This window comes from Protopterus annectens, chromosome 10.part0, assembly GCF_019279795.1.
Source record: "Protopterus annectens isolate FY-2018-M chromosome 10.part0, PAN1.0, whole genome shotgun sequence".
Lineage (NCBI taxonomy): Eukaryota > Metazoa > Chordata > Ceratodontiformes > Protopteridae > Protopterus > Protopterus annectens.
In genome coordinates, this window is record NC_056744.1 from 1,057,408,517 (window position 1) to 1,057,480,605 (window position 72,089).

Genomic DNA, 72,089 nt, shown 5'->3' on the forward strand with positions numbered 1-72,089 from the left:
ATAGAATCTGTAACACTGTGATATTAGTTTATTAAAAATATTAATGTTTGCTGATAGACAGTTTTATCCTAGGCCTCCTGGCCTATGTCTAATTAGACAAATATTTAAGTTATCGGGGTGGAGGATTAGGAGGAAGAGGAAGATGAGTTGGAGTTTAGGTACAATGGGAGGAAAAGGAAGTGATGTGTGTAGGACAAGGTGTCAAGGTAGGAGGTGTTTAAGGATAGTCACAAGGTTCCTGGTGTCTTTTACAGTATTAGATAAAAAAAATTGGATAGTATATTGTGGTAAACCAGGTCTGTAGTACCAAAACTAAACTAACTACAAAAAACTCAGACACTGGAAATGTCAAATTTCTAATACAGAATAATGCAAGACAGATGCAAAGCTTTCAGGTAAGAACCTTCTTCATTGCAAGAATAAAATTCAACCAAACAACTTACATTATAAAGTTTTAAATCACATCATGTGACACAACCACCAGTCATAATACTTTAACAAATAAACAATTAAAAAATGCACTTTAAGATGATAAAAGTCAAATAAAATCATACATTATTTGTATTGATTTTGCTTATTCATTAATATAGGTTTGATGCTTATTGTAGAATTAACACTTAGTTTTAAATCAGTCTGCAATCTTAATATCCAAGTTTAGAAGGAATTAGTATGAGAATTTTTAAAAAACAAGTCCATGAAAATCACTACACACACAAGGAAAGTATTCATGCTCTACACATTTTCAAAGGCATAATGAAAGGACAATCATTAAGAGCTAGTAGGTTGAATACTGATGAAGAGAGATGTAAAGAACAAATTAATCAAATAGTTGAAGAATTTAGAAAAAGAGGTTATGATGGAAGGGTTTTACAAGAAACAATGCAAGAAATACTTAGTGATAGAGATAATTTAGTTAAACCTTTCTTTAGAGAAGAAATGTCCCAAGGTAGAGGCCAGGGAAAGGTGATCGAATAAACTACAACATATAACAGATGAACCAACAAGGTTATAGAAGGATTATGTCTAGGAAATGGTGCATATTAGAAGTTGTGCCAGAACTGAAGCAGTTGATAGGGGATAGGCCAAATTTTGTGTATGGAAATTGTTCGAGAATGAAATAACACTTTGTTACAAAGACATGAAACAGGGTGACTATAAACTTGCAGCAAACAAATATGTTATAATTGTAGTTGTTGTAAATCCATTGAAGTTGGGAAAGTTTGCAGGCATTCAAAAACAGGGAAAGAATATGTTTTTGAATGTTATGCTACCTGTAACACTATAGATATAGTATACATAGCAACCTGCACTAAATGTTCAGCCTTTTATGTTGGCAAATGTAATCATAGTTTGAAAGACCATATTATTAAACATAAATCTGAGATACGGAAGAATGTGTTAGTAAATGCATTAGCGAAACATATGATGGAATGTGGTTTGAATCATGGATTAAGTTTAAAATAATGGATGTAATATTTAAAAGTGTCAGAGAGGGTGATATCAATAATCAATTGGAGGTTAGTGAATATAATAAGATTGCAGTTTGATTTAGAAAAAGGTATTAATTCTACAATAAGCATTAAACCTATATTAATGAAGAAGCAAAAGTAATACAAATAATGTATGATTTTATATTTGACTTTAAGTTTTATTATTATAAATTGCATTTTTTAATTGTTTAATTATTGATATATTATGATTGGTGGCTTTGTCACATAATATGATTTTAAACCTTTATAATATAAGTTATTTGGCTGAATTTTATTCTTGAACTGAAGAAGGGTTCTTGCCCGAAAGCTTTGCATCTGCCTTGCATTATTCTGTATTAAAACTTGATGTTTGGCATTTCCAGAGTCTGAGTTTTTTTTAGTCTTTTACAGTATTCATAGCATTTTAGGCATTGCTACCATTTGGCAGGTAACAACTGCTATTGTCCAGCTGACCAGGAAGACCAGCAAGGCCAGGACACTTTAAGGTATCAGTGGTACAATCCTAGCAGGTAGGTTAGCAGTTTCTATTTTAGGTTGAAGCAGGTCATGGTAGGTATCTTTTCAGGGTGGGAAATAAGCTTGAGGGGCATAAGGATAATATAGCAATAACCCACGCCTGGGTGTGGGTAATGCTGGATTTATCCACAGTTGGCGTGGTTTGGTCCCGAGGGCAAAGCCTGAGGGACCAAACAAAGCCAACCATGGGTAAATCCAGCATTACCCACACCCAGAAGTGGGTTATTACTATTATACAATGACATTATTTAAGGGAAAAAAAACAATTACTTTTCTTAAATAATGGCATTGTATAATGCTTCCTTGCTGCCCTTCCGCAGCTGTCTGGTATTCCGCGGCAGTTCTGATGTACTGCACATGCATATGCCTACGCAGTACATCAGAGCTGTGGGCAAAAGCAATGGAGAAAGCAAGATCTCCGTTGCTTTTTACTGTTTTGCTATGTTAAATGGGTTTTACATGGCGAGAGACTTTTTAAAAAAAAGCAAGAATCTTTCATTTATTTTTTTAGCGCTGTCGCCATGTAAACTGAGATAAAAAAGCAATGGAGAAAGCAAGATCTCCGTTGCTTTTTACTGTTTTGCTATGTTAAATGGGTTTAACATAGTGAGACAGCTTTAAAAAAAGCAACGGAGAATTTCCGTGCTTATTTTAAAGCTGTCTCGCTAAGTTAAACCCATTTAACATAGCGAGACAGGTTTAAAAAAAAAAAGCAATGGAGAAAGCAAGATCTCCGTTGCTTTTTACACACTGTGTCACTATGTTAAAGGAGTTTAACATAGCGAGACAGCTTTAAAAAAAGCAACGGAGATCTCTGTTGCTTTTTTTAAACCTGGGTCGCTATGTTAAACTCCTTTAACATAGCGAGACAGTGTTTTAAAAAAGACTTCTACTAATGGAAAAAGTCCGGGCGACCGGACCTTTTTCCATTAGTATAAGTTGATTTACAATGTGCATGCTGGCCAATCAGCGTGCATGTTTTGGAATATTAATGGGGGGTCATGGTATAATGTGGATTTTAGGTTGGTAAGCTATCAGGTGTCTCACGGTGGTGGCAGTGCTCAGAGTTTTGGGTAACATTAGTGCATGAGGTAGATGGTATTGGGGAGGTTGAGGGATGCATAGAACCAAGGGTAGCACAGTGGGTCCTCAGTAGTGCATCTTCTGCTAGGTTCCCCTTTTCCTTAAGTTTGGTACACAGTGGGTTGTCAGAAGCTTTTGAAAATGCTTGCTTCTGCTGCTTCTCTACCTTGCTGGATTCTAGTTAAGTGCTTTTGTCCTGAAAAAGTATATTTCTTGAAAATGAAATAAAACATGCAGATCAAACAGCTACACAAATGGTAGACAACACCCGGTGTTGGTTTGAGCCAGTATGTAAGCTGTGTTGCAAAACTTCCCTTTGATTTGGCCAGTTGTCATGCAGGTGACATTGGACACTGTGATTGCATGAGGGGGGAAGACTCGATACTTCTATGCCTCTCATCTATACTGGGTTGACTGGTTCATTACAGTATGGTAGAGACAGGACAGGCATTTAAAATTAAAGACCAGGTCTACAATTTATCAACAACAGCATACCTCTCAACTGTGCAAAATTTTTGCAAAATATCCCTGATTATAATTCATAGTTAATCCTTTATCATAAGTTTTCTTTTCTGGTAGATCACTGAGAATTACAGTCTATAATACCAGATTTCAGTCTCATACTGCTTATTGTTCAGAACATGTACGCTGATACAGAGCCTGTTGCTTGATTAACTTTTAAGGGAACAAGAGTAATATTTAATTTATTCAGGATTTGGGTCTTTTTTGTCCTCCCATTATTTTACTTGATGTTTGCCCTGTCCTTCGTAAGGTTTGATTTTCTGGTAAATCACTGAGAATTACAGTCAACCAATAATGCCAGAAATGACAGCTTCATACTTCTTCAGAAAAATGTATGCTGATGCATTCAATTGCAAGATATGAATTCATATTAAGTAATGAATTAGCACTTTTTACTAATTGTACTTCAGAGCATTCAATATGTGCATAGTTAGGTATATCATCTGACTAAAATTTATTGTGCAAAGTGTTAAAAATGTGATTACTAGTTATACAATGCCTTAAACACTGAACAGGAATCAATGAGCACTTAGGCATGACTTTTACAGACAATAATATGACTGCCTGAAATAAAAAAATAATTATTTAAAGATGAGAAGGAATGTCGGAGGAACAGTGACAGTAAATTTTGCAGAAAAGCCTCAGATATCACTACAAGCATCAATTATGCTTTATGTGTTTAATACAAGAAATAAAACACTAACCTGAATGTCATGGTTCATAGTTCTGGACTAGATGCCGCTTTTTTACCTTTGCAGCCATATGCCATGCACACGCCTGTCATGTGGGGGTTACTTACTACTGATGCCATCTAGTCACCAAATAGTCATAGTAGAACTAGAATTAGGAGCTGCAGTAAAAGCATTGGTCACTTCATCACCAGACTGACACATGATCAAGTTGTGGAGTATGCAACAAGCAGTACACATCCTGCAAGCATTAACTTGGTCATACTGAAGGGCACCCCCAGACACAATCAGGTATCTAAAACTACTCTACAGCAGGTCAAAGACCCTCTCAATGACTGTACAGGTTTGGGACAGGGCTGTGCCATAGGTCTCTTCTGAGGGTCCACTTGTATTTCTCACTGGAGTCGTGAGCCATGGCTTCAGTGGATATTCACCATCACCCAAAACAAAAAGGAGAGAGAGAGAGAGAGAGAGAAAAGGGGGGAGAAAAGGCAAAGAAAAACTGGTTTAGAATTCATCAAAATATTTTACCATGAGTAAATACTTAAATAAAATAGAAAAAAAAAGAAAAATATATTTTTACACTTATTACCAAGATGACTAGTGGACATCCTACCTTGCAAGAAGAGGTGATAGACTGAGCTAGTGTGCCAGATATGGGAGTAATGTGCATTACCAGGATGCTGTGCAGAGACACTGGTGATACACCCCCCATGCATGACACATTCCCTAGGATGGAATGGTAGCCCATACTATTGTAGTACCACTCACCCCATGGATGAGAAGAGACTCTAATTGCAACATGGGTACAATCTACTGCACTGAGTACCTCATGGAAATGTGCCACCCCATAGTCTAGGCTCAATCCTCAAGACAGAAGCCCATGAGATACCCAACATGTCCCCAGTAAAGTCCTTGTGGGAAGTATATTAAGGGCTATACATACCTTAGTATCCATTGGGATAGAAAGTCCACACAGTCCTCCAGTACCCCTGTGGGGGTCATACATGCTCACTAAGACCCTTATAATATCCCTGTCCACTGTAAACTTATCAAGCATCTCCTGATTATCAAAATTATAGTGTGCTATTCTCTGCTTATATCTCCACCTTTTGCACAGTGAGTACCACTGGGTGCAAGCAGTTTTAGCTTAGCCAAGACAAGCAGTTAAAACTGAGAAATAACAATGAAATACACTCAGGAAGCAGCAACTTGGAACATAATCCAAAATGTAATGGTGCTTCTGGTACCTCAGCATACAGCCTTCAAAGAATAACATAAGCCACCACCATTTCCCATTATATCCCAAACTGCTCCAATTAAACAATTAATTTAATCATTCAATTAACTTGCTACATAAGCCTACTTAAATAAACCTACTCCTATACAAACATTTCTTTCAATACAAATGCATCACATATATTATAAATAACTTTGTGACTTTACACATTCAAATTCACATCTAAATTCATACCTTTAGGTTTCAAACTGTTGTAATTCAATATAAATCTACTTTCCATTCTTAACAAACTGGCTAAAAAATGACCATCTCTAGCCAGAAAAGGTGTAGCCAAAACACTAAAAAAGAAACTGGCATCAGAACCCTCGTGTGCATTAATAAAATGTTCAGCTACTGGGCTGTCTAAATTCCTATTTCTAATATGGCCCACATGCTCAAGAATTCTAACTTTAACCATACGCTTAGTTTGTCCTACAGACCATCTCACAGGAGTGCACTCACACCCAACAATATAAACCACCCCACAAAAAGTACATGAAAACCTCCCCACCGAACAAAATTATTTTACATTAGTCTTCCTACCTGAAATGTTCTTAATCCTAAAACGTACCTTTCATCTTCCACAAGAGAAGGAACCCATGCTAGTCCCATGTGTAGAAACTTTTTTAAAATGTAACAACTTTCTCAAATGTAGATAACTTCCATAAGAAAATGTAACATGCACAGGGAACAAATGCTTTAACTGCTCAGCTTCACACACCACTGGCCACAGATCCTTAACTGGCCTTCTCAAAATATTGGAAAATGGGGAAAATTTGGTTGCAACAACAATTCTTTCCCCTGCCTTTCAGTATCCCGAACAGAAAAATACTTTTTAAAGTAACTATACCTGTTACTACTCCTACTATCACTACCCCCCATATTTAACACACTGAACTTAGCCTTTTTCGGGCTATTACTAGAATAGCTTCTTTCCAACAGTTAATGTTCTACCTTCATTATCTCACCTACTACTAACCTTTTATCAGAAGTATTATCAAAGATCCTTTTAAATCCCCCCCTAGGCAGTTCTTCCATCAAATGTGACGGATGCATACTATTAGCTTGTAAAAAGTTATTTACAGCAGTGGGCTTAGTGTGGGGTTTGTGTTCTACCTTCTAATTTTCCCCAACATAAACTTCCACATCCAAAAATTGAATGTTCTTTATATCTACAGTGAAGGTAAACTGCAACTGCAATTCATTGTGTTTCAATTGATCAATAAATACTGAAAGCTCTTCCAAATTACACCTGCAAACAAAAATAAAATCATCAGTATAACGTTTAAACAAAATAACTTTGTTAGCAAAAAATTCTGTAGGATAAATAAATCTGTTCTCAAAAAAAGCCATAAAAGCAATAGCATAACCGGGAGCAAATGAAGCTCCCATTGCAGTACCTTCCTTCTGCAAATAATAATCACCCCAAAATAAAAATAGTTATATGATAAACAAAGCTCTGACAGTTCCACCAAAAAGGCTGTACGTGGTCTTTCCCCTAACATTCATTGAACCATTGAATTGCTTCCAACCCCACCTTCTCTTAATGTTGGTATATAATGCTTTAATATCTATGGTTGCCCAATATAAACATTTACACCTTTGAATCTCCTTCACTTTCTGACAAATGTCAGCTGTACAATTAATATGAGAAAGAATTCTCGATAAAAAGCATTTTAGGTGAAAGTAAAAAAAAATAATCCCAACATTTTGCAAAAAATGACCCCACACCCGCTACAATTGGTCTTCCCGGGAGGTCACTCATGTTTTTATACACTTTGGGGATGGCATAAAAAATAGGGTCTTTAAGAAATGTAATAAACAATTTGTTCACATCCCTGAATGAAAAGAAACCCAATATTTCACCTTTATCCAAGACCCCTCTCAACTGACTGTTGTAATATGTCATGGGGTTGTTTATTATTTTTTCATATTTTGGTCCTGCTAACAAATCAAAAAAATATTTTCTCATACTACTTCTTAGAAAACAATACCCAATTGCCCCCCTTGTCTACCTGACAAAAGACTACACCAAATTCATGACTTCTACATTGATTTAAAGTTTCCCATTCTACTTTAGGTAAATTATAAACTTTTCTAGATTTAACAAACTTTTGATATTCAAATTCTACTTTCTTACATTACACCCTTTCTAAATTTTGTACAATTTTAGAACATCTAGGAGGAATGAAAGTGCTAGGATTAGAAAGATAGGGAACCATTAATTTGCCATAAGCAGTAAAATAAGCACCGTTCCCTTCACCCTCATAATCAGAAACAACATAAAAACTCATTTTCATATACAGAGATATCAAGCAAAGAATATTCTATAATAAACATTTCAACATTTTCAGTTTCATTGAATAGTTGTTTGCCTTCAAAATACACTCTTAAATATAGTTTTCTACAAAAGTTTTTAATATCTGTAATGACATCTGCCAGAGATGGGAAGCAAGTAGGAACAAACTTGCTTCCTTTTAGCAATAAACTTTTAAGTTCTTTGGTCACAGTGGGATTCAATAAGTTATAATACGTAACTGTTCAGGCAAACAAACCCTGTTCTCCTTCATTTCACAAGAAGAAAAAGCATTTATCTCTGTTTGTGTTTGAAAATACTTACTGAATGCCAACCGTGATAAGTCCACAATAGCTCCATCATTATTACGTCACAGCTCCATATTTTCATTATTTCTTCCTACCCCCTCGGTTTGTCCAATTCTGCCCCTTATCCTTTTGTTGAAAATCGTTTTGCAAAGGCTGCCCCGTCTCACTTTCAGTTTCAACATTCAATTTTTGGATGTGGAATTTTATGTTGGGGAAAATTAGAAGGTAGAACACAAACCCCACACTAAGCCCACTGCTGTAAATAACTTTTTACAGGCTAATAGTATGCATCCGTCACATTTGATGGAAGAATTGCCTAGGGGGGGATTTAAAAGGATCTATGATAATATTTCTATTAAAAGGTTAGTAGTAGGAGAGTTTATGAAGGTAGAACATAAACTGTTGGAAAGAAGCTATTTTAGTAATAGCCCGAAAAAGGCTAAGTTCAGTGTGTTAAATGTGGGGGTAGTGATAGTAGGAGTAGTAACAGGTATAGTTACTTTAAAAAGTATTTTTCTGTTCAGGATACTGAAAGGCAGGGGAAAGAATTGTTTTTTGTAACCAAATTTTCCCGATTTTCAAATATTTTGAAAAGGTCAGTGAAGGATCTGTGGCCAGTGGTATGTGAAGATGAGCAGTTAAAGCATTTGTTCCCTGCACATGTTACATTTTCTTATGGAAGATATCTAAATTTGAGGGAGTTGTTAAATTTTAAGTTTCTACACATTGGACTAGCGTGGGTTCCTTCCCTTGTGGAAGATGCAAGGTATGTTCTAGGATTAAGAACATTTCAGGTAGGAAGACTAATGGAAAATTATTTTGTTCGGTGTGGAGGTTTTCATGTACGTCTTGTGGGTTGGTTTATATTGTTGGGTGTGGGTGCACTCCTGTGAGATGGTATGTAGGACAAACTAAGTGTATGGTTAAAGTCAGAATTCTTGAGCATCTGGGCCATATTAGAAATAGGAATTTAGATAGCCCAGTAGCTGAACATTAATGCATATGGGGGTTCTGATGCCAGTTTCTTTTTTAGTGTTTTGGCTACACCTTTTCTGGCTAGAGGTGGTGATTTTTTTAGCCAGTTTGTTAAGACTGGAAAGTAGATTTCTATTAAATTACAACATTTTGAAACCTAAAGGTATGAATTTAGATGTGAATTTGTATGTGTAAAGTCACAAAGTTATTTATAATATATGTGATGTATTTGTATTGAAATACATTTTTGTATAGGAGTATGTTTATTTAAATAGGCTTATGTAGCAAGTTAATTGAATGATTAGATTAATTGTTTAATTGGAGCAGTTTGAGATATTATGGGAAATGGTGGTGGCTTATGTTATTCCTTGAAGGCTGTATGCCGCAGTAGTAGAAGCACCATTAAATTTTGGGTCATGTTCCCAATTGCTGTCTCCTGAGTGTATTTCATTGTGGTTTCCTTTGCTGTTGTGTGTTGAATCAAACTGAGAAATAGCAAGGCTAGCATCATGTGACAGCATCTTCGCAGTTTGCAAATTAGACAGAACAGGTGTGATTCCTCTTTACATAGCAAATTTGCTGATGGTAGAGAAAATCAGGAAAATTTAACTAAGAATTCCAAGCAGGCAAGTGAATGCTTCATTAGTATATGCTGTTTTACATTATTTCTCATTTACATCTCATTATGATTTCAATTGCTTATGCTTATTTGTGGCCATCACATATTAAGTGCCCTCTGTGAATCATAGCTTACATGAGCTCTTTCACAGACAGCATGGACTGCATTAATGTGTTTTCATTATGAGTATGAATACCACCCTCAATTTAAATACAAGGCTAATATTACAACTTATTGCACATTGCTAAATTCAATTAAGTTTACATTAAAACTATAACATTGCAGTGTAATATATTGCATAATATTTAATTTCACAGAAGTTTATCAGATTGTCAAAATAAATTATAAGTATAAAAGTATAGCATTACTGTTTACACAATGTTTACATTTATTCATTTAATTTTATTTATTTGCTTTTTACCTCTGTTACAGTCCAATGAGCACTGACCCTTTTTGTCGAGGCCTGGGAACAAAAGCTGCATTTAGCCAGCATATAACAAACTTTCTGTTTGCAACACAGTATACTAGATATAAAATAAATTAACAATAATCAGTTAATAACAGACAGTGACACTTTCCCAGTAGAATTAACACTGTGAAATCAATTCTTTATTAGTACCTTAATGCTATTTCTTCCACTGATAAAAACATAGGATCAGGGATTCTGGGAGTTACAAGGCAACTGAGCCATGAGGCTATTTCCGACTTGCCACTACCCACCTTTAGACTATGTCTCTTAGACCAGGACAGATACACTTGGGGTGAATTTATGAATGTCCATCCAGATGCTCAGTTCCTTTTTAAGGCCAAATAGTGTGTCATACTGCTTAACTTGGAGAGGAAGTTTGTTCAAGATAAGGGGTAGGTTTTGTTAGACAAATCTATCACTACTCCTTCGTGTCATACTTAGTTGTTAAATGAGATTTCAATTTATTGTGCAAGTGTTAGCTGGACTGTTTTATTTTTTGAGGTATAAAAGTTCTTGGACTACTAGATCCCTTATAGAAAGACACAGAGCACTATTAAGGAGTTGATATGAAACTCAGTACAGAGATAAAGCCTCCAGTCTTTCTTGGTAGTTCAAAATTGTAATCATCTGATCATTTTAGTCACAGTCCTCTTGGGTGTTTCCAGTTGCTTGATATGTTTACTAAGGTACATTTCAAATGGGACATTGTACTCATTGAAGAGTCTTATCAGTGATGAGGTTCATAGGTTTATAGAGTAGTACTAGGCTAACTGCCTTTGTGGGCCATTTTAAGCCTAGTCAATTACCACATGTAAGAGTCAAACCCTGCACTTTGTTTCTGAAAGCTAAACACCTTAACCATTATACCAGCCTACCACTATGAGGGTGAGGACTTCTTTTGATCTGGAAGAAATACCTTTTGCTATGGGCTGTGCATGTTAAAAGGATTTTCTCTTCACTGTTGCAACATGATGGTCAAACATAAGGGAGCTTTCCACCCATGTACCCAGGTTGCTCACAGTCTTTTCATTTTAAAGTGGTACGTTATCTGTGTTATAAGCTGGAGCTAGGGGTGCTTACCCAGTGCTACAAAGCTGCACTTTTGGCATTGAATTTGAGACCATTTTTAGTACACCAGCTGTTAACAAGTGAAAGCTCCTGCTGCAGTGCCTGTATGTGGAACCTGATAAGTAGAAGCTGAATAGCTAACATCCCAGCATAGAGCCCTGCAGAACACCACTGGTCACCTTCATGCAATCAGAGGATGCACCCTCTATTCTTACTGTCCAAGTCCTGTCTCTAAGCCAGTTGTCTATACACCTAACCATGTGTGTATCAGTATGGATATCTTTCAACTTATGTATTATATTTGCATGCAGTATGGTATCAAATGCTGGGTTTATTCTCCTATAGACAAAGCAGTGAAAAAAAACACAGTCATTTTAGCAAACATGATGTTAAGCTTTTTGCAGGGAGGCTTCCCTTAAATGGGATGAAGTCCATCCCCCACACCCATCTGACTTATATATATAAATTCCACAGTGGCACAACTTGTGGAGAAAGTCCAACAACACATATTGGCTGAAAGTGTCCTTCAGTGGTAAATCAGTCACATTGTTGTTAGTCAGACAAACATGAATGCCTTGGCAAGGCCAAGTTATGCTGTGTGAACAGAATGTCTGCAGTTTTCAGCTTCAGTAACCCTCTCAAAAAAAAATCACAAAATTCATTACACATGATATACCCTTGAAAAAGCCAAACCGCTGGGGGTTGAGTCTAGTAAGACTTTTGATATCATAGATAATTGGGTAATTTATGACACATTCCATGGTTTTGTATATAAATCTCTTTAGACTAATGAGTCTGTAATTTCTATTGTCTGTGCTCTGACTACTTTTGCAGAGTGGTATCACAGCTGAAAATCCCCAACTCTTGCTCAGTGCTATTAATTAGGCAACTGAGTAGGTATTCAGGCCCCATGGATGAGATATTCTTTGTTTTCAAGAGTACCTTTGGTACATGAACTTTTGTGATGGTTGGCAGCTTGATTCCATCAAGGATAAGTGGGAGTGGAATAGATGTCTCTGGGGTGAAGTTAGCATTAAATTTATTGGCCAGTCTATTGGCAATATCCATTAGATAGGAGCAGTTAGAACCATTATGAGTAAGCTTGGCATTATTTCTTATTTTTCTGACATAACTAAAAAAGGATTTGTAGTAGTCTTTGGCTTTTATAGCTAGTATGAGTTCATAGGAGGCTTTTGTTTTTCTTATGTCCTTTTTTAGTTTCTAATTAGCTGTTTGATGCTCTCCTTAATTTGGAGTCATTTATTATACTATACAGGTTTAGGAGTTTATTCCTTGTATTATACATTTTATTAATGTACGAGGACCATGGCACTTATTTCCTTGAAAACTTCTCTGTTTGGATGTAGTTGGAGCTGTCAAGTTAATACATTTGTCCAGGTGCAAGCAGAACTTTTCTGCATAACTGTTTGCAGTATTAATCTTGTAGGGTATACTGTTATATTCGAATTTAGAGACTTCATCATAGAATTGTGGGAGATTGATATGCTTGAAGTCCTTGAATTCTGTAATATTTATTTCTGACAGTTTGGAGACTTTGATTCGGATGTTTACTAGTTTGTGCTCTGACTTGACCAGTGATGGGGGTACCATGGGGATGGCACATAGATATGCAATGCTTGTTATGACCAGGTCAGGTATATTCTATTTTCTTTAAGACCAATTAACAGTCTGGTCCAGAAATATTTTGTCTATAAAATCTAAGAATTTTTGTGCCTGCCTTACATTGCTGTTATAGACCCCAAATTAATTATTGGGTAGTTAAAATCACCTAAAATTATAGCACATCAAAAATGTTTATGAATGTTGTATGACTTTCCGGTGACATGGAGGGGGTTCTGTAGCATGTTATGATCTGATAGCAGATCGTATCTAGTATGATTTGAATAAGTATAACCTCTGCTTGAGGGTTTCTAGGTATCTGTTATGAGATAATGCAGTCAATTTCAAGCATGAATACACCACCACAGTTTCCATCAGCTATAGATGAGAGGTAAGCACAAAACCTGCATATTGATGGAGTCCCTCTGGGCACTTAATAAGGTTTATCTAACAACACATACAGGGATGTGCTCCAAATGCAGGAGAGCCTTAGGTTCTGTCAGTTTGATGTTTAAACTTCTTACATTAAGTAAACCCATTTTGATATGGTCCGATTGTTGATTTGTTTCTGAAGTTAAGTTGGGAGGTCCATCAGCCAGCTGTACTGAAACTAAAAAAAGCATAATGGAGTAACAAACATCACCAGTATGTGAAAGCCTTGGAATGAGAGGTTCAAACAATCCCAGGTGAAGCAAGTCCAGGTGTCAAGCACTGCATCCCTTGCTGACACATATTGAGTACTCAGCCAGTTGTTAAAGCCAATCATATTTAAATGTTTATCAGTTCATTACACATTACTGAATTGCATTACATTAATAGTAAGAATGTAACAGTAACATTTGAATACTTTGCAGTATTCAATGTTGTTGAAGTAGATAGACAAGACTCCTCTACAGGTGGAAAGTGCTGAATTCCAGTTACATGTGTTCTTTTGTATTCAACATCCTGATTGATTTAAATGTATACTTATCTGCCAGATAATTTTAAATTGTATTTATTGATTGATAAATAATTTATTGTTTAACAAAGCACAGTTTGTGTGAGTATGGGTTGCATTTTCAGTCTTGAAAATTTTTCCAGCAAGAAGTAAAACACAATTAAATAAGCAATAATACCAACATTACCTGTTTAGAACATTTCAGCCATAAAGGATAGTTCAGGCCTCTGTCAGTAAAATTCACTAATGTCTGTAGATTAATTTCAACCATTTTGACTATGTGCACATCACATGTCTGAGTGTGATAAAAAAGTGGCCACAGTAAAACATTTTAACTTGCTTTACCCCGATGCAAGCTAGTCCTGCAAAGATTAAAGACTGTTACATTTGACTGTGTGTACCTTAAATATCTAATTCTGATAAAATAATAATAATAGTAATAATAGTAACTAAAACAGCAAAGGTTACAGTAACATATTTCAAGCTTTTTCACCACAGACACACAATAGTCTCTGTAAAGTATTTCATCTTATTTCATACAAATGCACGCTAGTATTGCAAATCCAGATGAATGGTAGTTTAAAATGAGCAGATAGCAAGAGGAAAACTTACTTTCATTCACAGACAGTTCCCATAATTGCCCAGCAGTTACAGCCACTTTGCTAATGGGGTACACATCATATCAATGTGAAACAGTAGTGGTCATGGTAATGTATTTCAAGTTTGTTTCACACAAACAAATTATTGCCACAATAAAGTGTTCCCAATTACTTCTCACAAATGCATACTAGTCCTGCAAAACTAGACTGTTTAAAATAAGCAAATAATAAGAGGGTAAGTTACTTCATCCACAGGTAACCCCATAACCACACAACAGTTATAGTCATTTTGTTAATAGAGTACATCTGAGATGTCTGATTATGCAAAAGTAATGCTCACAGTAATGTATTTCAACTTTATTTCAAACAAACATGCATCCGCTGGTGCAGCCACCATACAATATATCAACTTAACTTAATGTAAATGCACAGTAGTCCTTGCAAACCCAGGTTAATGACTACTTTAAATGAATAGATGATAAGAGATTAAGGTACCTTCATCCACAGAAAGCCTCTCAGTCCCACATAGCAGTTGTAACCACTTTATTGACTGTGTAAATGTCAAATATCTGCCTGTGATAAAATAATGGCAACATAGCAAAATTGCTGCAGTTTTGGTTCATATAAATGTTTGTCAGGGTAAAATATTTCAAACTGCTTCACTGATAAAATCCTCCAAAGCTAGTTACGAAAACAAAATTGCCACTGATTCTAAAGACAACCACAAAGCATTCTATAGCTATGTCAAGAATCTGAATGGCAACACTCAGATCTGCTCTGAGTTACAGCACAATAGCACTAAATATACCGACCCAACTGATATTGCCAACATCCTGGCAGATAGGTTCAGTGCTAACTTTACCCCCCTCTCACCCCCTAAAGAGCCCATCTCTATACCGGAAGAATGCAAAGTTCCTGTAATCACGGCTGCACAGGTAAAAACCACACTCTCCAAAGCCAAGAATACAGCATCCATGGGACCAGACAACATCCCAGGCTGTGTTCTACATGAACTACAGAACGAACTGGCACCCCACCTAAGTACCATGTTCAATCATAGCCTCGCCTCAGGCTTTGTGCCTGCTGAATGGCGCACAGCAACGGTTATACCACTCCACAAAGGGGGAGCCACCATGGACCCTGGGAACTACTGCCCCATTAGCCTGATGAGCCTGATCTGCAAGGCCATGGAATGTATCATCATGGAATTTATAAACAAAGACATTGGTAATCTCCAAACTCTGGATCCCACCCAGTTGAGGTTTGTAAAAGGCAGATCATGTCTCCTAAACCTGATAGACTTCTTTGAAGCAGTCACCAAAGCCGTAGACAAGGGTAAGGTGGTTCACATAATCTATCTAGATCTTGCCAAGGCTTTTGACACCTTCCCCCACTCTGGAATTATAGATAAACTCACTAAACTAGGTATAAATCCCTATGTCACAAGATGGGTTGCCAACCGGTTCACTGACAGAACCCACACTGTGAAAGTAGCAGACTCCAAATCCGACTTCAGACCAGTGACAAGTGGAGTACCACAGGGTTCAGTCCTGGGTCCTCTCCTGTTTGGTATCTACTTCTCTGAAGTACAGGCTAACACAGAATGTCTTTGTCTAACAAAGTTCGCATATGACTGCAAACTAGGAGCCATAATCGAAACTCCTAACGATGTGGACATCCTACAAAAGGGCCTCACTGAGGCAGATGCCTGGTGTCAAAGACATGGCCTCAAGCTCAATGCCAAAAAGTGCATTGTCATCCCCTTTGGTAAAAACTCTCTACCCATTAACTACAACATAGGCAGTAGTATACTTAACACTGAAAGTCTGATAAGAGACCTTGGGACACAGGTGGACAGTAGTCTTTCCTTTGATAACCACATTGCCACAGTAGTCAGGAAATCCTTCTACTAGGCACACCTCATCACAAAAGGTTTCTCATCCAGAAAAAAAGAGGTTATTGTTCCCCTCTACTCATCACTCATTAGACCCATTATAGAGTATAATGGCCCTTTTGGTATGTAGCTCACAAGATATCTACAACAACTGGAAAGGCAGCAGAAATACCTCACAAAGAGAATTACCGGTGTCAAACAGATGCCCTATGCAGACCGTCTCAAAAAACTCCATCTTTACTCCGTCGCATATCGCCTATTCAGAGGTGATCTCTGCCTAACATACAAAGCTATGTCAAACCCAGATCTGTTGGACATGCTCCACTTAAAGAAATCCCAATCCCTCCGAGCTACACGCTCTAGGGATGTAAACCTTGTCACCACAATAATCAGAACATGCCGGAGGGATAGATTCCTGTCTGGAATAAACTAGCTATCTATATCAAACAAAGCTCCTCATTAGCACTCTTCAAGAAAAATCTTGATGATTGGATGGGAAATAGGAAATTCACCCTGGGGATCACATCTGTGGCTCTGCTTGACAGTGGCACAGGAAAATAATTTTCTTGGGTAGCAAAAGCCAGGGTACCTTTTTGGCTGGGCTTGTATAGGCCCCAGGGCCGATAGCCTAGTACCTACCTATGAACCTATAAAAGTATGTTAGTCCTGCAAATTCAGAATATTGACCAAATGAAACCAGTCAATCATTTACATTTACAGACAGCCCCCATCCACATGGGATCCAAAGAAATGTCTTCGCATATGTCAACACTTAGTCACAGATTACAAGTCAATGGATGGTTGTATGAGGGTCTGGAGGGTTATTCTAGCCAATCACACTATAACCTAGATACTACACCATACACAGGGAACAATCCTGCTGATTGACAGCAGACAAATCAGCCGAATTTGTGTTAGTAAATTAAATACCTCTTTATCTGTGTTGACTCTTCTAAATGCTGAAAAATATCATATGTGCTATAAAAATCCAGTCTGATAAAAATATTTGCAAGACAGAAAACTCATGTAACCTAGAAACAGTGCTATTGGTTTACAGCAAAAAAGAAAGGTAAACAGGAAATTTGATCTAAAGTGAATGAGCTTTTACAAGAACAGAAAGGACTCAGTGATAGTCTTAATAAGAACTATGATCCAATGACATTCAATTAAACTTTTAACATTGTTTGTGAGCAAACAAAAGATGTCTGAGTTTGTTTCAAGCTAGGACTGAATTAAAGGAGAAAATTAAAATGGGTATTGCCAGGATCAAGAAACATCATGGTATGTGCTATAAAATATTGAAATTAAATTACACCTCACAATATTTTAATGTTTAATTATGATTAAAAATGCTGCAGACAATATGTATAATAAAATGAGCTGCATTACAACTGGGCAATTTATGAGTGGCTCCTTGATATCCCCTGTGTTATTATATCCCATTACTGTATTCATACTCATCAATTATAGCTACTTTGCTGTCTATACACATCTCAGATACCTCTGCCTGTAATAAAAGAAAACAAAAAAAAATTCCAGTTTATTACGCAATGCATTTCAACTCCATTTTACACAAACAGATGCTTTTCAGCCAACAGCAGTCATACATTTTAACAAAACAGTTAAAATCAACAACTAAATTGTTAAAAACAGACAACCTACTACTATGCAACAAACAATGGAAAGTTTAAAACATATTCATATTTTTCCTAAACTCCTGAAGGACTTATGTAGCATTGAAAGAAATTAGTCACCTTTTTTTCCTGAAAACCTTCATAAACATGTAAAGAAACCAATGGAAATTAACATTTTCTTTATTGGGAGACAACTTAACCAGCATTTTTCCAAGTATGATTGTTCAGCATTCCTGCCTTAGAGAATGGTCTAGACTAACAGAACATTACTTCAATGCTTTTCAGATTTGGTACTCTTCCAGTCATTGCCAGCTGTAAACTAGTAGGTGTGCCCTATCATTTGACAAGGTTATGTAAAAAGAATGCTAAATAATAATTCTGAACATGATATAGTTTGGTTACTGAAAATTCAAAAAAATAAAGAAAAACAGCATCTGAAAGATGGATTGAAGAAGTTACGGCTTTATTAACTGCACATTATTATTAACATTTGCCAAAGGAGTGGTGAGCTAATTGTAAGAAACTTTACAATTTAGCAGAAATGGTTACGAGTTCCCAGTGCATTTCAGGGATGACATAATAAGATGATATAAATTTAGGTGTTTGTTGACCACATTATGAAAACAGATCAGATGAGCTGTTCATGTTGGTCTTCTTGATCTTGTTATCACTTAGTACATTGCATTATGGGATGTTACTTATGTATGTGTATTGCCTGGACCAGTCTTTGACTGGTTTCTTTCTGTCTTATCTCATTAGCAGGATCCAGGTAGTATTCAATTGATTTTCCCCTACCTTCTTTGAATTGCTAGACCTGCGATCTTAGATCATGGATGGAATACTGCCTCTGTTATTATTCATGTAGATAAACTGACAGCTGGGTGGCATTATAAGGAAAGACAGATTAAGTTTGTACTGCTGTGCTGGTGGCACTTGTCTATATGTGTCCTGTGAAACCAAGTGATCAGGCAAAATCATAGTACTTAACAACTTTCTTGGGCAAACACAAAACTGGATGATATGGAAGCAAATGTAGTTAAATCCAGAAAAAAGTGAGATGGCAGCAGTAACTCTTGCTAGGCAAGCTGAAAAATGAGGGGACTGTATACTAAGACCTGTCATGGTAACTTGTAAGTGGAGAAAAATATTTAATGAGTAAAGCACACTAAAAAAACAGGAGTCAGTATTTAGTACGTATTTTCTTTTTTGTTACCTCAAGAACATTGCCTGAAAGAATCATTTGATCCTTCTAACTATTATTACTTCCATGAGCCACACATTTGTCTCCTCTCATACTAGCTATTTTACTCAGAGCAAAATGCTCCTGTCCTGCAAAGCTGTCAGTGTTTAAAAAAATAAATCACACTGCTTTAACTTTGATCACTGTGACCATCTCTTTACTATATGGGCTTTCTCCAATGGCAAGGAGGGGTATGTCTGCAAATTAAATAGTTAAGTCATGCATCCCAGGATGTAAGGTGATGTCAACCAAATCACCCTACTCTGTCTTCTAATTTTGTATCAGTCACAGCAGCAGTAACCATCTATTCTGTAAAATATTTTGTTTAAAATTGTAATGCTTACTATGGATATACTCATTTAGTCCACAAATGATGTTTGGAATGCCATGGTAAAAGGAGGACTTGGTTACACTATTAGAGGTCAGACAGACCACAATGCTGTCTCAGTTTCATTTCTTATTTTGTATGGCATTTGTCCTCTGTGTATTATATCCTTGCAGCTTTCTTGTCAGCACTCTGCATCTATTGGTGAGACAGCAGAGTATTTATACAATTTGCCCTCTCAGCACAACAATCTAATCCTGCAGTGTTTCAAAGAAAAGACATGCCTCATGCTCCTCCCATTTTTCATGCCAGGGACTGAGATACTTGTTCAATATATATATATATATATATATATATATATATATATATATATATATATATATAAAGTTTTAATAGAGTTATGCTAGGTTACTTTTAAATGTATTTTCAAAACTGTACTAGGTGAGATTCAAATCTAATTCTGGGCCAGTTCATAGTGAAATCTTTTGTCATGTGCACCTGTGGGAGCATATATAAAGTGCATCAAACCTTCCATATGGTGTCACATCTGTGACTGCTTTTAAAATGGGGTATGTGGGTCATTCACCTATTTATTTTATTTATTTCTTAAGTTAAAAAATGTGACATTTTCTTACTTAAAAATAATTTGAATAAAATAAGTACAAAAATAGCTCTTGGTGACCCCGTTCAAAGCAACTGCAGCTGTGGCACCCTGCTCATATACTGGTCATGGGCCCCCTGGAGTTGTGAGCTGCAGGCAGACACCTAAATTTCCCCATTATGATTTGCCACTGCATCCACTACAGATTTATCACTAATAACTAAAAAGAGAGGAAACAGCAAGTATTTCTACATTTAGCTGGAGGTGCTCCTACAAATGAAAGAAGAAATGTATAAATTAAAATAAAATACTGAAAAAACTATAGAAAAAAATAAGATTAGTAACAGATGTAGTACCTGCATGACTGAAAGAGGGTGCTAAACAGATTAAAAGCAATAATGAAAAAGTCCTTATCAGTAATACTTTTGAACCAGTGAAAATACAGTTTTTGGAGGTTCAGAGCAGGTTCATTTACTGCCCAGAGCAGTGGAAGAACTTAAAGGTATGACCATTAGAATGAACATCAAGCAGGACTGAGAGTGTTGGTGGCTAGCATTTACAAACTCCAAGATAAAAACCATAATACACCCCAACACTTCCTGTCACCATGTCTAGATCATAACTCCAACACTTCTGCAAACTCAGAAATTCAACAGGTTCACAAGCATCTGGTAGTAGCATGCACATGGGCAAACACACACACACACACACACACACACACACACACACACACACACACACACACACGGACACACACAGAAAAAAAATCTTTTACAACATCAACTCCATACATTTCTAGTGTTATACCTACAGAACCGTTAAGTTCTCCTTCTGTATCCCATTCTCCTCCTCCCCACGCTCAGCCTCACTCTCGCCAACCAATCACGGTACCCCATGTTTTCCTTCTGCACAACTGCAGGGTCCTGACAAACCATGAACATATTACAGAACTCTGAGTATCTTTTACAAGCATCTCAGTCCTCCACTACTAATTATTCAATATTTACAAAAAATGTAATCATAACACTGATGATCATAACAAAAACACTGCAAACTGATAAAAATGTTATGATGCTTTTTAAAATTTATTATGCATACTATATGACTATGGCATTATTAGTTACTCAAGTTCACATTCCTATAGCTTATACCAACTAATATTTTGAAAAATAAAATTTCAGCTTTTTAGTGATGTAATGACTGCTGCTGGGGATGCCTTCTGTGCGGAGTCTGCATATCCTCCCTGTGGTTGCGTGGGTTTCCGCCGGGTGCTCTGGTTTCCTCCCACATCCCAAAGACATGCTGTAGGTGGATTGGGCACTCTAAATTGGCCCTAGGTGTGTGTGTGTGTGTGCCTTCTGTGGAAGGTTGGGCACCGGGCTGGCAACTCAACACTGTAAAACTCCACTGCCAATCATGAGCGGACAGGTGATCCGCTGTGGCGACCCCCAACTGGGAAAAAGCCGAAAGAAGAAGAAGAAGTGATGTAATGACTGCTGCATGAATTGTGTATATTTTTTTCAAATTCACTGAAGTTGTATATTATTTTACACTATCTGATTATATTATTCATCCTTAAAAAGAAATTACACATAACTGTAAAATACAATGTGTTTTCAGTGAACTTTCCACACTGAGCAAGAAACACTGAACTTATACATCGACTAAACAACCTTAACAGAAAATTAAGAGCATTTTTTGCAGGGAGCAAGACCCCAACAGAAGACCGTGCGCCCACATAACTGCATGTCTATATATACTCATTCTGAGGTCACACAGTGATGAGGGAAAATAGAAAATTCCTTACCCTCAGTGTTATGCAGTCTCATTTAATTCATCAGAATACAGGCATTCGCTTAGTTTTATCTAATGAAACCAGAACTGATAATACCTATTCAGTGATTTTTGCTTCATTGGGAAACTAATCAAGAAGTCAAATTGCTCCCATATAGATTGAATCCCACCAATATTGTGTATATTAAATGGATTGTAGTATAGTTACTCAGTCTAAAGACTTGGCCACTTGACTAAGTCAAAGTTTATAAGAGTGAGGAGGAAAGGCATTACTCTTGAAAACAAAACCTTTGGAACACAGAGATGAGTTATTTGCCTCTCGGAGCAGAGGGTATTTGAAGTCTGCAGAGAAATACTCATTTGGCTCTCAGGGAAGAGTGAGTTTGAAGTCTCTGAAGAAAAAATCATTGTCTTCTCAGTCTAGAGAGAAAAAGACAGATTTTTGGCATAGTGTCTGTGTGTGTGTGTGTGTGTGTGTGTGTGTGTGTGTGTGTGTGTGTGTGTGTGTGTGTGTGTGTGTGTGTGTGTGAGAGAGAGAGAGAGAGAGAGAGAGAGAGATACTACTTGGCACTGAAAGAGAGAGAGAGAGAGAGAGAGAGAGGCTAGAGAGAGAAGAGGTCAGGGACCACATTAGAGAAGTTAGCCAAGGTCTAAGGCCTCACTAACAGAGATCCACATGAATACAGATTGTGGGCCTTAAAAATAGCCAAGGTGGGTGGCCATAAGTGGCAGTCTGATATAGCCATGGAATGAGAGCTGTGGAAGCTTCAAAGACAGATGAAAAGAAAGCCTAAAGGAAGGCAGTAACCACAGAATGTAAACACAGACTAACCTTGAAGAAGGACTTTGAATTTTGCTGCTGTTTATTGTTCTAATGTTAAGCAATATGCTTAAAAGTCTTAGTCACTAAAAGCACGTTTATTACAAGAATGAAATTTTCTATTTAGTTAAACTATTAATTAAAATATGGGAATTATTGCTGTTTTCATTTCTAAAGGAATGAGATGAAATGTAGTAATGGTGGAAATGCCTGGTGCTTGAATAATTTTCCCTAAGAAGCTAACCAAGAAAGAATATTTTATTTCACATTTGGTGGAGACATGCATTGGGAAGAATTCAATCTTACATTGTTACTCTTACTACCAAACTGAGTTTTATCTGTTCAGAATGTGTACCGAGACAGAGATTATGAAATTTCACTACAGAAGTGTACTGAGAGTAAAGTATTCTGCAGTTAATTGTTTTGGTGTGTTAAGTTTGTTCTTCAGCAAAGTTCATTCTGTGCTAAGAATGTGAATTCTGTACATCCCAAAAGAAAAATGTGTTCCATTCATTCAGCTGAGTGTTTATTGTTAAAATAAACCAGTGCGCTAACAATATAGTATGGAAATTTATCCTTAACATTTTTTTCATGTGCCTGTGAAAACTGGAACAGCAAAAGAATTGTCATAAACTGGATAATGAATATTCTGGTATTGTCATATGCTAAAGAGTGCAACACATTGGAGAAGGATACCAAAACTATTTGTGCAGCCAAAAGAACTTGCAAATAATTATTATTGCTGTTCAAAGGAATGCAGTAATAAAACAAAGAACAACAATGATTACTGGTAAAAATCTGTCTTTTGAGTTACTGCAAAAATATTCTTCACGGTTGCAAACTGACAGAAATACTGATAGCAGTTGCAAAATGTTAAAAAAAGTTAGCACTGAAAAATGAAAGTATGCTGTGTGGCTAAGTCACAAAAGTGCATATCGGGGCTGTGTATGTAAATGTCATGGTTTATCTTTAAAGATGCCTGTCTTTTAATAAATTCATCAGGTTTTATGAAATATGCAGTTGTTTTGGAAACCTGAATAAAATCAAAAGGACATTGAAACATTAATTAATCTGATGTCCCTTAATACTAACTTGTACTTTAAGTCTAAAACAAACAGGTGTGGAATTTCTATAAGAAAGAGGGGAAATCTGACAACCTCACAATGTTTTCTAAACTGAGGTTTAACAAGAAATTAAAAGTAATGGCTATCTGATAAAGATTTCCAGTGTCAAAATAAGTGTGTTTAGTGAAACAAAGCAGTACAACGGACAGCTGTGTATATAAATGGTCTGTACACAAGCTTCTTGTTGCTTGATGAGCAGATTAATGGGAGATGAGCATAGATCCAAGCTACTTGTCACTCCACTGGATGGCTCAACTGAGCACCCTCCCCCTAACCCTTATAGGATATTTGTTTAGCACCAGGGGCGATCACATGGTGACCTCACCCCCCTTGTATCCACCCTTCAGGTTCATCAGTTTCCTTCTTGAGCTGACAGAAAATAGAGGTTTTGTCATTATGGATTAGACTGCCTCATTTGAGGCTTTTAGTAGGAAAAGAAGTTTACAGGTCTTTGGGTTGAATTGGTAATATCAAAGATCCTAGCAGACATGGTGTACAAACTTGGGCATCAGTTAGGAGGACCGGTGTGGGTAAGGTTACACCAACCAGCCCCATACAAGAATGTGGTAATGAATTTAATGTCATACAATGCTGAAATAAGGCAGATTGCTTGTGTGTTCAGGATGGGGGATAAGTAATATTGACATAGAGATGTAACAGAATACTTGTAGCAGAATGCAGTAAAATGAAATCCAAAAATGATGGAATACAGCAGAAAGGTGCTGAACAGTAGATTTTGGTGTAACAGAATGAACTTGCTTTGTATCAAACTATTCCTCGTATGGAGAAGTAAAACAGCATTTTACAGCCATGCTGGACAGTTATATACATTGTACCTTGTTCAAGAATAATACTGACATTCAAAGTGCATTTAAGAGTAAACAACATTTTTGTTAGGCAGGGTATTATGAAGACATTTATTGAGACTAGCACAGAGTGTACTAACTACCCAAAAGGCACTAAAAGAAACATAGCAACAACATATTAGAATACAAGCAGAGCTGATTGAAAAGCAAAATGTTATTGGGAGAAGTCTAATGAGAAATGATAGCCATAAATGAAATTGTTTCTGATCCGAAGGTAAAATATAAAAACTCTAATACCAAACTTGAGTTATACATGTACACTGTGAGTGTTCACACACTATGTATAGTATAGTATAGTATCGTATACCCAGAGTCACACTGCTAGTCTCAGTCATAATGTCAAACCTGTCTCCCACCTGCTCCACAGGAGCTCCACACTAAATAAATCATGCAATTTTCCCATTCATTGTATACATGGGTTCCAGGAGCAGACCATGGAGGCAGCAGGAGATGTAGAATATGGCTTAGATGCTAACCAAATTATCTGGAGAATGGTAGCTTCAAATATCAGTTGTATCTTTGATCTCTTGACCCAGCAAGTCTCGGAGGGTTTTTTGCACAGAAAGCTAGACATATTGAAATGTGACAAGCATTAAACTGTCAAACAAAACGATTCTGACAACCACCTTTCACCTTTATCATGTCTGCAGCACTCTATCAGTTTCTCTGCTGGGACTGCACATAAGTACACAACAGTCTTACCTCACAGTTTGCATATGTAGCTTTAAGGTAAGGTAAAGTAGATACACTCATGGAGACTCTATGGGTACGCCCCATAAAGTTTTCATGGCATATTATGGAAGTAGAGTGCCTTTCTAATGCACAAATACTGCTACTGCCCAGTTGTGCCTCAACCAGGTTTAGATACCAGCTCTACCAGTTGCTAATCCGGTGCCTTAACCTCTACACTATTGGTCTTGGCTTATGCAGCCTTGGTTATATGCAAATCAGGTTTGTACACAACACTGTTTGAAAAATGCAGTCATGCAATGTGGAAATCAGCAATATGTTGCAAAATCTGTTTCCATCTTATTTATTTACTTACTTTTGCTTACCAGGATGGTCCGACTGGGCACTCAGGCCCATTTTCAGCATAGGCCTGGGGAGAAAAGCTCCATTAAAGTTACAAAAGTTACAATAAATTTACAGAGAGAGAAAAAGAGTTCTAGTTTCTTAACAGCAGAAATGGGGTTTTAGAATCATTCAATGGGAATACAATCAAGACAAAGGTTAATACAATTTGATTTCTGTAGGAGTGCTATACAATAATAAACAGGTTTCATTTACATATACAGCAATAAACACATTTATTTTACATAGGAGGGATGAGTAGCAGCACATAATAGTAAATGTAGATAGGACATTATTTACAGGATAAGACAGGAGAGCTGGGGAGTTAGGGGTTGTTGATAGTCTAGAGATCTGAGAGAGGGAGAGAAAGTCAGGATGTGAACAAGAACAGAGCCAGAAGGATTCTAGGTGCTGTTTTAGGTTGTGCTTAAAGCTAGATGCACAGCTATCATGTTTTAGTGGGAGAGGCAAGGACTTCCATTCCCTGATGAAATAGGACAAGTATAGTGAGTCTCCAGCTGCATTATGGGATTTGGAAGTTATTAGTCGGTGCTGATTAACTGAGCGTAGGCAACTTGGTGGGGAGTAGTGCTTGAGAGTGTTTTATGGAGAAGGGCAAGCATGCTGTTTGTGCATTATTTTGTGGGCAATTTGAAGGTGAGTGCATGTAAGGTGATTAGGTAGTTCTAGCTGGTTGATCCTCTTTAATGTTAAGCACTGATGCGTATGGTAGGATGCATTAGCTGCAAATTTGGATTTTTTGTTAAAGCTGACTCTAATTTATTTAGTAGGGTGGCTTGATTGTAGGTTAATATGGGTGATGCATAGAGAAGGGAGGGTAGAAGGTAAGATGGGGCTAAGGATTCTCCTGAGGAGTCTGTGAAGTAGGGTTTGTTTCGATAGATGAATCGCAGTTTGTGATGAGTTTTCTTGAGGGTCTGGGTGATATGCAGGTCAAATTTTAGGTTATTTTCTATTATGACTCTTTGCAGTTTGGTGTTTGTGACAGTTTCTATAGTGGTGCTGATTGCTGAGGTAATATTAAATGGTTTACTGGTTGTTGAAAGAGAGCAGGACATGAAAAGCATTACATTTTGTTTGTTTGGTATTTAAGAAGATGAGTCCTTAGTCATAATTCTATGCAAGTGAAGGAGTCTTGAGTCATTTACTGAAGTAGTGGAAGGGTTGAGGCTAAGCAGATGATGGTGGCATTGTTGGCATATTGCAATAAGGTGGCAGGTTTACTGGCTTTGTGCAGGTTATTTATGAAAATACTGAAAAATACCGGGCCTAGAATTGACCCGTGTGGTACAGTGACAGAAAATGGGAGGAAGGCGGATAGGTCCTGATTCCATTTTATGGTCTGTTGTCTGTTAGAGAGATAGCTACAGAACCAAGCAAGAGCTGAATTCATTGATTAGGAGTCGGTGGGATACTTTGTCAAATGCTTTTAACAGATCCAGAAATGGTAAGATATTAGGTTACCATTGTTTCTGTTGGTATTTATGGTTTCTGAAAAACTAAGCAGAGCTATTATTGAGCTGTGTTGTGGTCGAAAGCCATGGTGTGTGGTGAAGAGTCCTTTGTTGTTTACGAGATGGGTTAGGAGTTGGGAATGTATGCATCTTTCTAAGGTTTTTGACAAAGGAAAGAGAATTTAAATAGGGCAGTAGCTGGAGAGGTCTGTGGCTGATCCACCTTTTTTGAAGTGGTATAATATATGATTTTTTTTTCCAGGTTGTGGACACATAGTTTTCTGTTATAGATCTATTTATGACTATTGAGATGGGGTATGCTAGGACACTGACAGCTAACTTACGGTATTTGGGTGGGAGTTTCTCAGCAACTGGTGCAGTGATTTTCAGTTTCTGAAGATAATTTTTGATAGCTGAGGTAGGTATTTGGTGGAAAGAAAAGACAGGGTTATTGTTGGTATTGTTGGTGGTGACAGAGACATGGTAGGGTGGATTAGATTCTACTAGAGAGAGGACAGCTTAAATGAAGAGTGTTGAACTGGGTGGCTATGGGGTCTGTGTCACTGTTTGTGGTAGGAGATGGGCAGTGGTTTTATTGGGGTATAGCAGGGTTTTTACAGTTGTCCAGAATTGCTTGAGATTGTGGTGATGTTTGGATTGACGTGAGTGAAAAAAATGCAATTTTGTTTAGTTTGACCTATTGTTACATTGATTTCTAAGTTGTGTAAAAATGTACCTCTTTTTTGGTGTTCTATCTTTATTCCATGCCTTCCAGGCTTTATCGCTATTTAGCATGACCTGTTTACTTTCTTTGTTGAGCCACGGAGCAGAGTTGCTTTTGGTTCTTTTTGTTCTTATGGGAACTAACTCATTTAGTATGTTAGGGAATGTGTTATTGAAATGGTTAACAGTATCTTCTAGTGGTAGTTTTTTTAGAGTGCTCCTGTTGTATTGGGAGAGGTAGTTTATAAAGGTGCCTTTGTTAAAAGACGAGAGTCTTAATCAAATATAGCAATGGTTGCATTATACCAGGCAGATGGTCAACAGATAAGATTAATTTATTCTCATCTCAGTAATAGAAATTAATATTGGCAGGTACAGTTTGAGTAATGGATCTTAATGCTACTCCAGCAAGGCAATATCATGAATCCCTCCTTGTGTTAATGACAGTTTCTCTTTTCTGTGCCATTGTGAATTTTCAATAGAATCTGCTTGAATCCTGTCTGAATAACTTGTCTTTGTTCTTGTACAGGATGGAAAGATAACTACTGAAGGAAAGCTCAGCTCACAAAAAAACATGAAGTCTGAGCTGAAGCCATATGTATGTAATTTGGTGGCAGAATCTAATACAAGAACAAATAACAGAAGTATTTTTAGCATCGGCAGGCAGATACAAAAGCATGCAGTGCTTGAAATAATTTGTTTGACTGGCTGTTTGTATGCATTTCTTATCTGTGTAAAACATTACTCTCAACAGTCTGTCTATAATGTGCTGTGTTTATATTCCTTTCATCTTCTTTTTATATTTTCTTGTAACCTTGAAGACTCTGAATTTAAGACAGTGCAGGAAAGGTCTGGCACAATGTATTATTCTTTTTCAACAATGTATGAGCATTGAGACAATGCAACAGTTTTCCCAACTTAATGGCAGCATGACTTTAATGACACTGCTATACAATGATCTTTATTTGCATTTAATGATAGATCAGATACCTTGTCACACAAACTGGGAATAGAGAAAGGTTTACATTCTTTATGTTCTTACATTAGCAAAGATAATTTCTCTGAAAAGGCATGACTGATAAAAGATTCTAATGATATATATATATATATATATATATATATATATATATATATATATATATATATAGTAACATTATAGACTGGCTCAGTGGCATAGTAGCATAGTGGTTAGCACTGCTACCTCAAAGTGCTTAAGTTCTGTATTTTCTTTCAAAGCTAGGATGCTCTGTGTAAGGAGGGTTGCATGCCCTCCCTGGCTGTGCATGTGTTGTTTTTTTTTTTTACAGTAGACCAGCTTCATGTGTTGCCCCAGAACATACAGTAGGGTAAGAATGAATATCCATATCTTGCAATGGGCTGGTACTACCTTCATAATTAGTCATTTGCAGTAGGCTTGCTGGGTGCCTTAGCAGGCTTAACAAAGTTTATCAAGAGGCATGGCTAGGGCAGGGTGAAGGAGACAGCCGAAGGTTCTGGGGGCACAACTGGCTGATGACAATCGGTGGTAGTGCAGTATTGTTATTTAGAAATGAATGCCAGTCATACCTCTCAATTGTACACATTTTCACAGAATGTCCAGATTTTTGCCTCCTATTTTTGGTCTAGCCCTCATTAAATTTGCTGTTTTCTGACAAATCAGTAGGATCATCTGAAGACTGAAGTCACTAAATAATGACATACAGTTGAGGTTTCAGACTTCAAATCATTTAGAAAATATATGTTAACACAAACACTGTTATTCTAGCAACTTTCCAAGTTTAAAATCTGTCCCTATTTGTGAGCCTTTGTCCCCCCATTTTGTGAGGCTTTGTCCAGATTTTTTGCACTAAGAAGTTAAGAGGCATAATGCCAATACTGATTTTGTAGTCAAGGCTGCAGCTGTTCATGCATTAGCATGCCACTTGTGACATTTATAGTAAGTAGAGTGATACACTCTGGGGGGGGGGGGTCATTTTTCTTTTTCTTCTTTGTTTCCATAGTCTGAGAGGAGAACTGCAAATGGCATCAGGATACAGAATGCCGGGTTTATGGAGTTGCTTGTATGGCCCTGAATACTGTAAAGCAGATAACAGAAACTTAAAGAAATGACAAAGGAACAAATTAATGTCTTCTGTGCTCCTTTCCCCACTTGGCTTTCTAAATGTAAAAGTTAGATAAGTCAAATGCATATCTTTGTCCTCATGAACAACATTGTGCTCAGAGGTCTTACTATCCACTTATTCAGCTACTATAATTTACTCTGTCAATGCCTAAGTATTCCTCTTACTCTAGACTATGTAAGATGAGTCCAGAGATATACGTATTTACTCTAGACCTTTGATTTTGTTGAAATTTTGTTCTCACAAGCCCCCTTCTACCATATAAACATGCCATATTATTGAGATTATCTGTCTGGCTTTCGTTATTACAAATTCACTTTTAAAGTGCAGTGCCTTGTTATTAACCATTTAAGTAAGAAATCATTTGTTTACATGAACTGCAGTGGAGTTAGATATGTCTCCAGACCAAATGAAATCTGCATACGTCTATATATAGCTGGTTAGCATGTTCCCGTAGACTATTTATTCCTGTCAGATCTTGACAGACATACATTTTCCAATAAACACTCAAGTCCCAATGCAGCTGTTACCATTGATGTTGTTCTGTCTGAAATTAATACTCATTCATGTTACTTCAGGGAAATGGCTAAGTGCTTTGTCAGTTTTAAATTTTCTCAGCAACGTTTTCCTTAGAGAAGGATTTGTTAGGCTATCAAAACCAAAGCAGTCAGTCTGCAAAATGGAGCAGAAGACAGAGCAGGTTAAAAGGTGTGAGGAAATATGTACATATTTGTGTTAACAGAGGACTTGTCCTTTAATTTGTCTTTTCATATTTAATTCCAGTTCTTGAATCCTAATTAAATAGAACTGTGATTAGCATAGGTCAGTAAATCACCCACTTCTGTTCTAAGTTTTGTGCTACTGGTTTTTGGTTATGCAAATTATATGAATTTTCCAAGTCACTGGATATCTAAACTAGTTGTCATGTGCAGAATGGATGGCCACTTTATTCTCTACTGACATTTCTGGACTTATCATGTCACTCATCATGATTGACAAGGTGCTGACTGACAACAGCAACATGAGGTTTTATGTACCTAACAATGTAATGTTTTTATTGCTTAATATGCCCTTAACACCACTGCTGTGCAAAGATGTTTACAGGCACTTAAAAGACAATTTTGATTCCTTGCCATTCCAAGTGGGAATAGAAAAAAATTCTATTTATTGGCCATTAATGACAATTTTGATTTCCTGCCACCAAAAGTGGGAATAGTTTTGCACTCTTAAGTCCCTGTATAAGCATAGAATTTTCCTGAAATTCCTAACTGGTAGAAGTTAGCTGCATGAGCAATAGAATTTTAGTAAAAAATGAATTTTTTTCTTGTAGTCAGCTAAAACAATATATTATATGCAGTCTATGTACTAGAGTAAATCAAAACTTTACATTTTCTTGTTTTGACTTCACATAGAAAAGTATGCTTCTTATTTTTGTTTTTTGGGAAATGTCGTATACTGCTTGCCTGAACATTACTTCCAGTCCTGTTGAACATTCCCCAAAGGATTCGGTTTGTACTCATCACCTAATGTAGAGCTTCTGATAAAGCTATACCAGCTTACCCACTCTAATTCCCAGATAGTAAAAACTGAAGCAACAATACATGTATCAATGATGGCATCTCATTCAGACTACTGAATATCAACATCAGCTAATACTGCAATCGAACGTGGCTCTGCAAACTAAAGTGGAAACTTTTCCCTAAAAAAGTGTTTTGGATAATGATTTATGCATCAAGTTCCATGGGAATATAGATAGTAGTACTCCGCTGTATTGCATGGCTTACAAGATTACTTATTTTAACTTCTTTTATGAGATCAAAAAAAACAAAAAAGCTGTTAAGGAGAATGTGAAATAGTTTTGAAATGATAATAGTATAGCCTTAAACAGGAAACAAATTACTATGACATGCTATATAACAAATGGTACGTACAGAAATAATCTTTCTATTCACTATAACATACAATATTATGCTTATTATATGCTCAAAACACAGATACCAAAAAACTTCAACTTGAGGCTGTGTCTTGAGAGGTGAATCTTAGCATCCATGTCAAGAACTCATAAAGCTGGTTACAATCAAAGATCATATCATAATTGATTGTTTTTTCATGGAATTATAGTGCCAGTTAAATAAAAAAAAACAGTGCAGGAGGGCAAAATGTTTTACTGGCTGAAGTGCCCCTCTGTAAAACCAACAGGTTTAAAAGCAATTAGACATTTTGTACTGCCACACTTTCTATTTATAAGTGTGACAGTGTGAAGTTTTAACAAAATTTAAAAGCTGTTTTACCTTCTGCTGCTGTTCTTTGACAGCTAGCACTGTCTTCTGTCAGTCTCTAGTGCAAGACCTGATGTAAGCAGTGCTTGGGTTTCCTTACCTAAGCACTGCCTGACACTATAGATGTCCTTAATGTATCATCAAGGTCTAAAGAGGTATTTATACCCTTGTAGTTAGCACTGATTAGGCCTATTATCAAATACAGCACCCTCTTTGCGATATATCTCACTAAACATCAGCCAATTAGAAAGATTCCAAAGGTTTCTAAGCAAAAATAATCACATACCTAAAGTCTCAGAACTACCAAGAGAGGTCAGAAGCTTTACCCCTTCATACAGTGTCTTAAAGACTTTTGAGCGGAGATCTCTGCCTCATTTACTATGGCGTTAGAGATCCCATTGCTCTGGACCTACTCTTCCTCCACAAGTCCAATATCTTCACCATTATTAGAGCCATGGATGTAAATCTTTACCACCAGATAAATAAAACACTGTGGAGGGATAGGTTTATAACCCACTGCCTCCAAACCTACGAAATAAAGTTCCCCTACATGTTAAGTAGCACAACTCACTATCTTTCTTTAAACCTAAAATAGATGGCTGGTTGTATATCCACAAATTTATAACAGGATTGACCAGTGTAGCCATCCCAGAGCAAGAAGGTGTTGCTGACGTAGGGTACTGACAATCCGAGAATGGTCATCACATTCTGGCCATAGAATATCTATGAATTTATGAAGCTATAATAATAATAGCAATGTTCTTGGGGGTCACAGAAGGGGGTGCCATTGTAAATAAGCAATAAAGATATGTTGTTTAGTTCTAAACTGCCTAATATAGCTGAAGGTCTTATGGTTGTCTTTTGAATTAGTTGCAACCCTGAGTTCATATTCTGCCTTATATTTCCTGACGGAAAATTTACTTACCCATTTTAAATCTCTTTTATAATGATGATGTGGACATCTTTTAGTGATGGCAAGATGCTTTTGTATTTCTATTATATAGTTTGTTTATGTGATAGTTCCACTGTATGGGGTTTGCTTTAAACTTGCTATTATACTTAATCAAGACTGGTATACCTCAATGCATCTGCCCATGAGGGAAAAATCATGAATATGAGTCACCTTTGCTCAAGCATGATAGCTTAAAGGTAAATTCTGTCCTCTCTTACAGTTTAACTCAATCCTTAGGTTTCTTTTCTGCCTACAGTATGGTTCCAGTATTGTGTAGGTACCAGAAACCTGATTGTACTTTTTAAAACTTTCACTTCCTTGCCTTAGAATCAAAGGAAGGGAAAGCTCACCTACTTTTCTTTTTTAAGCTAAACTTCTCATATATTTTTCAGAAGAATTTGTCTGCACCTACATGACATACCACAGACAAAGACAAATCTGTAGTTTACCTTGTCAGGTACTGCTGTCAACCTTAGATGGACAATTAGTCCTGCTGCTGTCAGCAGCACAGCTGCTGCTATAAAAATGGGAGAAAACTGTGGAACTGTTTCTACCATCTTTACTGCAGAGAGAAAGAGAACTTACCACTTCTCTTTCATAGCAAAACAAAGAAATAAAATCAGTCAGGGGTTTAAAGTTATTTGTTACCTCTTCTGACTAATTTACTTAAGCAGCATCACAGTATTAAAATGCTAAGCTTTAAATGTTGGTTATTTATAATAGTATATATATTAATATAACTTGAATGGATTATCAAAGATTTCTGTGAAATTTAGAGAAAAGTCAGAAAATATTATTTGTTCTAAAGTATCAACACATTTACTATTTTCACCCTACACACACACACACACACACACACACACACACACACACACACACACACACACACAGAAAAGAATTGTCTTAATCAGGACTGCTCTGCAGAAAAAAAGACAGGAGGCAATCCTATCAACTAGATGCACTGATGCAGTTTATAAAAAAATACTTTTATGCATTGTTGTAACATCCTTTCAGAGGTGGATGTATATCTGCTCCACAGATCCATGGTAAGAGATTCTTACTGACTTTGAGTCAGCCCTCACAGTAGTAGAGTACATGAGTATTTTCTAGTGTACAAAGAAAATGTGACCACTGATGGCAACCATGATATACAACTGAATTTACTTTAACATACATTTGCTATGTGCCCTTGCATTAAAAAAATTTAAGGAAAGGAAATCAGAACTACTTTAACAATGTACAATGCATGTGCCTGATTGCATCTTTCTTTGTGCATGCGTGTGTGTGTGTGCGCGTGTGTCTGTGTGTGTGTGTGTGTGTGTGTGTGTGTGTGTGTGTGTGTGTGTGTGTGTGCATATGTGTGTGTGTGTGTGTGTGTGTGTGTGTGTGTGTGTGTGTGTGTGTGTGTGTGTGTGTGTGTGTGTGCGCGTGCATATGTGTGTGTGTGTGTGTGTGTGTGTGTGTGTGCGTGTGTGCGTGTGTGTGTGTGGGTGTGTGTGTATGAAGTATATGTGTGTAGCACACACATCTTACATGTATGTGCAAAAACACGAGTGTGTGTATAATGGACAAATAGATTATATGCCTGTGTGTGTACTTCATGTCATTTAATTAAAAACAAATCAAAATGGAAATTTTATGTAAGTGCATGTATACACACACACACACACACACACATATTTAAAATATATTCATACATGCATGTAGCATGTATAATACTATACATGGGATGCAGTACAGTATGAATACATCTAGAGAGAAATATGCAATAGATATTCCTGTAAGTTGACACACATGCTCTGATATGTGGATATGCATTTAAATGTGTGTGTGTGTGTGTGTGTGTGTGTGTGTGTGTGTGTGTGTGTGTGTGTGTGTGTGTGTGTGTGTGTGTGTATGCGTGTGTGTATGAAGTACATGTGTGTATAATGGACAAAGATTATATGCTTGGGTGTGTACTTCATGTCATTTAATTAAAAACAAATCAAAATAGAAATTTTGTATAAGTGCATGTGTATACACACACACACACACACACACACACACACACACATTTAAAATATATGCATACATGCATGTAGCATGTATAATACTATACGTGGGATGCAGTTCAGTATGAATACACCTAGAGAGAAATATGCAATAGATATTCATGTAAGCTGACACACATGCTCTGACATATGGATATGCATGTAGATGTGTGTGTGTGTGTGTGTGTGTGTGTGTGTGTGTGTGTGTGTGTGTGTGTGTGTGTGTGTGTGTGTGTGTTTATACGTATGCATAACACATATATGCACATGCACACAAATATATACACACACACATGTATGGGAAGTGTGCATGTATGTATGTATTACATCATTGTTATTATCCTGATCAACCTCCTTTTTCTTACTTTCTATGTGTCTCATTTCTTTTTATCCAGACTGTCTGTGTCATATGCTTTCTCCAAATCAAGGAATGCCCAGTTGGGCTTTTTTTCTCAGCTCTAGCTTCTTCTCATCTCTCCCACTGCAAGCATTGGGTCAGTTGTGCTGCATCCTCCTCTGAATCTGAACTGCTCATCTCCTATCCTACTTTCTGCTATTGTGCATATTCATTTATCAGTCACCCTCCCCAGAGCATTTCATGCAGCATGATAGGGGGTTAATATCTCTGTACTGCCCACAGCTGTAAATATCCCATTTGTTCTTGCACACTGACACCAGAATGCTTATTCTCCACTAATCTGGGATACATCTTTCCTCTTCTCGCATTGTATGCTGTGTCTGGAGAAGTATAGCTAAGGCGGGATTTTCTTCATCCAGAAGCTGCTGGAAGTATTCATTCCATCTACTTTTGCTGTCCTGTGGTCTGGAGAGCAGGTTGTTGATACTATCTCTTATGAAGGGTGTCTAATGATTATCTTTTTTAGCCTTCTGTCTTTGCTTTGTGCCATCTGTAAGTCACTTTCCAGAAGCTGACAGAGTGCCTCTGATGCCTTGTTCTTTGGTATTGCAACTGTGCTTTTAGTCTCTTTGCTAGCCAGCCTCTGTTCCTTCTTAGCCTGGTCCATATATTTCATCTCCCATTTTTTCCTGCACTGCAACTTTTTATAACTTCATGGATTTCTGCATTCCACCACAAGTTTTCCTTATGTACCTTATTTTTATACCTGGCTCAGTCGCACACCTGTTCAACAGTCCGCACACATGCTGTTTTGAAGCACTGCCATTCTTCATCTCCACCTATTTCCTCTTCTTGCCTTGAACTCTTGGGCTTTGTCTCCAGATAACTTCCAGGTCTTCAGCCTAGTCTCCGCGGTATGTTCCCTTTCAGCTGTGGAAAGTGATAATGGCTGGATCACATGACACAATGAAATATGTGTTGCCATTTGGTACTGTCAGATGCCCATTTTGAGCAGTCCATATACTGCATAACATAGTTTGCACTGTTTTTTTTCATTGCTTGGCCAGCCATGGGTTTCTGTATTGGTAAATAAAACAGAGTTAATTGTGTCTACAAGTATTGGTACGTACCAGAAATGTCAGGTTTTCTTGTGCTAATCGGTACTAAGTTGTATATATGTAAGGAGGGTGTTTTGCTAATCTCATTATCCTTGTCACTAAGATACTTGTTGCACTCACACAGCCTCCGCAATCTTACATTAGAGACCGGCATAAGCAGTTTTAATAAAGCGAGTTTTTTTCCATGTTGATGTACTTGCTCCAGTTGTTTTAACTCATTCCCTCCTGTACAGCTATTTTGAGAGTGTACCTTTAAGTCATAGTGGGTGTGGCTTGAGCCTTTTAAAAGTGATGGTATCACCTTACAGTTCTAACAAATACTCATTGATAGAGGTAAAATATCAATATAATTGCGCTTGCCATCATGTATGCTTCAAGATAAAATATTTTGATGCCTTGCATGTAGCATAGTTTTGGAATTATTAATGCGAATATAAACAAACAAAATTTGATGCCTAGAGGAGGAGAAGGATGTAACTGCAGACACACCTGGAGGTGCTCTTTGCTGTAAGTGTGCTACCTTCTTTGAAGCATGCATGTAATTAATGATAGAAGGTGAACAGATTATGCCATTTTAGGAATATATGGCAGTGACTATCTTTTTCAAGATGTTTAAGTTATTTAAAATGATAAAGAAGAAGGAGGGTAGCAACAGATTGATGGACTGACGGTAGAATGAGAATGTAAACCTGAATACTGTGCTCTGGAAGTGCATGTAATAGCTTAGTTATCTCCCCTCCATCCATGTGATCTGCTTTATCCATTTTAAAGTTTTACAGAGCACTGCAGCACTGATCCATACACCCAGCTAAGAAGCAAAAGCACCACTGCATGACTCAAAACTCTAACAACTGACTAACAAGTCACTTTATTGCTCAATATACTAATCTACAAAACAATAAATGATGGCTACTGTCCAAGACTTCAAAGCAGACAACAGTTCAAAACTAGTCCTGTACTCTTATAAATAATGATGGCATTCAGTTATTAAGGCCCCCATTCACATTTGGTATTTGTGAAAATAGCTTTCTTAAAAATAGTTCTAGCTGTTTGCAACAATCTCCCAAAAAAATATCAGTAGTAAAGAATACTGACTGACTTTCAAGAAAAATGTTCAGAGGCAATCTATTCAAAGAATGAAAATGCAAGTACAATAAAGACACGGGCTAACATAATCATATGCTAGTTATTAGGTTCCACTGTAGTGGTTGTTCCATTCCAAAATGTATTTAGATTTAGTATGTTTTCATAGTGTCTACTTTGTTTCATTGAATCTCATTTCACTGAATTTCATTTCACCCTGACCACATTGCTGAAAACACAAATTACTGAAAACTCATTTCACTGAATCTCATTTCATTGAACTTAACTTAGTATGTATGGCACTGTGTAGAGTACTGTAAGGCAAGTAAAAGGTATATTCCATTTTCCTCCACATTGGGGATGTGGGGGCATAGCCCCCCACCTTGTCTATTTTATATTGTATTTTACCCAAAACTTCAAAACAATACATTTTAAACAATAGACATGCATAGTTGCTACTCTCTCCAGAAGACAATCCCCAGGATTCAAGAAGCTCGGTGCAAGGACAGTTTTAGCCTTGTGCCGAGCATCCTCACTACAGATGGCACAGCAGCACCATATGAATATGTATGAAGGTACGCCGCCGCACTCTCAACGTGCACAGGAAATGTGTGCGAGTGCAGGGGGCATGTACAAGTGCTCTACAGAGGCGTAAACATGCCCCGACACTTGCAAAACCTACTATGCCTACTAGTAGAGCCCGCCCCTAATAGTAAGTCAATAAATCAGTATCTGTGGATACCGAAATGTATGCTAAGCATACAAGAGTGTCCATGAACAGTGAAATAAAATCAAAGTAGTAAACATACAAGCACATAGTGGAATGTAGAGCCCTGTCCCTAGAACTGTCACAATTAGATTCCCTGTCCCCGTGTCCCTATTATACATTCGAATTGCAGCAATATCGAAGGTGTAAGCAAAGCGCAGCATGTCTGCATGTTGCTGCCCTTCACCGAATGTAGCATACCCATCATATTCATTCAAATAGAGAAAAACATGCATAATCAACGTAAGTGTCAATAGTGTAGTGTTTAGAGCATCCGCCTATCAAACAGGCATTCATGGTTCAAGCCCAACAATAGCACATATCATTTTCCATGTGGAATGAATGTCATTTTGCCATAAAACTGACATAAGAGTATCGCATGAGATATCTAACTTAAATATTATTCAAGCAAAATGGCACTGTCATAATGAATAAGGTACTAGTAAGCAGGTGTAAGGACAAATAAGCAGCAGTAAACACATATAAGTACCAGTAAGCAAGTCTGAGTGCACTTGCACGGGTCTAAGCAGTGCCCAGCATAGGAAATGTATATAAGTATACAAAAGGAATAAGAAGGGAATCAACAACAACCCCAGTATTATATAGCACTGTCAGCGTATGTCATATGAAGCTGGGCAGGAGTGAGCAAAGCACTGCTACTCACACCACAGGCAGGATATTACCAGTGGGAGTAACATTGTTGATTTGCTAAGTCTACTTTACACACAGAGGGTAGTCCCTGGTGGGACTACCCAAACATTGATAGACCATTTGGCCTTCCGACCATTACACAAGCAAGGGCAGGTATGTTCAAGGACTAAATGGTGGGAGAGCCTGAGAATACATGTTTTGGGACAACATATGTGTAGAGCCCCTAATGCTCTGGAGAGGGCAATGTGTGGAGGTGTGTCATAGCTGCAATAACAAGTGGACAATGGATGGTATGCGTGTATTTTGAACACGAGTGGGGTGGAGGAACTATGAGTATGAAATTATGGAGCCAGGCATGCCAGGGTTAGATGGGCTGGTTCTAACTGGACCACCCAGTGGAGTTCAGCGAGTTCATTATAGGTATATATGCATACACACATGCAGACATCAATATGTAGAAGTACATTCTCTGTAACACATTCATTCCATTTGCAGAAATAAATAACATAAATGTGCCCTTACAAACCTCAACAGTAGATAGAATAATAGGTTGTGCAGAAGAGGGACGGGATGAAACTGCTAAAACGCAGAAGTGTGTACAATGTCCGAAGTCAGTGCTGTGCTGAAAATAATCAAATGTGAGGACTTTTCCACACATGGAATCATTCCTGTGATCTGCCTGCTATGGCAACACCAATTACTAAACCGGTCTATTTGTAAAAGAAATATGCCGAACACGTACATAATTAGGCTCTCATGTGTAACGTGTGCATTACCACATAGTCATACATATTAATTTATTGTAGTGTCATGTTAACGGGGTTAAGGATGTAATGAAGTATAGAGTCTAATCTTGACATAAACACATCCGTGTCCCATGTGGGACAACCCAAAAATTGTGAATAGTATTCTTTTGGTTGCTCATGTCACCAATGTTTGTGGACTAAATGTTTGGGAGTTCTGAGGATAAGTGGAGTGAGTCAACCAATGGGATGGATCTATAGGAGTAGGGAGTAGCCAATGTGTAGTGGTGTGGATATCCCGCGAATCCGACTGGAGAATGGATGACAGCAGTGTTAGGGAGGCGTTGGGGTGTGTGTTTGGGGAACCAGGAGCCATGGGTATATGGGTATATATGCAAATGAAGCAGCACAGCAATAGTGTATTGGTTAGATCAACCCCCTAACGAACAGACATTCCCATACCGAATCCCACTGTATCACATACCATTTACCATCGGTAATCCATACATGAACATATTGCGACATCTGTCCGCTGTATAACCTGCAAAATATCAATTAAAAGTTAACTGGAGTGAAGTGTCAGTGTCATAATGATTAAGGTACTAGTAAGCAGGTCAAGCATATATAAACTCCAGTAAGCATGTGTAAGTGCATTTGCGCGGGGTATGTATTGCTTTACAGACACACACACACACATATATATATATATATATATATATATATATATATATATATATATATATATATATGTGTGTGTGTGTGTGTGTGTGTGCATAGATATACACAGATATACAGCTATGATAGGAAACAGCACACAAGAATGACATATGTTCACAGGCTATGCCAATGGAAGTGAGGAGCCCAAGTAAGAAACATGAAACATGTAGCATGACCTTCCACCCCCCCCCCAGCCAGATATGGGAAACATACACACAAACAATGTAAAGACTCCACTGCTCCCCAGACCAGAGGCAGGATACAACCAGGGGGGTACACAGTGCACCCGTGAATTCTAATCTTGGAACACAGACTGGAGTGTCCCTTGTGGGACACCCCAAAAATTGCCAAGACCAAAAGAAGGTGATAGACTGACCATTCTGGCTGGGGTGTATACATATTCGGAATACAAGGGTGGGAAACCCTGATGATCCATGGGCTGAGACAATTGTATGAAATGGGTCCCGTGAAGTGGAGAGTGGGCAGCGTGTAGTGGTGTGTTCTGAATGGACCAGGACCCAGAGTAAGGATGGGTGCTGTTGAGGAGGTGCGGGTGGGGGAACTATGGGTAGCTACTTATGGGTCTAGGTGTGCAGGTGTTGGCTGATGTGGGTCTATATGGACAGCCCTAGGGATGTAAGTGAATGTGTTCATTGGGCAGAGGCGTCACACAACGAGCAGCCACACCCACTATGAGTCCCACTGCAGCAAAGAGTAATCTATATGGCAAGGAATGAAATAACCAGATGTAGACATATATATGTAGTGGTATGTGTGTGTATATCTACCCATGGCGACATAGAGATAAGCCTCTCCCTCTCTGTAGTATAAATATATACATATGCAGCACCCACTGACCCATATGTTGTGATATATATATATATATATATATATATATATATATATATATATATATATATATATATACAGACAGCAAAATATAAATATACATGTATGCATACATATACAGATATATCTGTATATAATAATGTAAATAGATATATATATGTGACTGTAAATATACACATGTATATATTTAGGATATGATACAGCAGTTACGAGTAACATATGTTCACAGACCGTGCATATGGGGGTGAGTCATCCAATAAACAAACATGTAACATGTAACATCAACCCCCCCACCACCCCCAGCTAGGCCGGTGAGACATACAGACATACAATAAAGGTAAATACACCACTGCTTCCCTGACCACTGGCAGAATACTACCAGTGGGAGTGACCTGCCAGGTCTAATCTTGAAACATAAACATCAATGTCCCTTGTGGGACGCAAAAAATTAATGATCGGAGGCAGTCCCAGTAATGACTTATCAAACCAGCCTGTAGATGTACACGGATCAGTAGGTTGTGCAAGCTTGATAACCCATGGGTCAACCCAATGTACGACATGTGTCCCGACATGGGGAGAGCAGGCAGTGTGTAGTGGTGTGTTTATACCCCACCTGCACCCACAGTAAGGCAGAGTGCTGTAGAGGAGTGTCAGGTGGGGGAACTATGGATATGCAATTATGGGCCTAGGCATGCAAGTGTTGGCTGGCGCAGTCATATTAGGACTGCCCCGTGGATGTAAGTAATATTTCAAACTGGGCATAGCTGATGCCCATACCTCTCAACCCCTAAGAGCACATCCACTGGACAGGACATAAACCATTGGGGGAACAAATAGGGACCATACCTCTGAACTGTCCCCGATTTCCAGGGACATCCCAGATTTTGACTCGGTTTCTAACTCTGCCCCACTTAGCCCCTCGTAAAGCTAGTGACATTTGGAGAAAAGATGGTGAATTACACATAATGAATAACGACAACAATTAAGAGTTAAAAATATCATTTACCTCAGAAAATGTGTATGAATTCATATGTTCTGAGTCTGTCAATGTGTCAGGTTAATAGTACCAATAATTTAAATGTGTTCATGATGTTGTTATGCCGTGTCCCTGATTTAGTTTGTATATTTCCCCAATCGTATGAGAGGTCTGATAGGGACAAAAAGCATATATTCCACTGACAACCTTAGAAAGATGATAAAATATTAGGTATGCAGTAGCATGACTCGGCTGAAGGATGTGGGTTCCAAAACTCAATGACTTGTTTGTATTGAAGAGTGTCAGTTCCCATGTATTAGCCAGACGGGTGCAGATTGTAAGAGGAACACACCAATAATATGACTCAAACTCTGGACAGGCCACGGATTCCGTACAGTCTAATGGCATGTTGTTGCCTAATGGGCAGCCATTCCCAATACTGCAGCCATGTAATCCGATGTAATAGGCATCACAAGGTAATATCGTAGTCCTCAATCCCACGCAGTGGTGTGAGTGTCAGATGCAAACACCAAATGCAGTGCATTTGCAAGTGAGGGAGCAAGCGGTGTAAGCCTGTTTAGCTGCCAGTATGCAAGTATTACACTGGTAAAGCAATGTAGAGACTAACTGAGTGTAAGAAACTGTAACCAGAGGTTAGCATTGCTTAGCACCGTGCAAACCCACGCACACCCGCTCACAACTGCTTTAATGTGCCTTAATTACACCGTATCCAATGGCCTTGTTCTGTCCAGCAACAAAATAAATGGCCTCTGCAAGGCTCAAAACCAGGGCTTTGCACACACAGCTATTGTGATTTACCACTAAGCCACGGAAGATAAACAGACATTGGACCTTATCACAAATATATCATCCAGCGCAGTCATTCAACAGTATAGGAAATGTATTCCATCATGTAGATGTATGTGTGAGTGTTTATGCCCAGCATATAGATACATACATATATATAGATATATCAGGAACATCCCATGTCAATGTGTCAGGTTAATAGTACCAATAATTTAAATGTGTTCCTGATGTTGTTATGCCGTGTCCCTGATTCAGTTTGTATATTTCCCCAATCGTATGAGAGGTCTGATAGAGACAAAAAGCACATATTCCACTGACAACCTTAGAAAGATGATAAAATATTAGGTATGCAGTAGCATGACTCAGCTGAAGGATGTGGATTCCAAAACCCAATGACTTGTTTGTATTTAAGAGTGTCAGTTCCCATGTATTAGCCAGATGGGTGCAGATTGTAAGAGGAACACACCAATAATATAAATCAAACTCTGGACAGGCCACGGATTCCGTATAGTCGAATGGCATGTTGTTGCCTAATGGGCAGCCATTCCCAATACTGTAGGCATGTAATCCGATGTAATAGGCATCACAAGGTAATATCGTAGTCCTCACTCCCACGCAGTGGTGTAACTGTCAGATGCAAACACCAAATGCAGTGCATTTGCAAGTGAGGGAGCAAGCAGTGTAAGCCTGTTTAGCCACCAGTATGCAAGTTTTACACTGGTAAAGCAATGTAGAGGCTAACTGAGTGTAAGCAACTGTAACCAGAGGTTAGCATTGCTTAGCACTGCGCAAACCCATGCACACCTGCTCACAACTGCTTTAATGTGCCTTAATTACACCGTATCCAATGGCCTTGTTCTGCCCAGCAACAAAATAAATGGCCTCTGCAAAGCTCGAAACCAGGACTTTGCACACACAGCTATTGTGATTTACCACTAAGCCATGGCAGATATACAGACATTGGACCTTATCACAAATATATCATCCAGCGCAGTCATTCAATAGTATAGGAAATGTATTCCATTATGTAGATGTATGTGTGAGTGTTTATGTCCAGCATATAGATACATACATATATATATATATATATATATATATATATATATATATATATATATAGATATATCAGGAACATCCCATGTGACAACAAAGCATTACAAAGGAATGAAAAGGGAAACACCAGCAATGCCTGTATTATGTAGTGGTGTCATCCTATGTAATATCAAGACTCCCTCAGACAGACATGTGTCAGTCAAACACACAAACCTTTGTACATCGGCCATATACATCATTCTGTGCATGTTATTTACATTAACACAACAGTTCCCATCCAATCATTATGTGAGAACAGTACTCTTGCATGGTGCTGTGTGCAACATCATCATCGTGATAAAGGTAAATGGGGTAACCATAGAGGGACCGGTAGTGTTGCGTGTACAATGGGGTAATCCACATCATGTGTACCTGGAACATTTAGGAGTCATGTGCATACTAGGATCGTGCACCTGAGAGACAGGGGTGAGGACAACTGGATTATGTTGTTATGCATATTAAAAGGGTTACATGTGTCCAGTGGACATGTGTGTGACATGGACAGCTATGTATGAGGCAAATGTTGTTCTTGGAACCGATTGGCCTTTTATTTCCGTAGGGTGAGAGTGAGGTGTGGGGGAAGGAGAGTAGATATGCTCGTGGAGGATAGGTAGGGTAGGATGACAGACAAGACAGCATACAGGGTTGGTATATGACACATGTGGGGGGATACACCTCGGACAGGGAGGGGTGTTCGCCATTCAGAAGCCCATGAGCCCCCAGATGGAAACAGTGGGACGGAGGTCCCCAGCCATGGGCAGCCACCACTGCACCAAAACAGCTGCAAAGTTGGCAGTGCTGGAGGCTGTCTAGGAGGGGCAGCCTCACCCTGTAAATGTGACACTCTGCCCTTGAGCTGGTGTATCTGGCCTCAAAACCCCTTATTGAGCCCCCTACGTACCATGTCAGGGGCTGTATGACAGAGGACATGTTCCTGTCTGGACCTGCTCCCAGGGGGGACAAACCCCAATCTCAGTGGTGGTACCACCAGAAGGTGGTGCAGAGCCAACAGAGGTGAAGGTCCGAGGCTGGGCCCCAGGTGTGCTGGTGCCCGGTGCCATGGCCAGCTGAAGTGGGACTGGAGGTTCTGCCAGGACCTGCAAACCCATACAGCCTATGGTGTTGCAGTTTAAACACAGATATGGCTTAGTAATAGTCAACAGCATTCAGGATTACTTACAACAGCATGCATAGATATGGCCATCAACCCAACACAATAGATGGTATACATTTGCAGAGGGAGCACAACTCATGCATATATACTGCATGACATCTGTACAATGTGTAGAAGACTTGTGACTGCAGCTATGAACAGTGGCCCATTATTGGCATGTCACTGAGAACTCCAGACAGTGTTTGTAATACCACTGTTTCATGTGGCATATGTTCTGTCAGGGATGCAATGGCAGTAACTCATCACTATCACCATGTACTGGCTGCAATCCTCACACTATGCTCCTGCTGTTCACAGATGTGTGTTCAGTGAGTAACACAGGAAACAAATGGTTCCACACACTGACCAGTCCACAGATGGCACTACAGATGGGGGTCCCTCACAAACAGAGCACTGTCTTGTCAGTTTTAAAAAATGCAGAATAGCAATTACCACACACAACGTGTTAAACAGGCAGTTGTCTCAATGAAACATAGCTACACGTGCATTCTGTAGTCATGTCTGGCACATCACCCTCCTTTCTTTAGGCTATTTCCCACTGTGTATGCTGTTTGAGGAACATCCAGATATCATCTGTGATGCCGTTTACCAAACACCAGATCCAGGTACCACTCACAGCGACTGTCATGGGCAAACACCAACATGATGTTCCTAGATATTGTACTGTGTTTTTCATGTGAATGGCTATGGGAACATCATCACAGCTGTTCCACATGCAATCAGCTAGAGGAGGACTGCAATAGGTGCAGAGGCCATCACCTGAACATGACCATCACTTACAATACACAAGCTGCTGCTGAGCAGGTGTACAACTCCACATCCACCAGAGAGTGTGTGGGAGGGACAGACAGAGGCAAAGTACATCAGAGAAGGGCTTGGAGACTAAAACTTAAGCATCGTCTGTCACAAACCTACCAGTAGAGGGGATCAAACCCCTGACTGACTAGTCATTACTACTACAAGTGCATGCAGTTACTCCATGTGCCACAAAGCTGGCATGTTGGTGTGCTTTAAGAACATATATGCGTGTTGGTGTGCGAAATCTGCAACAGAGATATAGTAGACATACATTAGGTGTAGCACACATGGCTGTCCACATGAACAGATGTCATTGTCAACACAACCACACTCTCTAATGGACTCACATTGACACTCTTTGCCAGGCTCACAAATACAGTCCCAAACCACTTAGTTTGCCACACTACAGTAATGCACAAGTACTACATGCACCACAGGGGATATCCGGAGGTTCTATGGGCTAGGTCATGTGAACATGTTTGACATCTGTCGGCATACCAATGGGAGTTATACTGGGAGAGAGTGTGGTTGGGAGCATCATACCCCACACGCAGACACAAGGTGCCAGTACTGACATGCATGTGTGCATTGCTTCATGGGTGTGTAGTGGTTGGCTGTGCAAAATGTTTGTACAAGGCTGGGTGAGGGGTAATCCTTGGCATCATGCCACATGACAATGGTGTGGAGTGTGGTACAAGGGTGAATTGTCTGCAATGTTCCACACAGATGGGTATTGTATGAACTGTCCTGACATCCTGGTTACCATTGTGTATGGCCATAGCTTTGCAATGCATGCCATGTCTGTGTTTGATAGTCCTTGACATTGACATTGCCTTGGATGTGCATGTCCCACAATAATGTACAGTAACATATACAGGTGTACCTGGTTTGGCTGGCACATGTTGTGTACACAGACTGTTATCCTCCGATATGCCAATACTGGCCTGGTGTGGCAGAACCTGCTTATAGTCAGCAGGTTGACCCTGCACCTGCATTGATAGCATGATGCAGGTATTCCCTGGTGTCAGTGGCATTGGTCCATACAGGGCACATGTGTAAGGCATTGTATGACCTCTGTGGATCACATTTGATGGCAGCACATATGTTGCAGGCATCCAGTGGGGAACATAGTGAAGGCACACTGTCTGCAATTATGTGCCTATTGTACTGCTGTACAGGGTGCCATGCTCTCTGCAGCCCACTGCAATCACACCATGTCTACTATCTGTCATCAATGTGCAGGGTACTAGCAACATTGTGGGATATTCTAGGCAAGTGTGTTTGTGTATGACACATGGGTTCAGGACGTATTCCGGGTAATAGTAGGGTTGCATACTTTGTTCACCAGACCTTTTCTCAGATGTAGGGGTATGGCTTGCCAACACAGTCCCTTGGCTGACTGACATCTGTACTCCTGCTATGTGGACATTGTGACATATAAGATGGACACCATATAGGAAAACTACAAAATCTACTCCCCAACATGTCCAGGGGTTAGACACTTGCAGCCACCTCCACACAGTCTCTGACTGTCAAACACACACAGACCTGCCATGTCCTGTAATAGAACCCCTACCTAACTAGTGTTTCTCACTACAGCATTAAGCAGTTATGGCATGCACTACAGAGATTACTGGGTTACAGCAGTCCTAGAGGTGTATGTCTAGGTGGGTGACATCAGCAGGATTGCCAAAGGTGGTCATGTGAATTGTAAAGAGTGTTCATACTTTAAAAAGCATTGTTTGTGTCTCAGGCAGACAGACACACACACACACACACACACACACACACACACACACACACACACACACACACACACACACACACACACACAGTTGGTCTTTCTTGGAATGGAACCCCTACCTAACTAGTTTATTACACTACAGTAATACGCAGTTACAGCACACGCTATAGAGAATACTGAGGTACAGCAGTCCTAGAGGTGTATTTCTAGGTGGGTAACATCAGCAGGACTGTCAAAGGTGGTCATGTGGGTTGTAAAGAGTATGCATACTCTAAAAGCACCATTTCTTTCACAGGCAGGCAGGCAGACACAGACACAGTTGACCTGTCTGGGATTAGAATACCTACCAAACTAGTTTAGCACACTACACAGTTACAGCACGCATCATGGGGATTACTGGGTTACAGCAGTCCCAGAGGTGTATTCGTAGGTGGGTGACATCAATCAGCAGGATTGCCAAAGAAGGGCATTCCAAGTGTACCACGGGAAGTACATGTCTGTTACCTGCGTGTACCCACTGCTTACTGTCACGAAAACACATTTACACCTGCTTAAAAGTGTCTTATGCAGTCCTAACTGACAGTATCAGCATGGCTTGCAGGTCTTGAACCCTGGACCATGCACACTGAGGTCACTGAACATACCACTAAGCCATCTGGCTTGTACACATGTTGCATGGAGTCTATAATGCACATCCTACTACAGGTATTCCACAGTACTGAAAACAAATGGGACAGTCCCTTTGTGTACATATATACAATACCCTTGAATGTACCGTGCTCTGTGAAGCAACAAAGACAAGTCTACATCTGTACAGCTGTCATAACTAAATATATATATGCACCTACAGGATGTGTACACACACACGCATATATATGCATCTACACAGACACAGCCATAGCCATACATATATATATATATATATATATATATATATATATATATATATATATATATATATATATATATATATATATATATATATATATATATGTCTGAATGCCCCTTGTGACACAGAAGGGTTCCAAAGGAACTGATGTGTACACAAAACAGAGGCATCTCTTGTGTTCTAACATTTAAATCATAAGCAGTTCACCAGAGAAGGGATGGTTGTTGTGTATGTGGAGTTTGGGGTGGGGAATGATGGCTAATGTAATCTACCCTGGGGATTGTGGAGTTAGGGTGGGGGAATGATGAGTATGGAACTACATCCCAGTGACCACTTCTGCATCACTGCTCGACAATGGCACAGGAGGATAACATACCCAACTGTAGTCGTGCTTGACTGTGTATGTGTATTCTTTACCATTCCTAACTATGTAATACTTTGTAGACACCGGTCACCACAGATGGCTACCATGGTGTGCTAAAAGATATTACACATGTGTATGCCTGGCTACAGGGTAGTCACACACACACACAAACATGCACACACTTGCCAGTATTGTGCATAAGCATCTTGCCTATGTAACGGTAACTAGTACAGTGGTATGCATTTGGGTTATGTGCCAAAGAACACATACAATTACACTTACTGATTCCACGTCTGAGCTTGGTGACATCACAGGACTGATTACTTGCAGTGGGGAGGGGGGAAGACTGAAGTATAGCGGTTGACAAGGATAAAGGCCAGTGCAAAAGGAGGTATCTCTTTGGAATGCAGCAAAACCCACTGCCATGACAGGATGCAGACACAAATACACACACAACCACACTCAGCGTTTGCTGACACACACACACTCAGACATTCGCTGAGACACAAACACACTCATGCACACAGTTGCCCAGTTGTGGGATCAGAACTCCTGCCTATCTAAGCATCACTATTACAGTACTACACAGTTACGAGATGCATCACAGAGATTACACATCCCATGGCAGCCAGACTGCCCTTCTACAATTGAGGACAACAACAGGGAGACTGACACTCATGAAGTACATAGCTGTAGACCTGTGTGTTTAAAGTAGGTGTCCATTAAAACTTGTATGCACATACAAGACACACCATCTGCAGGTAGACTTGAGAGGTCTAGTTGTAGCACAACAGGAACCTGAACTGGAATATGGCCATCTGCAGAATGGACAACTACTATCACTATACAGGGTTACAGTGGGCATGCTCATACACTTAGTAGCACAGGGCCATTTGGGATGCACTATGATTACAACTACACAAGGTTATACTGGGCATGCTCATACACTTAGTAACAAAGGGCTCGTTGGATGCACTGACTCAAATCACACAAGGTGGCAGTGGGTATGCTCATACACTTAGTAGCACAGGGCTGTTTGAGATGCACTCCAATTCTAACCACTGAAGGCCACAGTGTGGCATGCTCAAACACTTACACATACAGAACATGTTGTAATGGACTCCTATTGTAAACACACAGGTTTGCAGTTAGGTACATCTTACCTGTCAGTATATATGCACATCATACTGGTTTACTACCTGATACCTGCATGTGGCCTGTAAATGATATATCTGTGTTTGTGCTGTGTGATACACATGCATACATGTACATGAAGTACTGACATATATATGTTACGTATACACAATCATGCATGTGTGGACGTGACAGACAATAGTTTACCTGGGTTGCACAGGCGGATGCTACCTACAGCATGTGTCACACACCTTGCTGCCCTGAAAGGCATACATTGATAGCAGGTTGTAGATAGTGGCATTATAAGTGGAACAGTGGCATGTGCAAGCATAATACGTGAGCCACCATGTGTAATGGTACTGAGGTGCAGTAGTCAAGATGGCCTCTCCCGGCTGTGTTAGTAGTTGTCATTATTAGCAGGACTGCTACCCTAAGTATATCTCACATTGGTCATATACACAAGTTCTGCCGCTGTCTGTCATCTTACATGGGGCATTTGCTACCAAGCACATTAAAGCCACGCACAGTGATGTAATGGTACAGGTGGCAACTGCTAGACCAAAACAATGAGCCAATGTCCTGCTGTTATTATGAGGTTGTCCAGTGTCTGTCATTCCGGGTTGTCATGACCGAACGACGAGCCTTCAACACAGAGCACATGCATCCATGTTACACGTGTGTGTGAATAATACCTAGGTCACATTTACTCATATAGCCGCATTCCAAGGCAAATATCCTACACACAGATGTAGCACCTTGACACCTACATGACAATTGCATTGGATGCTTATGCTAACCCGTGCTAGATGTGTGGCTTTAGTAATCCATTTGCTCAATGTAGAACCTACAATGGGGAATACTGATATCTGTGCAGTGTGCAGTAAGGAACACCTGGCTGAAGGCTCTGTAGTGCACAATTGCACTACCACCATATAACTCAGATCCAGACATGTGGGCCATAACAGTGGTATGGACCATTCCAGGTGGTGGTGTACACATATTCATAAAGGCTACTCACATGTAATTCCACTACTCTGACATAACGCATCACAGATGAGTCAGGTACAGGTGAGAGTGGCAAATGCTGCATTCTAGGTTGTATCCTCATATACATCCACCAGCATGTTCCCAGACTGCCAACACACATCCATATGTGATATGACATAGTATGGTAGACCACCAGAAGACCCTCGATTGGTGGACTGTACCTAGGCCTACATCAGCTGTGCAAAGTACCCATGTACAGACACAGCTGCATAATGTGTTATGCAATGCAATAATACCACTGTTTGTAACCAGCTCAGTTGTACACATACCAGGGTCCCTCAGATGTTGTCAGCATTAACACGGTTGACTGTTGCTGTACACCAGTAAACAACACCCTCATGGTTGGATATGACCTAACCGTACCTGCCCTGAATATGTACATCCCACACTCATAAAACATAAATTGCATTACCATAGCTTTCATTTACCTTTCTACATACAGGTGGCTACAGTCATTACACACATGCACATTGCAGATAGCATGCTAATGGTACATAAGGTTTGATATCTATGTTGACAGAGGTAATATCCCCTCTCTACTAGTCACCCATGACACCTATCATATCATACAACACCCCATGTGGCATGTATGTCTTTAGACATGTCCACCTAATGCTATGCCTACAAACATGCCCAAATAACAGGACCATAGGACCTACAAAAGGCCTGTATTGACAGACTCAGGGAAATCCAGCTCTGCCCTGTATGTTCCTGCATAGTCACAGGTGATATGTTCATGACATGTACAGCCATGTGTGGCCACAGCTCCTACATATACCCCATGTCAACAATTGCAATCCATGCATGCTGTGTGCTGTCTGGACATTAGCCTTAGTACCACAATAGCCAGTACATGCTGGGGTGAGATGTTTACAAGCCACAGACCTTGCACATGCTTGAATGAGTGTACTGCCTAGCTCTAACAGAGCACATTGCTGGCACTCTTCCAGTACACATGAAGTGTGTGTGGCAAATATGATGTGCTCACTGTTGGCCATTACAGTGCCCTGGCTTCACCATGGCACTGTCAAAGTAACAGTTCGTAGGAGCATGACATGGAATAATGCTGTGTGTGTCATGCTGATATGTGCTGTTGTAATATATGTACACTTGGCTACTTGGTGAAAGTGGTGGTGTCCTACCAGTACATGAATACAACATCCATTATGGTGTAATGCTTGGCTATGTTTCACACATGGCGTGGGGAAGGTGTGGAATGTATCCTCTTGACCTGCTAGTGCACGTACTGATGTAGACCGCATATGTGTACATGTATTGCTGTTTGCGTAGATTCCATGTGTGTGCAGTGTCTGATGTCTGAAGGTGACTGTTGTCTTAGTTCATCATGCTGTTGCAATACAGCCTCAACATTGCCAACTGTATATGGTGATATGCTCTAAGTACAGTAAGCCATACATGAGGTATGGACAGATGTTTGGACATGACTACTAAGTGGTGGGGCTTCCTTGCAGATGAATGATTACTGAGGACAGCTCACTGGTGTGTTACAACCAGTCCTACAATAACCTGTGTACCTGCTAAGGTCAGGTTTTGTTAATTGAAGTGGAAGACAGACAATGTAGAATGCTGTAAGGATGACACTGAAGGCAAACCTCATGACACCTGTAACAGTAATACCTCCCCTGTGCATATATTGTGCATATATCAGCACAGTTGTCAAAGGAAAGAGTCAGTAAGCATTGTACTGGATGCGATAGTGCTGTACTTCTGTGGTACCTATCATGAGATAGGCTGGTGTTTGATTCACAGTGCTGGCACGAGTGGGTGTGTGCCCATATATGTCACGTATGGCTGGGAATGCATCCCACATGTTATCACTCTCCTGAACACTGTTGTTGACACCAGTACAGAGTGAAGTGTAGAAAGAAAGGCATAGGCAGGTGGTTAAACCTCACACATGTAAAGTGTCTGTATGTATGTGACATAGGTGTATATCTTTGTGAATGCCAGTGTGTGTGTGTGTGTGTGTGTGTGTGTGTGTGTGTGTGTGTGTGTGTGTGTGTGTGTGTGTGTGTGTGTGTATATGGCGATCTGTGTGTATGGCTGTCCGGTTCCTGGAGTGAGGCTGTATTTTACCATAGGGAAACGTTAATGTCCCCTCCCCTATCCACTCAAAGCAATCTAGCATCCCTGTTGATATCATCAATTGTAGATGGGCATACTAACCGCCTGTTAACATGTACTCCCTGGGGTGTGACCTGTTGTTACATAGCCTACTGATGGACCACCCTCCCCACATACACTCAATTCACTGTAGTATTCCTGTTGATGTCCTCGATCTTAGGCCATTCCAACTACCTGTACATGTGTAATCTCTGTGGTGCATCTTGTAATTGCGTAGTACTATAATGATGATATGCACATAGACAGGGGTTCTCATCCAAACACTGGCAACTGTGTTTGTGTGTCAGAGTGTGTGTTACTGTGTCTGCGAATCCCTGAGTGTGTGAGTGTGTCTGTGTTTGCATGCTGTCATGGCAGTGGGTATTACTGCTTCCCAATGAGAAGCCACTATTTCCACTGGTCTTTACCCTTGTCTTCCGGCATACCACTATTTTACCCATTCTGCTCTCCAGGTAACTATACCTGTGATGTCACCCAATATGGATGTGACATCTATGAACACAGTAGCTTACTACACAGCTATCATGCTCTTGGATCATTAGAACAGTAAACATAATTGAAACATGGGAGAATATAACTATGATGTGGAAGCTACAACGTGCATGCAGGTATTGTCATACTGACCTGTGGGTAGTCAACATGTACATATGGGACTCCTGCAAACACCAACATCCCCCGGCACATGCAACTACACATGAAAGAGGAAGGCAGAATGTTAGATCAACATGCTGTTAGTGTTGTTACACAGGATACATACTGTCAAATGTACAAAATGCATTCTACAACTGCAATACATGGTATGTCTGCTGCCTGTTAACACTACTCAATAATATTAATCTACAATTGTAGTATTCCTGTTGATGTCCTCGATCTTAGGCCATTCCAACTACCTGTACATGTGTAATCTCTGTGGCGCGTCTTGTAATTGCGTAGTACTATAATGATGATATAAACATAGACAGGGGTTCTCATCCAAACACTGGCAACTGTGTGTGTGTGTGTGTGTGTGTGTGTGTCAGAGTGTGTGTTACTGTGTCTGCGAATCCCTGAGTGTATGAGTGTGTCTGTGTTTGCATGCTGTCATGGCAGTGAGTATTACTGTTTCCCAATGAGAAGCCACTATTTCCACTGGTCTTTACCCTTGTCTTCCGGCATACCACTCTTTTACCCATTCTGCTCTCCAGGTAACTATACCTGTGATGTCACCCAATATGGATGTGACATCTATGAACACAGTAGCTTACTACACAGCTATCATGCTCTTGGATCATTAGAACAATAAACATAATTGAAACATGGGAGAATATAACTATGATGTGGAAGCTACAATGTGCATGCAGGTATTGACATACTGACCTGTGGGTAGTCAACATGTACATATGGGACTCATGCAAACAACAACATCCCCCGGCACATGCAACTACACATGAAAGAGGAAGGCAGAACTTTAGATCAACATGCTGTTAGTGTTGTTACACAGGATACATACTGTCAAATGTACAAAATGCATTCTACAACTGCAATACATGGTATGTCTGCTGCCTGTGAACACTACTCAATAATATTAATCTACAATTGTCTACCTAGTATGTTCACCCTGTGCATCACAGCATATGAACATGTCCCTGCACCAATGGTGTGGATGACAGGGATGTGGCAGAGGCATCATCATATGCACAGGGTGATAATGTTTGCCAGAGGCCCAGGCTGTGCCATTGGATGACATCATGCGTGTGTGTTAGGGCCTGTGATATCATTGGGCGTGTGTGGATGTTATGCATGTGTGTGTTGAGGTGCCCTACATTTGTTTCCAGTGTGTGTGTGTGTGTGTGTGTGTGTGTGTGTGTGTGTGTGTGTGTATGCATGCACACAGGTTTGGCATGTGGCTGGCCTACACAGGGGTAATACTGACAGCTGCAGACTGTACAAGGCAGGTTTCACAGTTCACAGTGTCTGGCCATGGCCACGTGACCTGCGCCTGCCAGGGGTTGCACAGGCACTACCAGGCAGAGGTCCAGATTGAGTACCGTCTGATGACACATTTCCACTGGATTTATGTCTCTGTTGGGACCATCCAGGACCATGTGCACGTGGCCTGCTGTGTCCTGTTGTGGACTGTACAGCACCAGCTGCAATGCTGCTGCTACCGCCACTGTGGGAGCAGGCATGTGCAGTAGCATGTTCAGGTAGACCTTCAACAGGTAATGTAGCTGACCTATGTCCACATGCCTGATGCCTCACTCCCACCAGATGTTCCAGCACAAACATTCCACGCTCGAGGATTGACATGCCACTGTCAAGGACTCCCACCATATCACCCAATTGTCTATCCAAAACATTTGCAAGATGATGGTGAGCATTTGCAAGTGCCTGGATGTTGTCAGTTAATGAATGGACAGCAGTCCTCTGATGCCTCAGACCTTCTGTGTTGTGCTGTTCAGCACGTGCCTGTGCCTCCATTACAGCCCAAAACATGCGTCTGGTGGCTCCAGCTGATGTGCTTGGTCTCACAGGGGCATGTTGGCCAGTGGTCCTCCTATGAGCAGCACTGGGTACATGCCTGTGTGGGACATCACCAGTCTGTTGACTGGGATCATGGTGTGCAGGCACACCTTCCATAGTCACCACACTTCCCTGCTCCATGCTACCACCCGCTAACTGTCCTTCCTCTACGGCCGGTGGTGATGGGGTATGTTCAGGCAGGGGAACTATGTGCGAGGATGAGGGGGAGACAGGTGGAATGGCAACCAATGGCACAGATTCAGCCCCTGACAACCCTGCCTGTGCCTCAGTCATACTAACATCATCACTGCTAGAGTCTGTGGGGACACTAACATCAGGTGGACCGCAGGAGGGCAACACACCTACATCAACACCTGTGAGGGGAAGACAAGAACTGTACATTACAAGTTATACCAGACACACACACAGAGACAGACAGACAGACACACACACACACACACACACACACACACACACACACACACACACACACACACACACACACACACACACACACACACACAGACACACACAGACACACACAGACAGACACACACACAGACACACACACAGACAGACACACACACGGACAGACAGACACACAGGCAAACAGAGTGACACACAGACACACACTGACGCACACAGACTGACACACACTGACACACACTGACACACACGTGCAACATGCATGTGATATAGCAGATGGCAATCAGCTTAGACAACTATAGTTTCAGCTTAAGCAATTATAGTAGTACTTATCATACATCCCTGAGTTGCACACAACAGCATGCATGTGTTATAGCAGATGGCATGCACCTTACATAATTATAGTGGTGGTTAACATGCATACCTGTATTGTACCATTTGTGTTAGTAGCCTATGCCCCATACCTGCAACACAATGCATGCACTTTGCACCGTTGCACTGCACTGCCATGGTGTGTGCAACATACACCACATGTTAACAGACCATCGCTGACCTTTCTACATCTGCCACTGATGCTCTGTGTTGGCCACCGCCCCTATGTGTGAGGACATGAGCTGTAGGGTATGTCGACTGCATACTATGTTTGTCTGAGCCCTAGCTTGCATATCTCCCCCAAAGCACTGCATGTCTCTTCAACATTATTCCGCCTACCCCTGAGCTGAGTATAGAAATTGGGCATGTGGCTGTACACACATGTTTGACATGGCTGTCCCTACTTTGCAATTGTGCCACAGACCAGCACAGGTTTACAGTACACCGGCCTGCTGTGTGGCATATGACCTTGCCAATCACATGTAGTATGACATGTCTTCTGCTGACATGTTGAATGACATGCATACATGTGTAACACAATGGTGTCATTTCCAATCTACAGTACAGTAATGGTATCCCAATGCAGGGACGTGTTATACTAACACGGGCCTTCAGCTGATGCAATGTTGTCTGTCCACTCTACAAATATGCAGGGACATACTGCACATTGAGCTGATATGCATAGGCATTGCAGGGCATCATGTGGCTTCACAATTGCTATACAGTGTGAGCTACTGACACAGATCATAGTCATGACTATGTTCACATACAATACATATCTAATGTGGAATGTGACCCACGTCACCGATGTGTATACACAATAAACCCTAATGTGGAATGCGTGACACATTTCACAGAAGGGTAATATGGCTGACACCCCTGCACATCTGCAACCATATTACTGATACCTGGAACTATGCCCACACATGGCTAACTTACACGTACTCTATGTCCCACATGCCATCTGTGTACCTCACACACATGAGGAGCAGGCGTGACAGTGATGTCTGACACCAGCAAGGTGAATGTACTGTATCTGTGGCTTGATGTGGATGTACGTGTATGTTGTGCAACACATGTATGTATTTGGATACTGTATAGGTGAACGCTTCCATGTCGTGACACACTCCAGATGTTCAAGACATGTTATGTAGTGGTTACATATTATGCCTACACAAGCTGTGCACAGGCCTGTATGATGTTTAGTGTTTCACATCTGCAATATCACCATTACACAAAGGCCATAGTTGCATTGTATCGAGCCAATGTACAACAAGGTGTACACACTTGTACATCACTTCTACTGTGTGTGTTGCTTCATGTCTTTGGCCATCCTCCATGGCCATGTGTACACATGTTCAGTCCAATGGTTGTGATGGCCATCTTATTTCACATGTCAGTGTTATCCCATATGACATACACCCATAGAGGCCATATGCCCCACTGAGGACAGGGTTATGCAGACAAAGGGTGGTATGTATGGGATGTGAGACATGTTTTGCAGGATAGTTGAGCAGTGTTGCAGTCAGCTCACTACATGCCATGGACATGTCTGATAGCACATGACATTGTGTGACATTCATAGCAAGGGTATACTCCGCAAGGGTGTATCCTGTGGGCCAGGCATACTCCAGCTCCAACACATTTAGTGTGTGTGCACACATATGCCCTCTGTACAGTAATGTTTATATTACCAACATGTGTAATGCTGATATGTAGTACCTGTCTCTACAGTGGAACACACCTCCACCATTGTATTCACTGTTGTCCACACATCTGGCAATGACAGTTTGGAAGGTTTAGTGTAGGTGTTTCATATAGTCTTCAATTTTTTCACATAGGTAAACAGTGTGATGCATTGCAGGTCTGACCAGTGTCGATTAAAAGGACCACCATACATTATGTGTACGTGTGTTATGGCAGATAGCATGCTATTAATATGTTCTGTGCATTATCAGGCCTGGTAAATAATAACAATCTCACCTGACATAGGCTGCTGTCGCTGCAAAATGCCAGAGGTACCTAAACAGGGGTGTCACAGCAGTAAGATCATTATCCACACCTGTGTGATAGCTACAGGGTGCAATGTCCATGTTAGCACATAAGCCAGTACAATACAGTATACTATGGAGTATGCACATCTGTGCATACATAGAGTAGCAGACTATAGTATGTGGCATGTGTGCATACATGCCTTGCATATGATGTTACATTATATATTATACAGTAACACATGTAACTATGTGATATATAGTTGTGTTTTATGTGGAGTAGTGACTTACCAGGCAACTTCAGGCTTGGTGGTTGAGAGACACCCACCTCCACAATACCAGCTAAAGCTTGTGGATGGAGGTCTGCAGGTGTCCCCAGATTGGCCAGTAGCTCCTCAGTATGTGTGAGTGGGGGCTGGGTGAGTGGCCCTCACCTGTTGCACCTTGTTCCCTGGCGATTGCATTAGCATGCTGTTTCACCCATCTTATCAGGTCAGTGCAGTACCGGCACACCTGCTGATAGGTGCGATTGTGACCACCGACATCATTTACCCTCCTGCAGAGTTCCACCCACAGGGCATCTCGCTGCTGTGCATCCTGTGGCACATGGCTGAAGAGCATCCTGTAGTTGTCGAGGAGGTATGGGATGAGGACCTCATCCTCCAAGCGGCTGTACAGCGGCAGTCTGCTACGTGGCATACCTGGAAGACATAACGATGAAGACAGGTCACAGTAACTCACAGAGAAGTACAGCAGTACAGCTTAACATACATGTGTATCACATTTATTAAGATTACAGATACGTCTTTGTAAATCTACATGACACTAACACCACAGACATGTATAGCTCACACACATTTGACACCTACTGGTGATGTGATGTTATTGCCATATATGTGTGTGTCATGTGATGACATTGCTCATACACCATGTGGATGTTGTCTTGATGTGGGCATGTCTGTTTGCCTGTAGTGGTGTCTTTACCTATCAGCACATGCCTGGACGTGTTCAAATTAATGCAATCAACCTTAATGCTGTGTATATGCCACATATATAGTCATACATAGCCATTAGGGACATGACCTGTGACCCTGCAGACTTGCAAGCATGTATGTGTCTTGCCATATACATCTACATGGCACTGTACAGCTGTGTAGCATCCTACCAGGTATAGCCTGTGTTGCGTATGTGTAACACATAGGACAATAGCTAGCCTGTTGGTATTTTCAGGGTTGGATATCAACTATAGCATGTATGGTCATAGTGATCTAGTAGGCTATATGCCCTGGGCCATTTATAAGCCTAGGCAGACAGGTTATCTAGCTGTAGGCAACAGACAGGTAAGTTTCAGTGGCCAGTTCAAGCAATGCCACAGAACTGATACACATGGTTACTGATATATTTGGCGTGCGGTCATCACACCATGTCACAGAGAGGGGTGATGTGCAGCTTCACTGAACAGGGATGCATAGTATGGCAAGAGTATGTTAAGTGTATGGGACAGGGATCTGTCAGGCATGTTGTGATCCTTGTACTAGAAAGGTGGATGTCCATGATGTATGTGTTTATTTGGGATCAGGATGTGTTAAGTGTAGCATGTCCAACACCTCTGGGTTGGACATGGCTTTAGTCAGGGTAGGTTGCATGCTACATAGTGCAGCCAGGGATTGTGAAGGGCAGTCTAGGCCATCTACTCATGGGCAATAACCCTTAAAGGAAATATGTGATCTATTATGGGTCACATGGGTGTTGAGTTTGGCTGATCAGTTATCTCTATATTCCTGGATGGCACCCTGACATGATTAGGGGTTCCACATATGACTACCTGTCTTTTGTGGTGACGTAACTATCAAAGGGAAATACTGTCCAGCTGCATCCCATACACACAGTTGCCATTATGTTGACCGCTGCCTAGGTGGTAGTTAATGGGTACAGGGTTTGTAACATAGGGGATGACAATGCAATACATAGCTGTCAGATTGTGGCCATACATCACACACCACACTTCTGACACACTAAGGCCCTTCTGTATGTTGAACATAGCACATGAGTCAACTATTGCCCCTAGTTCATAGTCATTTGCAAACATCAATAGGCTGATGCCTTCTGTGTTAGTCTATGTGGTATAGATAACAAAGAGGGGTAGTACCAGGAATGACCCCTGTATTATTGTTGCTAGCACTGGTTTGATGTGCGTGTATTCATCAGACACCTTCTGTAGTGTGGGTTCTGTCAGCAGTCCAGTTGCCAACCACTCCTGTGACATAGGAATATACACCTAGTTTACTGAGTGTAGCTGGAACACAGTATGGGTGATGGTGTCCAACGACCTGGCAAGGTCATGATATACAGTGTGAATCAACCCTACTGTCATCTACATCTGTACTGAGTACATCAATTACGTTGACCATGGTTCATGGTCGTACAAACCAGACTCAGCAGGGTAGTTGTGCACTATGTCCCATTAGAAATGGTGTCTCCCCCTTTGTGTGGTGTGATAACTTTTGCTGCACCATTCGGTGTGTACACAGCCTGACATGGAGCTATGATTGAACATGATGTGTATGTGGATAGCTGAATGCTCTTACATTTGTGTATGATACACCCTGGGATGTTGACAAGTCCCATGAAAGCTGTATGTTTGGCTTTAGAGATTGCAGCTTGTACCTGCATAGTTGTTAGTACAGGGGCCCTGTAGTGTACATGGATATATTACTAAGTGTACCTGTTGGGGGTGGGAGGGAGGTGGGAGTCGGTTTAGTTTCTCCAAGACCCTATCTGGATGAATGGGTGCTATTTCTGTAGGTGCAGTACTTCCCGTGTCATAGTGCTGTGTAGCATGACAGGTCTTGTCATTGCCATTACGATTAATGACACAGCTACAGAATGCTCTGTGCTTGGCCTCATAATATGTGGCTGATTAGTTTCACAGTAGCTTTGTGTGGTTTTATATGGTGTATCTGCATCTTACTGAGACTGACCAGGGATCACCTACACTCATGTGTGTTCACTCTTACAACAGTTACTACCTTCTGTGGTACAGTTTAAAGCATGGTACCACCAGTTTGCCTACTTGTATCTGTTGGGTTGAATCCTGGTTCTGTTTCAATGGCACAATCACTGCACATATGTGACTGCTTAAGGTTCATTTGTGTAGGATTCAGCATTTGCACATGCATTGTCCATCTGCATGGGTTCCGTGGCACTCACCACTCTTCTCTTAGGAAACATAACATTGGCATTGGAGACTAATTATGTGCAGAATACTGTTAGCCCTGTCTGTGTGACTACTGTGATCTAGGTCAGTGGGGTCGATGGAATCCAACATGCATTGAACGCATGTGTTGGTATATTAGGAGTCTTCCCAGTTTATACTGGAATAGTTGAGAGTAGCCATTATTATGGTTCTGTCTCAGACCTAATCTTCCCCATTACAGCACATTATGACAGTTGGGAAGTCCGTGGCCTGGTGGGTGATCTGTCTTAAGGTGCATTTTGAATTCCACGTTGGCACAAAGGTAGTTCCTCAGCATAATGCATCTGATGTTATGCAAGTGCAATTAGCATGGGGGTGTACATATCCTTCAGGAATATGGACACACCTGCGGCATGTGTGTTCCAATAAAGGAAAATGGACAAGAGGTGAGGTATGTGTTATAACATGGTCATGCAGGTGTGCTCTCTGGAGCATTGAAACATGTTTCAGCCACTGCACAGATATGTTCTCCATGTTAGGGATTGACATATGTGTGTCTGTATAGTGTTTCTGACATGTATCATTGTGTAGCGAGACCCGCAGTTTATTGCTTGGCTGTCCCTGTAACAGCAGCAGACCCTCACTTGAACCGTGCATGATGAAGGCACTATAGAGGAAGCATGAGCCCTAGGCAGTATCCAGATTCCCAGGGGTGACAGGTGCAGGCCCTGTCTGGCAAAGCATCATGGTCTGTCAACCATGTTATCCCAGGACAACAGATACTGGATACCTGTGACATGCACCACTACACTAGACAATTGTGAAATACAATCCTTTTGTCCCTGTACTACAGTATCATTCTGGCCAATGGCAAAATGTTACCCAGGCCTTGGGACATACCTGCATGGGCTACAAGACCTGACAGTTCCTACATGTGTTTCCATGCAGTCCAGGCTACTGCATCACAGGTCCTGCACAACAACATGGAATATGTCAGAGCCATGTGTATAGTTCAAAAGGTGGTCTGAGTGTATGAGTATGTGGCTAATCATGGCAGACAGGCAGCTGACAGTATGTATGCCCTCGTATAGGTTGGTGTGCACCATAGTGCTAGAGTTTGCATTCACAAATGAGTACTGTTGGGCATGTTTCCAGTCATGTGTTCAGAGGTGTGGCACAGTTATGCAAACTATGTCATACAGTTTGTGTATTCCGGTGTCTGTCTCATCCTGCTTGGAGGAGGGGGTCACTTGTTTGGCCAGATACTTAGACATGTCTGTGAATGTGTGTGATTTCCGGTAGTGTGCGTGGGTGTCCTTAATGTATTCTGGTAAGGGTATGCGTTGGTTGTGTTGATGAGCTGCATGCATTAACCTACACCTCATAACTGTTCAGTCCAGTCATGGCTGTAGATTGGCTGCCTTCCAGCTTACCTCTGTACCTGCATCCCAAACAATGTGTGGGGCATGGTGTTAGGTGGGTCTGGCAGTGTACATGGCATAGAGATTACATTCCCCCAGGATGGCCACATACACAAAGCTGACATTAGGAAACACCAGTAGCTGACTAGTGGACATGCCTGTATGAGCAGTCAGTACTACAAGTACCAAGTACCGTAATTAGGTTACATATTGCCTATGAAGATGTTTTAGACAGTGATGCTCACATGTAAATATTTGTGTTATGGACATGACAACACTGGCTATTATGAAAACATTGTAGCTACCTTTAGCAGCAATCCTCCTCTGAGGAGCACATCACATCCTGTTAGCTGATTACAGATGATGCAAGTGTCTACAGGTCTGTTTCCTTCTCTGGGTATATACTCACATATCCACCAGGACCATGAGCTCTGTTGGGCACAGACACCCACTCTCCAAACAGAGTCATGTATCAATAGGTTCTGATGCCACTATCAGTATGATCAGGATATAATCAGATAGTGTGAGCCATCACCTATGATGCAGCTATTACACATGGGCAGCTGTCTCCTACATCTTACACTCCTACTGCAGATGTTACACTGGAGTTAATGATGATATGCAACATGTTTCATTACCAGTGCTGTGCACTACCTTACATACAGTATGTGCAGGCGGCTGTTAAGTTGGCAATGAGAGGTTGGGCTACACAAACCTGGTAGTTCAACCAGTGTGTCTGTACTCTCAATATCCACTTTATGTAGGTGTGCACATAGCCATTTAGCCCAGCCCTGTAACAAGGGTCACTACAAATTTGCATAACATGTACACATGCACAGCTGTTATTGCTTGCAAACGATAGTAGAGAGGTGGATATTACATGTGTTATGTGCATGGATAGCTACTTGTCTCTTCCAATTATCTTTGCTATCATGCTGCTAACCTGTCAGATAAATACTAATGCTCTGTATCCTGTCATTGAGTATTGTAATTGCCAATAGACATAACTACTGTTTGCATAACATAACAGAACTGCTATGTAGAATAGAATACAGATCTGCCTAGAATACTGTACATTACACAGTTATTGGCACAATATCCCACAATGCACACCATATTTGCACTGTAAGCCCACCTTTAACATGTTCATCTTACTTATGCACCCATACATATGTCAACTGTTACAATATATCGACATATACTATCCCCTGTTATAGCACATACTTGTTGGACCAGTCCTGACACTGACAGTGGCTGGAAGTGAATTGGTGGGTTCCAAGACCATATCATCCCTTGTGGTGTATGTGGAGTGTGCCGTGTGACCTACAGCAGTACACACATAGAATACTACAAGCATTACTACTACTCAACAATACATTGCTACAAGGTAGCTATTTCCACTATATGCATTGATTACACTGTAATTCTTACAGTACAGATACTACATACACAGACATACTACATGTTATACATACCATCTTAGTAATCGGAGGTGTTATTAACTGGTGTAATACTCGTTTTTGGTTCGTCTTTCAGTGTTTTGTACTGTCCTACAGGTAGATACAGATGGTCTGAATGTGTGACAAGGCAACCTTTTATAGTTACAGATCAGTAACGTGCTATCCCGAGGACCAATTGGTGTTCCTAAGTAGCTAATTACATGCACATCAGCTGTGGTGCTACTGCCTTAGCTAATACCATGGCTACAGTGGAGTATAATCGAGTACTCCACTTGGGCATTTTCCCTTTGCCTTACTTGTGAGGAAGACAGCATGGAAGTTTTGTTTGGAATCTATTGCAACAGCTGTATGGAGACGAACAGTAATATATTGTGTGTAATGCCTAGAGGAGTTGGTCTAAATGTGAGTACTGCTGTCATATTTCTGAACATTGCTACTTGTGCAGGGTTTGCCTGTACCTAATACTTCTGCATATGTTTCAGTCTGGCCAGGTTGTTTGACCAGCTCAAGGCTGCATAGCTATGCATATAATGTTAGGGGGTTTACAGTGTGCCTACCAGCCATATTTAGTTTGGTGTTACTGTGTCTCATACTGTGCTAATAATCAGTACTCAGTAAAACTTCCTGGTGTACGAACCTTTCAACCCTCTGAAACGGGATTAGTTCATATAAACCCTGTTACATCAGCAGCTGTTCAATTGTATAACGGCAACTATATCACATAGGGCCATGTTAGTGTGTCTGTGTCCAGGTATGTTAAGGTTTCAGCAGATGTTTTACAGTAGTTGCATACTTGGTTATGGTATGACAGTATGTATTGATGTAATTATTTTGGTTGTGGGGTAGATGTTGGTGTGTGTACATAGCACATGCAGGTGTATAGGAACCCCTTTCATACAATGTCTATATGTGTGTGGGCGTTCATTCCCTATGTGAACACCTATCCCTTAGTGGACTAATACAAGCTGATTCATTAAGCCACTATTACATGCTTCCTGTTTAGCATGCAGGTACTGTTAGTCCTTGAATCCTTTTGGCAATACATTGGAACGTAATAAAGATTTTCAAAATGAAAGCTGTCTGTGTAATTCTGTCATTAATATTTGCGGTCATTGCAGTTGTATTGGTGACTGTGTCCATAGAACATATCTGTAATAGTGTATTGGCATATACTCTTCATATGTTATGTTCATATTGTTTGGGGGGGAGTGGGAATGTGTGATTTCTATGGTCCATGTTATACTCAGATATGACCACTTTGGATGCTGTCTACAGACATGTATGTATGTATGTGTGTGTGTGTGTATATATATATATATAAATATATATATATATATATATATGTGTGTGTGTGTGTGTGTGTGTGTGTGTGTGTGTGTGTGTGTGTGTGTGTGTGTGTGTGTGTGTGTGTGTGTATATATATATATATATATATATATATATATATATATATATATATATAGATATACATATATATATATATATTTATATATATATATATATATATATATATATATATATATATATATATATATATATATGTGTGTGTGTGTGTGTGTATATGTATATAGATATATACATTATTGCATACGTTTGTCTGTACCTCCATAGATGTGTAGATGTTTTTAACCTATCTATATATGTTGTAAACCTGTATATATCGACATGTGTCTATGTATCTCTCTCTCTGTATATATAAATATATATATATATATATATATATATATATATATATATATGAGCATACACCTTCAATTGGGTACATGGCAGGTTGCTCTATTTCAACACATCCCTCCCTTTTGTGTTTTAACTTGTCTGCATACACAACTGAGATACGTACATCCCAGGTAGCTTAGTGTTAGGTTATTCTGAGGATGGAGTACATGGTTGCAAGTTCTACTCCTGGAAGGTGTTATTATTTTACCTCTCAGAGTAGGCACTGGTAGGGAAAGTGTGAATAACACACATTTACGCAGTTGTGAGCAGGTTTGCCCGTGGTCTGCACGACATTAAGCAATGGTCAAATGTTTGAAGCGCTTCTCCATTTACCGTGTTTCAGCGCCGCTTACCGCCGTGCAAACACATGGAAATCCACTTACAACTGCTTAAGAGAGCTTTAATCCACCTGGATCCAAAAGCCCTTATTTTGGCCCTCAGACTAACCTAACAGTCCTTGCAGGTCTTGAACCTGGGAACATGAACACCACAGTCACTGACTTTGCCACTAAGGTATCTGAGATATGTATGAATGTTATGGCGTTTAGAATATACATTGTACTACAGACATTCCTCACTACTGAAAGAAAATGTGACAGTCAGTTGGTGTACATATGTCTGATACATGTTAATGTCCATATGTTTTTGCGAAAGTAGGTGTTGCAATGTGACATGACAGGGTGTATTATGAATGAGTAATGTTCTTGTTTTGTGTCCTTTTTATATTGTCCCCATACTCCATATATGCCCCTCCAGTTCACTTATTGGACATCCGACCCAGGCCCTCCTTGATGCATGATTCCATTACTCATCATTCTTCCCCCACCCCAATCTTCACATACACAACCACCCCTTCTATGGTGATTTAGGTTAATATTAATTGTTATAATACCAGAGCTGCATGTGTTTTGTGTACACTGTAATTCCTTTGGAGTGCTTCTGTGTCACGAAGTGTGTTCATAGATGTTTATATATATGGCTATTGATGTAACTGTATTATATATATATATATATATATATATATATATATATATGTATAGGTTCATAGGTTCATAGGTTCATACTAGGCTATCTGCCCTAGGGAATTTATAAGCCTAGCCAGAATGTGTTTGGCTTTCGCCACCCATTTTAAATTTATTTTGCTATGCCCTTTTTCGAGGTTAGTATACTGTGCCTCTGTCTAACAGTGACACAGAAGTGATACCCAGGGTAAACCTACGATCTCCCATCCACTCATCAAGATTCCTCTTGAAGAGAGTCAATGAGGGACTCTGCCTAACCTGGACTGGGATTTTATTCCAGAGTGAAGGGAGCCTCTGGGTTATGAATCTGTCCCTCCAGCATGTCCTATTTATTTCAGTGCTGAGGTTCAAGTCTCTCGAGCACGTAGCTCGATGGAATTTGGATTTTCTGAGGTGCAGCATGTCCATTAATTCCGGGTTGGACATGGCTTTATACGTCAGGCACAGATCGCCTCTGAACAGGTGGTATGCCACTGAGTAGAGCTGGAGTTTCTTTAACTGGGCAGCATATGGCATCTGTCTGAGCCCTTTGATCCTCTTGGTGAGGTACTTTTGGGGTCTTTCCTTTTGCTGCAGGTGTCTGGTAAGGTACATCCCAAAAGGGGCATTGTACTCAATTATGGGCCTGATGAGGGATGAGTAAAGAGGCACGATGACCTCTCCTGATCTAGATGTGAATCCCTTCATGATTAGGTGGGCTATATAAAATGTTTTTCTAACCACTTTGGCCACGTGGTTGTCAAATGAAAGATTGCTATCAACTTGGGTTCCCAGGTCCCTAATTACTTCTTCTGTACTTAATGGATTACCACCTATGTGGTAATTTGTGGGCACTTTGTTTTTGCCAAAGGATGACTATACACTTTTTGGCATTTAGCTTGAGGCCATGGCTCTGGCACCAGTTGTCTGTTTCTATGAGGCCCTTTTGGAGGATGCTTGTGTCGGCTGGAGAGTCGATTATGGCGCCCAGTTTGCAGTCATCTGCGAACTTGGTCAGCCACAGTCCTTCCATGTTGGCCTGTACCTCCGAGAAATATATACCGAACAAGAGAGGTCCCAGGACTGAGCCTTGTGGGACACCACTTGTAACTGGTTTGGAGTCTGACATGGCTCCAGCAATTCTAACCATGTGGGCTCTGTCCTTGAGCCAGTTTGCAATCCATCTAGTGACATAGGGGTTTATATTTAAGCTGGTGAGCTTATCTATAATGCCCGAGTGGGATATTGTATCGAAGGCTTTTGAGGTCCAGGTAGGCTGTGTGGACCACCTTCCCTCGTCAATGGCCTTGGTGACTGTTTCAAAGAAATCAACCAGGTTTAAGAGGCAGGATCTGCCCTTAACAAAGCCGAACTGGGTAGGATCCAGTGTTTGTAGGTCCCCAATATCTTTATTTATGAGGTCCATGATGATCCTTTCCATAGCTTTGCAGACCAAGCTAGTCAGGCTTATGGGGTGATAGTTTCCAGGATCCGTTGAGGCACCACCTTTATGGAGAGAGACCACTGTTGCTGCACGCCACTCTTTGGGCACATATCCTGTAGTAAGGCTGAGATTGAACAGTAGTTTTATGTTTGGGTTTAGCTCTTCTTGGAGTTCATGTAGGACACAGCCCAGGACACCGTCTGGTCCCATTGATGCTGTGTCTTTTGCTTTGGGGAGGGCGGCTCTTACCTGAGCATCTGAGATGTCAGGGGCAGCACTCTGCTGGGATAGATATTTGCCCTTTGGTGGGGAGTTTGCACTGAACCTGTCAGCTAGGATGTTGGCAATGTCTGTGGGTTCGTGTATTTTTGTCATTTTGGACTAATTCTGAGCATATCTGGGAATTACCACCCAGGTTCCTAACATAACTAAAGAAAGCCTTGTGATTATCCTTAGTGTCCTGTGCAATTTTTCTCTTGAAGCTGGCCTTAGACAATTATATGTGTGCCCGTAGTTTTTTGCTAATACTGATCAGTGATGCCTTCCTTTTGGGCTTTTGCTCTATCATTTAGTAGCTTCCTCCTTCTATTGTATAGTTTGTTTATGGCTGGGGTCCACCAGACAGGACATCTGCCTTTGGAGGATTGGGTCTTGGTTTTATTTGGGATCGCATGATCCATGCATTCCTGAAGGTGTTCATAGAATGCGTTTATAAAGGTGGTCTGGGCCGTATTTTCCACAGGCCCGGGGGCTTTGAAGGATTCCACCTCAGTTTTGAGAAGTGTGAAATTTGCTTTAGAGAAGTTTTTCACTGTGGTTTTCTGGGCAGGGGGTGGGGTCGGGATGTGAATATCCAGTGAGATTAGTTTATGGTCTGATCTTACCAGTGAGGGATACACTTCTGGTCTGGAGCATAGAGTCCCCATGTTGGTGATGATCAAGTCCAGTATGTTTTCCCCTCTTGTGGGAGTGGTATCAAGTTGTTCCATAGCATTTGAGTTTATAAATTCTAGGAACCTTTGGGCTAGGGTGTTGGAGCTAGAGTAATGCTCCCACTCTACGTTTGGGTAGTTGAAGTTGCCCAATATAATGGTGTTTGGAGAGACCTTCATATTTTCCAGTGTTCTCAGCAAGGCCGAGTGGGGTTCCTGGGTTTGGGAGGGTGGTCTGTAGCAGGCTATAAACTGGAAGGCAGTTTTACCCACTGTTAGTTGCACATGGATAGTCTCTGATGCTTCGTGCTTTGCCACCAACCTGGAGGTGTGGGTATCTTTGATGAATAGCGATACTCCCCCTCCTTTTGTGGTTCGGTCCAAGTTTTGGGGCCGAAAAGCATGGTATGAGGTATAACCTGGTAGTGCTGGGGTGCTCTCGGGAGCCCTGAACCAGGTTTCTGTTACTGCACAGATATCGATGTTCTCCATGCTAAGGAGAGTTTTGAGTGCGTGCATCTTGATGTTTAGACTTCTGGCATTGAGTAGCATTACTCTTAGTTTCTTATCCCTTGTGATACCTATGGAGGTGGGTTTGTCTTTTGAGCCTTGCCTAAAAAAGGCACTATGGGGGTAGCAAGAGCCTTTGTCAATATACGAAAGCCCAGGGGTGACAGGTTCAAGCCGTCCCTAGCGAAGCATCGTATACATATATATATATATATATATATATATATATATATATATATATGTGTGTGTGTGTGTGTGTGTGCAGACATCACTGATATATATATATATATATATATATATATATATATATATATATATATATATATATATGTATTTCGCATTAGTTTGTAACAGTAATACATCTGTAGACTGGAATGTGTTGGTTCACAAACTACAGTACATTACAATGTACTGTTCATATGTACAAAAAGTCACTGTCCCATTTGTGATCATTACAGTGAAATGCATATGGTATAAGGTGTAGTCTCAAGACCATGAAACATGTGTACACCTCGGATGGCTTAGTGGTATGTCCCATGACTATAGTGTGCATGGTTCAGGGTTTGACACCTGCGATGCTTTACAAATGTTTTTTACTGCAGAATAAGGCTCATTTAAGCAGTTGTAAGCATGTTTAAAAGTGTTTGTGTGACATTACTTCTTTTTATCTTTGCCATTTTAGCCCAGGTCATGGTTGAAAAGGATCCTGGGACCAGTTCACTTTCCTAGTTAACAAAATGTAAATAAATAGAAAATAGAAAAAAGGGGGAGTGAACATGAAAGAAATAAGTAAAGGACTATTAAAGTACTTTTTAATTCTGCATCATTTATATGAAAATAATTCCTACTGAATAGGATCATAGGAGGTTACTAGGCAAATGGCCCTGAGGCCATTACAAGTCTAGCCAAGAGCTGATCCCCAAAAATGAAACCTCAGTCAGCACCTGTCACCCTTGTCAGTGAGGGATACAGGTGGAACCCCTGAGACAAATTTGTGGTTTCCTATCCACTCATCAAGGTTGCACTTGAAGAGGATCAGCAACATACTCTGTTTGATGTGTATAGGAAGTCTACTCCAGAGACAGGGCAGCCTCTGGGAGACAAACCTGTCTCTCCAGCAGATTTTGTTAATGTTGCATATTAGATTTAGGCCTTTCAAGTGGGTAATATGTGAGGAGTTAGACTTACAGATATGGAGCATCTCTAGTAGGGCAGGGTCTGAGATTGCCTTGTAGGTGAGATACA